The sequence below is a fragment of the Podarcis cretensis genome, assembly GCF_951804945.1.
Source record: "Podarcis cretensis genome assembly, chromosome: 11".
In the NCBI taxonomy this organism is placed as follows: Eukaryota; Metazoa; Chordata; class Lepidosauria; order Squamata; family Lacertidae; genus Podarcis; species Podarcis cretensis.
In genome coordinates, this window is record NC_137180.1 from 2,595,791 (window position 1) to 2,657,128 (window position 61,338).

The window sequence follows — 61,338 nt, forward strand, 5'->3', positions numbered from 1 at the left end:
CAGCTTAAAAATACCAGTGGACAGCCAAAATTCATTGCCCCACACCCACTCCTGGATGGGTGGTGGAAAGGTCCCTTTCCAGACTCTTTCTGTATGTCTTGCTCAAAAACTGATACTCTTTGTTTACTTTCATAGACACCCACACAGACTTAGACTGCATCATGTGTATGGGTGGGGGTATGGACCCTGCCCCCTTTTCTGATTGGTTTTCAGAAGACACCAGAGTGGTACTATATCAAGTTGCAATGGTCTAACATTGTAGGAATGAATGGGGCAGTCCCTGCACATTCATCTTGGTGTGAGTCTACCATGCAACCTCCCGTGAAAGCAAGGGGAACCAGAAGGGAAGGACTTCCGGGTTAGCGCCTCCGGTAATGGCGGAATTCCTCTGATCGGGAGGAATTTGCTTCGTAGGAATCCGGGTCTGGCCGCCACGGCGAAGGCGGAGACCCACTAGAAATCACAGGCGGGTGAAGCCTGTGAACGTGGGATTCGGCTGGCATCTTTTGCACCTCCCCTACTCGCGGGGAAACCCGGTTTCGGGGATCCGGAGCGACGTGGGGTGAGTGGCGCGGTGCTTCGAATTGACTGCTTCTTCCACGGAGCGAAGCCGCATAGCTGTTGCTGGAGAGCGCTGACTTTTTCCTGTGGACAATTTGATCTTAAAGCAACTACCCGTGAGTAGAGAGGAGAATTGGATTTTTAAATGTCTTAATTTGGTGCCGAAACGGGGAGGTCTAAAACAGGAAGTCCACCTTCCCCTTTTGTAAATAGATTGAAGCAATGAGGATGCAAGCTGAAGTCTCGGAAAGCCTATTGTAAAGGACTAAATTTCCATCAGTAAAAAATACTAAACCCCCCTTGGTGGCAGGAGAAGAGGGGGGAAAGTTTTGGACTGAGTATACCTGCAGGAGAGAGCGAACAGAGTTAATATACCACTGCTCCGATCCTGGAAACGGGCTGCGAACAGGACTGACCGTGATTAGAACGTTTACTGACAGTTAGTTAAATAAGAGGAATACATTGTTTCCATGGTCTCCGTCTGTGTTAAAAAGGAGTAAAAGTAACAGAAAATTGAAACTAACTTTATTGTTTGAATTGAGTTTAAAAGGACTAATACAAATAGAAACTGTTTCCCTCTAGAGGAACTGCTTCCTTCTAGAGGAAGCTTTTGAAACTGTCACAAGAGTTGAGCTGGGGGAATTTCCAGCTGCAAGATAAAAACCTGTGAGATTCTGGGGACCTTGAATCGGTTAAGAATGTTGACAGAAGAGGCCTTAGTGGTTGTGTTATGTAAGATAAGTGACTCACTGGAACAGCTTCACAAAAAGGTGGATGTGGTAACTACCAAAATTGACAATTTGGGACAAAAAGTGAACACCAATATAGAAACTATTCAGAAACTGACACAGGAATCTACTTTGACATGGCAAACTGCGGAGAAGGCTAGGGAGAAAGTTACTGCCGTTGAACCTAAAGTAACACAATTGGAGAGAGAGAGAGTCCCAGCCTTACAGATGCAATTTGATGACCATAAGTTGATGCCTGCTATGATTGAATTTAAAGAAAATCAGATTTTGAGGATCAGAGCCCTACCTGAACTGGAGAAGGAAAGTTTGATAGATTTCCTTACACAGGAATTTTATGACTTTTGGGACCGGGACTTGGGTCAAGAAGAGATTAAAACTGTGAGGGCTCTCGGACTTGGAAGAGGAGGGAAAAAAGAGAAGAACAAAATAAGAGACTGTTGGAAATACCAGAGGAACCTAGAAGAACAACAGTCAAGAGTGGAAATTTTGAAAGACGTCCTGAAATACCTTTCGGATCTTAGATTTAACTACGGAGATTTGGTTGCCCTGTCGAGAAGGAATAAAATCATCTTTAGGTGGGAGTTTCCCCGAGATCTACTCTTTAGTCTCAAAGGAAGGAAAATGAAAATAAGATCAGTGGAAGACAAAGTAAAGTTCATGTATAAATATGAAGAAGACTCGCAGAAGGGACTTGGAAAAGAGTTAAGAGCATCGGACAGAAGATCACCAGGTTGATGGACCATAGGGAATTGGCGGATATGACTGGCAGAATCCGGGACCAGGGAGAAGAGTCGTTGGAAGAAGATTGGAAAAAGTTTAAAGACTATTTATAAAAATATTGTAAAATTAATGAGTGTTAGAAAAATGTTGGAAAGGAGCTATATGGCTTTAGTAGAAATGTTATAAGGAATTAAGTACAAATAGATTATTAGAGTATTAAAGGGAAAATAAAGTTAAAATATGTTAAGACAATTATATATTAAAGGGAAAAATAATATGTTAAGATAAATTACAGGACAGAAAACAGAGAAAGATGGAAAGGAATTGCTGAAACAGTTAATTAAAGTGGAATACAAAAAGGGAGGTGTCAGGAGGTCGTTGAAACAAGTAAATGAAAGTTAAGATATTGAACTTATTAGATGTGTTTTAAATTGTGGTTGTTTGGTTTTGTTAATTTAATGTTTGGGGGTTGGTGTTGTGTGGTGTTTTTGTTTTTGTATTGTATTGTTTTGTTTCTTTGTCTTTCTTTTGCAGTCTTTAAAATGTTAATAAATATTATTTAAAAAAAAAAAACAGAAGGGAAGGAGGACAGGGATCCTGTAGCTTTAACATTTATATAGAAGAGGGAAATTTGGCCCGCATAGATTGCTATGCAAGGCTGAGAAAATCTATACCTGCTGAAGTTTCCTGACTTGCTGGAGATTGAACCCAGAACCTTCTCTCTCTAAGCAGATGCTCTACCACCCATCTATGCCCTTCCCTGTCCTGAATTTGTGACATTGCACTGGAACAGCCATTCTCAAAATGGCTCTAAACCCTTGGGTGAATTGTACTCCTAGCTTTCACTTTAATGTGTCTCTGTGTTCTGTCGGGTCAATGGCTAGACCTCTCTTGTAGAAATAAACACTTTAGCAATATAATATGGTTCAGCCTTGTGTGCCAACTTCCAGTGAGATTTGTGGTTCTGTAAGAAGTTTTATTCCCACCCTGCTAGAAAGGTCGGGGGGACAGGGCAAGACATACCCTCCAAACCAATTGACTCTTCTACACTACCCCTAAATGGCAAACCAAACATTCATGAAAAATGAATGACTCAGGAAATTAGTACCTTCTTATGTTTCAGAGAATGAAACGCCACCGGCACCCTTTCGCCGACAGACATAAGTATGTTGATGTGCTGGATACTTTATCTCAAACTACTTATCCTGGTAATTGCCTAGGAAGGCAGCAGCTCCAAGAGCCCTGTGAAATACAGCCAGGATGCCGAGAAGTGAAAAGCCAGCTGCCTCACCAAGGAATGGTAATGGCAATTTTAATTATACATCTTATTCCAGCATCCTTTAGGTGCATAATTCTAGTGTTTATAGCTGAAACTCCCTCCCAACACCAGTTTGGGGTGTGCATCTGTGCATCCGTGTGCGGGGGGACTTCTGCATTGTCTCTGAAATTTGCTCTCCTTTCATTTGCTCTTAGCTTCTTCCTTTCATTTCGGCAGCCTAGCTATTAACTTGCTACTAACTTGTAAATCAAAACTCTGTGCTGGCAATCTCTGTTTTTGAACCAAAAATAAGAAAGAGAAAGAATAATAGTAAGAAAACAAAATTTTGGCTCAGTTGAGGCAGATGCCTACTTTCCCACTTATAGGACTTGAATACAATATCTACATTTCTGCATGTGACTTGAATTGTCAGTCATGAGGAGAAAACTTAACAGTCTCCCCAAGATATTGCTGCCGGCACCACAAGCCATTGTTTTGAGCCATGTTTTCAAAGATTTTCATCCTGCAATATTGGGAAGGTAGCAGCTGCCTCCTCTGCAGTTTTGTGAACACTCTCTGGGAACACTGACTCCCATTAAAAACAATGACTTTATTATCATTTTTATTTTTATTATCATCCTATAAATCGTCCTGAAGCTATTAGCAATAACAATATCAACAATAAAACCATATACAACTACCATATGGATAAAATATTCACTTCAAAATATGAACCTAAATATGTATTTGTATATAGAAGTCATGAAATTCACATCTGAAATAGTCATGAAAACTGTCCAGTTGGTACCAGGATTTTACCATCTATGAAAAAGAATATTTACAAGAAAAATAGTCTATAGTTTTCTTGGAACCAGTAGGGACTGTCAGACCTTTTTATTATGTGGCATTCTGTCCAGGGCATGGTTAAAATGACTGGATGACTTAGCTCATATGAATTTAGAAATGCGTTATTTTCATTTCTTTTGTCTTCATTTCTTTGTCTTAATCAATTCATGTGGCTGTTATGAAATCAATTCCAAAAGTATGTTTCAGATCTTTTTCTGAATTTCCAGTAGTAAGACGTTGACCCCATTCATTTGGAGTTTCAGTTCAGCTGTCATTGTGGTTTTAGGGGCAGGCAATTCTTATCAAAGATATTCTTTGGTGCTGGGTTTTGATTTTCATTGTTATAGATCAACCTACAGTGTTGCTTGAAAGGGCTAATTCAGTCCAATAAACAAGTTGTTTGAGATACCATTCTCAGTCCTCAAATGACTTTTTGTTAACGTTTTAAAATACACAATCTTGGCTTTTCATTTTCAGCATAAAAGGGATTGTTTCAAAGGATCACATGGGGTTGTCTTCAGTAACTTTCAGTGAAGGAGTTATGACAGTACTTGTTAAATTCAGAATGCCTCTGTTGATTCATGAAATAAAATAATAATAATAATAATAATAATAATAATAATAATAATAAATTTATTTATACCCCGCCCATCTGTCTGGGTTTCCCCAGTCACTCTGTATGTTTATGATACTAACTGACTGCAGCTGCAAACATATTTTATTCAGAGGTAGGCATCAGTTCTAGGGATCCTTCTAAGAGACAATTGCATCCAGCCCCACCTAGCCCTATTGTTCCTTTCAAAGCATTGGAAAGACCTGTGGCAAGAGGTAGCTGTGTGGGCAGGCCAAGCACGGAGGGAGCTGCTCTGCGACTCTGCTGGGACCTTCCTGTCATCCAATAAATGCTTCTGAACTACTTTTGATTAAGAGAGGCAGATATATGGGCGTAGCTAGGGGATGGGGGGGGGGCAGCTGCCCTCCTAAATCAAATAAATGAATGAATGAAAACACTTAACTAAAAGTAGAAATTATAGAAAGAATTTGACATATTTTTTTCTGAGCACTTGGGTTCAAAATAAAGTAATTTTAAGCTACTGCTCTTGAGACATTTCATTCCATATCTGCTAGACAGAGCCAGACAGAGGATGATGACCGGTGGGTGCCCTGTCTCCCCACCCCCAACATAAATCCTGGCTACGTCCAGGGGCAGATATTTTATATGGTCCCACGGTCCCACATATGCTTATTCAGAAATGAGCCCCACTCAGTTCAGAGTGACTTGCTTCCAGATATGTGTATCCCTGCAACTTAAGAAAGAAGGGAAGTCAGAAAGAAGAAAGGAAGGAAGGAAGGAAGGAAGGAAGGAAGGAGAGGGATAGAGAAAGGCATTGCAGAAACAGAGTAACTGGATGCTGGAATGTTTTATTATATTTCGTTTCCCTTGGTTAAACCTTACTATAGTTAAAAGTAAAGGGACCCCTGACCATTAGGTCCAGTCGTGGAAGACTCTGGGGTTGCAGTGCTCATCTCGCTTTATTGGCTGAAAGTAGATCACTGAAGGCACTCCTTACAAATAAAGGAACGTGCCCTAATATAGCATGCAAAGCATCTTTCCAAAAGTCTTCATCACTGCAAGGACTCCATGGCAATTGTAATGATCTTTGTATAATGTGGATCCATTTACTGCCTCCAGGCGAAAGCATATATTCAGACCAAACAAAAGAACACTCATTTTTGCGTTCCACTCTTGATATTGAATAACATTTTTGCATAATTTGGGAGTAGGGGGAAATTATGCAGATGTTGGTGGAAATTGAAATGACAGAACATGTTACTGGCTTTTTGGAAGGAATTTCTGCTTCTTGCATATATGCCTTTAAAAAAAAATCGGCCTGCCAACTTCTGAATAACTCTTGCACAGTGAGAAAACAATTATAATTCTGTTCTTTTCTCAGCATTACATATTTTGCCATTCTTTAATCTCCCACTTTATCAAAGCAGTACTCATTTTGTTGAATGGAGTTTTCACTCAGTAAATTAACATGTACGCCATTGTTTTGAAAAAAAAATTGGGTAGGTTCCTTCAAATGATAAGTGAAAATAGGAAACAATGTGACTGATGGAATGTGGAAAAGTCACAAAAAGCTCACCAGTGGTGAGCCTGCCGCTATGGAATTAGAACAATCTGAAGTTGATGTGACCTGGGAGATCTGTGATTGGGTCTCTTTGCCTTTTTTTTTTTAAAGAAAAATACTTTAATGTAGCTGTGAGATGGGTTGTGAAACTGGACGAGGGCTACAGCACTGGGGAAAGGGAGAATTGGAGTTAGGATAAGAAGGCCCGTGAAGGGGGGGGGGGAACCTAGACATCCATTTTGTGCAACTCATTGGTGCATTCATCTTTCAAAGATGAGTATTTTTTTGTGATGTGTATCCTGACCTGCATTGATCTTAATATAAAATCTAACTTCCTGCTCAGATTAATAGTATATGAAACAGATCTCTCCCCACAAAAATTCACAACAAAAAATAAATAAGTTCACTAGCAGCACAATCCTAGACATGCCTATTTAGAAATAAGCACCTCCTCCCTTTCTCATGATTCTCCTTCATTTCTTTCCACTTGGAACTTGTTCCCTTCTTTCTGTCATGATAAATCTCTTGCCTCTTTTTAGTATAAAACTAAATGACCTAAACTGACCATTTGTTCCACACGTAACGCCTTTCGTAAGCATACATATAACCAGCACTTTTTTTTCTAAAAAAATGTTTGGGGTACTCTCATTTTGACTCAAGAAAACCACCATTTTATAGATCAAATCGGGGGAAATAAATACAGTAAATGGACAAAAGTACAAAATTCACAAAATGTTTAGGGGTATGCGTACCCCTGCATCCCACCCCCCAGAAAAAAGCATATAGACAGCAGTCAGAAGTCATGTTTTGTGCTTTTCTAGATGGTTAACAATTTGTTATCAGTTTATTTGGATAAATAAGGTTGTGCTGCATTTGAAAACTGCAGCTCTGTATTAATTTGTTAATGTACAACATTACTCCTTCATGGGAACATAGGAAGCTGCCTTATACTATTGTTGCATCTTGCACAGTATTGTCTACTCTGACTGGCAGTAGATCTCAAGAATTCCATACAGGTGTGTAACCCATCCTTATCTGGAGATGCCCAGACTGAACCTGTGATCTTCTGCGGAAACATCAGATGCTACAGCTCTTCCCCCATTACTTGTACCTCTTCAGCAATTGTAACTGATGTTTGTACGACTTGTATAGGCCAGAACCAACAGGGGCTGGGCTCTCTGTTGTTAAGGCAGAGTGCTCTATGAGCAAACAAGAATTTCCTGCTGTGCTCAGAATGCAGTGTGCCATTTCAGACTTTTTCGAGGAGAAAGATAAATTCTCCAACCATATATCAGGAATGGGCCATTAGCAGTAGCACAGCTCAAATTATTTTAAATGGGACAAAGCTGTCTGCAGGTGGATGCACTTCTGGTCATGCCTAATGTCTTTGTGATTTGAATGCTAGAATTGGTCTTTAAATGACTATGCAGAGATGGGAACAATCAGCAGATGCATTAAGGATCTGGGAATTAAAGAGCCGCTAAATGGACTTCAGGACACAGAAAACAAAGAGTTTTTACTTTTCCTCCACAGTGAGAATAGAGGTTGACAATGATGAAGGCAGTGGTGCTGAAAGCGAAGAAGGTAAGAATGCCCAGAATAGAGTGTGAGTGAATGAGAGAGAGAGAGAGAGAGAGAGAGAGAGAGAGAGAGTAAGTAAAAAGAGGTTCTATAGATCTCTGCCTTCAACAAACTGGGCAGGACCCCCAGGCCGATTCCTCATACACAATGGTTCACACTGCAAAAGAACCAAGATGTCATCAGCTACACAGGGCGGTAGAAATTCAAGAATAATGTCCTCTTGTTGATATGGTACTTAACAAACATGACAGCAGCCATGTCATGATTATTTCAATTAACAGTATTAAAATGGCAACCATGTGTTAAATGGAAGTTTTCCCATTTTCAGGGCATACACTCTGTTCCTTAACATTCTGCTTATATTTGTGGAATATGAGTTTTATCTGTGATCTTAGGATCATTCCATATATTTCCCTATTTTCCCCCAGTGCGGAAAATGCAACTAGGAAGGCAGTTTTTAACAGAAAAGCCAACATATATGCATTGATCCTCCACAGCAAATTTTGGCCTGGCTGCTTTATGCTTTTGAAAACCTCCCATAAGGTAGTGGACCTGACTGATACATATAGATCCACCTATATGGCTAAAAATAAGCCTAAACAGTGTAATGTTGGAATGCAATCTGTTGACATCACATTGTGATGATGTCCTCAATCCAGACAAAGCCATCTGTGCGTCGTAAAAAGTCCACATCTAATCTCTATTATATGAGGCTGATATGGAGAATAGAGCAATAGCATTCAGCACCTTAGAGTTCGTGAGCAGTTTGAAACAGGGCTAAGATTTCATCTCTGGCCATTTCTGATAGTTCCAGTCACCTGGAGCAGGGTGGGAGCAGGGAATGGGAAGGACTGGACTCAACCCAAGGGCTCCCTTTACACCTCATAGGTAATATGCACTCCTAGCTTTCAGTCAAGTGTGTGGTTTGTTTGTTTTTGCTGTGCTTAGCATTCCTTGGGGCCAAAATTACCCTAATGCTCTGCCCTGGATTTCCAACACAGCTCCAGTGCATTGGCACAGCAGTAGTTTGCATTCTTTGTCAGAGCTGAACACTGTCCTGGAATTGTGTACACCGTCTAGGAAAAACTTTGTTCTACGTCATTCCAATGCTATTTATAAATGGCTGCAACTGCACTGGTTTCTTAATGTCCCATTAAGGTAATATACTCTGAAATGGGATAGGCAAGTGAGGCACTGCAGACTTTAACTGACCACCAAGGTTGTCACAAAATTTACTCACTTTCCCATTTTTGTTTTGCTACTTTTGTATCTGATCCTTCTGAAGAGCCCAGAGAGGTGCATTGCCTCATAACAGTCCCGGGAAATGCCTGGCCAGGCTGGACTTCTGTCCTTTTCACAATTATGTGGAATTAGTAGCAGTTCAGACACGTCACACCTGTTGACATTCATCCTTCTGCATCACTATTAAAGGTGCAGGAGGAGCCCTGGTCACGTCTGCATCTGTCCACCCTACCTGTGAGGTATGTGAGGCTGCATGGCTAATGCAAGGCTACCAAATATGGTCCATAATGACTGAGAACTGAGGCTGTGGTTTCTCACTGCACCGTGACTGGCCCAGGGATCATTCACTGCTTTTACTTGGCTTGAAACAATGACATCAGAAAACAAAGTTTTGTGTGTGTGTGTAGGTTTATGTGTGGAGGGGGGGAAGGTGGCTGATATCCAGAGGGAATGTATTTTTGTTCTCTGTTCTTGACAATAAAGAGCAAGAATCTGTTCAGAGAAAGGGAGCATCAAGTAAAAAAACCAGAGAGAAATATGAAGAGGATGAAGAGGGCGAGGATGAGGATGAAGAGACTGCCGCAGATCGTAGGCGAAAATACAAAAGGCGGAGGATGAAAGATGGTGGATTAGACATCAGCGAATCGGATGGAGAAGGCTGTAAAAGCAGGAAGAACAGAGCCAACCAGATGACCAAGGATGGTGATGAAGAAGATGGGGATAAAAAACGAAAGGACAAGAAAAAAGGGAAAAAGAAAAAAAAGAAAGACAAAAAGAAAAAAGGATCAGGGTAAGGCCTTATTATGATGATCTCTTGAATGTAAAGTCAATGATGGTTGTGTTAGGCATACTGCAGTAATCTGCAGTACTCATAGAACGGTAGAGAGGGGAGGGCTATCAAGGGTCATCTGGTCCCACCCTCTGCAAGCCAGGAATCACAGGGAAAGAATCCCTGACAGACACTCACCCAACCTGTATGTTTAAAAGCCTCCATTGAAGGAGAGACCATCACCTTCTGAGATGCTCCCTAAGCTCATGGAGCCAGGTCTATACATACTCAGTTCTCATAAAAATTGAGTATTTCCAAAAGAGCTCTGCAGTTTAATTTTGGCCAGAGGACGTGACACTTTTGAGTGACTGTGTGTTGTGCTCAACAGAGTGCAGTCCACTACACTGAAGGACTGTCAGGGGGCGGCGTTCTCTGTTTGAAAGCATCTTCTATTTGGGCACACACATGTCACCTGGGTGCCGTCCACACTGTGCTGAGATACAGTGCAGCTTAAATTTGCATCTATGCATATAAATCACCACATGCACATTTTCTGAAAATTGATGTCCTATTTGGCAACGCATAACTGGCCACTCCTGTTCAAAGCTGTGTGCGCAATGTATGTAAGATTCTGAGACCTCAATACCCAAAGGAGAAAGAGCCAAATTAGGCATCTTGTTTGTCATGTAGTTGGTTGCTATGTGCCTGTAATTAGTTTTCTAACTAAATAGCCATTGCAAGGGACTGGAGCTAGAATAGGAATGCAGCATAGTGTGTATATTCTCCAAGATTTCATATGGTCTCTCCCAGTCCAACCTGGAGATGCTGGGGAGCGAACCTGGGACCTTCTGCATGCAAAGCTCCACCGCTGTGCTGCAGCCCTCCCCCTACTCAGAGCTGCTTTTGAAAGTTTTGAGCTTCGCCTCTCTTCCTAGTTCCCTGCGTCCTCCACAGTCCTCCCCCAAACCCATGTATTAGTATTAAAATTAATCAAGGCATGAAGACAGTGCAGAAGCAAATGCATCTATTTACTTCAAATATATGGCAGCAACTATGTATTTTCAGTTTTTTCCCCACCAAAAATATCCCACATGCATTCAGGAATCAATGAAGCAATCTTGATAATCAGGAAGTCATCATCACATTTAGTTTGTTCCTGAAATACAGTAGAAATAATGAGGCAAAAAAACTCATATGTAGTGGGAATGTGCCAGCTATGAGATATTATTATTATTATTATTATTATTATTATTATTATTCCACCCATCTGACTGGGTTGCCCAGCCACTCTGGGCGTCTCCCAACAGAATATTAAAAACACGATGAAACATCATCATATCAGGGCTGGAATGGAAGGGGTGTTAACCTTTTATTCCACTATGGAAAATGTTTTACACCACTCATTCTTTTTTAAGCTTTCTATGATGATTGCACATAGGAACCTGCTGCAGTAGGGTATGTTGAATTTTTCAACTTTCAAATTTCAAAATATGAGGGATGCTAAAAAGTTGTGTCATGATTTGGGAATTCAAAATATATTTTGGTTAAATAAATATAATTTAGTTTTGCTTTGTAAGTAAAATATGTGTAAAATTGCATAGAAATAATGAAAAATGACTATCAAGTACTTGCAGTTATATAATATATTAATATTATTAATATTTATTATTATATTGCATTGCCTGATCTTTTCAGAAGGTAAAATTAAAATTCTGAAAGCATGTTATGTGTTTCTTCATCAAACGTTGACATTACCAAGCTAAATGTTGTCGAATAAAATTTTTTTAGCAGATTTGAGTTCCTCACACCCAAAAACATATTTTAAAGACCCCTCACTGTCAAAAATTAAGTTTCACCCCCCTAAAATGCCTTACTACTGAAGGTCTAAGCTTTAGTGATATGTTCAAAACGGTACCTCAGAGTTATTATCCCTATTTATGGCCCGAGGAATTGATAGGACAATTTATGCTGAGCTTGTCCAGTCAGAAGATAAATTTCCCAACATTTTCTCAGAGAGGAACCTCACCTCTGGTAGTGTCTTCCTTTCCCCTTTCCTAAGGCCTTTGTCCACGTGTCGGGAGGAAGAGGAGGAGGAACTATGCTGGCAACTTGGCCACTATTTTGTATCCTCCACAATGGGCTGCACTGGCATCGTTCTGAGATATTGTGCATGGGAAAGGGAGGCGGAAGCACAATGTTTGGAGCATTCGGAGGGTGGGAATGGTGGTTGCTAATATGTTTTCTGTTTCTTGAAAACAAAAATAACAATGCTGCAAAAAAAGAAGAGCATTTTCTCAGGACAGCGGAGGGCGTGTGTGCCATGTCCCATTGGAGCAGTGGTGATGGCACTTGCCCCCCTTCTGATAGGAAATGCTTCCGTGGGGGAGGGGGAGGGGAGGGGGAGGGGGAAGGGCTCTTGAGGAGGGTCAGTTACAGGGGTGTGAGAAATGCCCCCTTTTTCATCTGAGGAATGTTGGAGGCTATGTTTAAAGTCCAAGTTCAGTTTCATTATCCAGTTTCATATTGCTTGATGTTTGCTCATGCTGTGCAAATTGGAGGGGAGTCTGCATGCCAGGGTGTGGGGGCATGGGAACACATTATGTAGCAAGTTTAATAATACATATACTTTCCAGGGGTGGGTGGAGCAGCTGCCCCCAAGCATACCAGTGAAGCTGTCCCTCTTTTCACCTCTCTCTCTCTCTGTCTTTTAAAGCTCTGATTCAAGTTCTGAAGAGGAGCTTACAGAGGAGGAAATAGCCAAGCTGAAGGAAGCGGTAGAAGAGAAAAAGAAGCTAATTGCTACATTAAGAAACAAGCCCTGGAATATGAAAAAGAAACTGGAAGTCTTGAAGTATGATATTGTATATGGTCACTTGTAGGGCATGTTTGCACATGTTTTAGTCGTGACTGCTTGATTACTCAGTATTTGATCACTCACAGGTGAATGTGTGAACTGGTGTCACAGAGAAGCATTGGGCTGGATCCAGACATGACTTACTTAAGCCCCTCTGATTGCAGTGTGACCTAGATATGACTTACACTGGAACAAGCCCATTGGGTTGGAGGTAATATAAAATTCTATCAGTGATATTTGTAATCATGCATGCAATCAGGCCACCCTTTTTTGCAGCATGTTCTATGGAGAAGACTATGGACTATGAAAGCTCAATGAACAGGTGAATCTTTAAGATGTCACAAGTTTGTTGGCTTTTTCCCATTAAAAATGAAGTCAGTTCACACATGCAGCTGTCAGATGTGATCTAGGGATGTAACTCCATGCATGAGCCACTATAATTCATTGAATAAATATCTTTAGTTCCCAGAACTATGACAAGAAAGACACAATAGGTCCTGAAATAGGAACAAAGGTGGGATTTCTGATCATCTGTAATGTAGTCCAGGGGTAATTAATGTAGAAGCAAGGCCACAGCTTTATTTCAATTGGGGGTGGGCAACCTTTTTCCATGGACGACCACATTTCCTCAAGGTTAATCTGTCAGGGGTTCCATTCAACTGGTGGGTGGTTCCAGAAATTCTGGATCTGGAATAAAGACCACCCTCTTCAGTGTTCACCAGAGCTACAGCAGGCTAGAAGTCCCAATTTAATGAAGTTATTCAGAATTATGCCCCACTTGGTTTGATGGGATCACCCTCAAATAACTATACAGACATTTATTTATCAGTGCAACAGTTCAATGCAGTCACTGTTTTGGAAAACAATGAAACGTAACTCATTCTTGACATTAATGTGCTATATAAAGCGAATCTAGAGAGGCAAGAAAGGGGAAGGAACATGAAGGAACATGTGGTGGAAAACCAACAGAATTCTTGAGGATGGCATTAAATGAGACCACATGTGGGGTCACATGTGGACCTGTGGCTTAATTAAGAAATCATTTCTATCCAGCCCGGATTATACTCCAGTCACAAGTGATGGAATTCCCCTTCCTTTGCAGCACCACAATCTGCTCTAAAGGGTTCCCTGAGCTTCTGGAGCAGATTTTCTGTGTGAACAGGGAACTGCAACGGGAAGAGGTGGCGAAGTTAATCCTGGTTGGGCAATTAGAAGTTGTTGCACCACAACTCGATATATCACCTTGAAATTCTGGCCTTGTTTTTTAAAATAAAATTAATCTTTTTAAAGAGTTGCCCTGGAGCAACACTGCATTTCTCTTTAATGAAATTTGAGCTGGTGCCTGAAACTATCTTGACCTGTTATTGAAAAGTTGAGCAATCCACTTGAATCCTCCTCTTCAGAAGCAACCTCTTAAGTTTGGTAATTCATTCCCCACTTTTGCAACCTTGAAACAGCCCAAGTACAGTATACCTCGCACTTTGAGAGCTGCAACCCTACACCTCCCATGAATTATTAAGCTAGGCCATTTAAGGACAATAATACCTGTGCTCATGAAATATTCATGCCCCTTGTGTTGGTAATTAGATTAATGTTTCTTTGAATTTAATAAAGCTTTCAATGGGTTAGCTAAGAGAGTACATTTTGGTCTATCTTTTATTATCGATAATTTACATATAGCACACAATCCACTTACCTTGTGTTTTTGACACTTTTGCATCTTTGAGTAAAGATGTACAAGATTTGTTTCTGATGTTCAAACATGCTTTATAAGAACACACGGGGAGTGCATGGTGATGTTTGAAAGTGAGGTCCTTTGCTTCCGCCAGCAGGTGACTGGGCAGTTACCAGATATCTTTCATAAACTAAAATGCTTTCACTGGTCTTTTGGTGATGTATTTTCAAAACATAAGCCAAACAGATTTCACTCTCTTGTCATATCTGGCAAATTAAGGATCTCATGTTTAAAGTCATAATCAATATATATGTGTTTTCTGTACACATTTATGCTCAAATCAGTTGACAGGAGAAAAAACAGTAAAAATGCAGTAGTACAATAATCATAATACATAATAAAAATTACAATAACTGTACAACATAACACTAACAATTCAACAATGAACAATTTTTAATTTAGAAAATTTAGTGAGCATAAAGCTTACAAACAAGTCAGTTAACAAGATCCCAAAGCTGATGGTATTTTTGTACTTTGCTCCAACTTTTATACCCAGAGTGAAAAGGCCAGAAAACCCTTCAAAATGCTTCTATTACATTCAGGGGGTTATCAGTTAGTGTCAGTGTCTTGACCTGCTAACTGTGAGGCCCTTGATCAGGGGTGGCAGCACTTTTCTGCCCAGTGGGCCAGATTTTTATCTCCCTACCTATGGCAATGTTGTGCTTTGAAGCCCCAGCTGTTGGGACTTCAAAGTGCATCATGGGAGTGTGTGCAGCTAAACCGAGCAGAATTTAACCCTGGCTTATCAGGTGATGTCACCACCATTGGAGTGATCTCAGCTGATTGGCAGGTGGCTATGGCTTTTAAAAAAGCTTTGCAGGCCAAATTCAACCCCTTGGCAAGCCAATGTTGGCCCACAAGCTAGAGATTCCCTACCCCTGCTGTAGATGGCTGATATTTGATGCAGCAATCTTTAAGTACTTGTGAACAGTGAGCTTGAAAGTGCGGTGTAGCATGTTGGACTTGGCTGAGGAAACCTGGGTTCATATCCTTGATCAGCCATGAAGTTCACTGGGTGGATGACTTTGAGGCAGCGAAGCCCAGCCTGCTGAACATATGGAGCATGTGCTAGTCCTCCCATCAAATTACACTACAGCACACCTGCTCTTTCTGTGAAAGAAGTGCCAGGGCTGTGCTCCTTATGTTTCTGACTGACTATATCTAAGGTAGGAAAGTTGAGTTGAACAAAGGATGAAGCCCTCTGCAGCAGTGGATGGCTGCAGCAGCACAGAAGACTTTGTTGTAATTAGCTATTGAACATAATAGTATTTTGTGTTCTTTGAATCATTACGCTCTGACTATATTCTGAGATAGTCTACTCAAGCCGCAGAGTTGCTTTTCATATGTTTTGTTTTTAAGAAAGATCCACTGGGAATACTTCCTAAAACCACAGCCTTATTGAGATGTGTGCTGAAGTGCCTGTAAAATAAGCTATTTGAATTTATCATGTAAATAGTCCATGAGTGGTACAGATGTCAGTTGCTGGAGAATACAGGTACTTGACAGGGACCAGTAAAATGACTGTTGTATTTTTGTATTGTTTTATTTATTTATTGTGCGTGTGGGTAGAATACAAGTGCTGGCATCCTTTTTTGTTTTGTTTCCTACTACTACACTTCCTGGGATGGCATCTTCACATTAGGGTTATTCAAAAAATCCTCTTTTGCTACAGAAACAGCGCTAAATCTGCTGGCCATGGCCCACAGCACACCATCACCATCCCACTATAAATGACCATATAAACAAATATAGAATTGTTTTGCTTGTGGATGAAGCTTACAGTTCTCTAGGGGACCGTGTGGTCCTCCAGATGTTGCTGAACAATTCCTCCCCTCATCGCTGCCCATTGGCCATGCTGGCTGCAGCTGATGGGAGTTGGAATGCAACAACATCTGGAGGCCCATAAGTCCCCCATTGTTGCTACAGAGAATCATAATGAATTTAGAATAATCCAAGATAGCGCACAAGAAGGGCAGGGAATGAAACAATAAAATGAAACATTTTATTGTGAAATGGCATGTCTGTGTTTAGTTTCTTGTTCCATGACATCCAATAGTAATTTTCTTGATGCCTTGATATTCTATGTGTCCTTATTGGGCTCTCCATCATTGGCTATTGCGGGCAGCGGGTGGGGAAATATGGCGTGTCATAATGCCAGGACATGGGCAAACTGTGCTTGAGGGGACGAGGAAATAAGGAACATGGTTCCTATGTTTAGTGGAAGAGAAAGTGTTTGGCATAACATGTTATTGGGATGCTCAGTAATGTCAAGTGTGTCTCAATGTTTCAGCAGAAGAGAAAGTCAGAGGAAAGACGCTTTCAGATAAATCCACAAGCACTTCTTTCTTTTTATTTTTCAGAGATGCTCAGCAGTTTGTGGAAAAATTTGAAGGAGCCCTTGGCAAAGGCAAAGGGAAGAAATTTTATGCATATAAAGTGATGATGATGAAAGTAAGGACCAGCTCTCATTATGGCTTTGAATTGGCTCACTCAGCCTTTTTCAAATATCTCTTCCAGAATTAATGGTTTCACTCTCCTTTTGGATTGCATTTACTTTCAGCTATAAAAAGCAAGAAGAATTTCCTGGGTATCTTAGTTCTCTAAATGCTACAAAACTGCTAATGTTCTCTATTAATCCTTCAAACACATTTGTGCCTTCAAATCATAGTAATCAAAAAGATTCTGAGCAGTCAGGTATGGATCACAGTCAGTGGAGCCTAGGTGAACATTCACCAAAAATAAATGAAGGTATCAAAATCAGATGATGCTTAGGGAAAGGATACTGCAAGTAATCCAAAGAAATACAGATAGGCTGAAATCATATCAAAACCAATGCTTCAGTGTGACTTGGTGCTGCAGACCCAAGTAAACCTACAAGAAAGGCACAGATTAGAAATATTATGTTTTTTTTTTTTTATAATAATTTTTATTAATTTTCCACACATAAAATAAAGAACAATGTAACACAATATAACTTCATACTCATCGGTTCATAGCCTTTTTTCTTTGACTTCCCCATACCTCCCCATCCCTGCATCCTTGTTTAATAATTCTTTAGCAACCCTTAAGTCCATTGTCTTAGTTGCTTTTCGTAAATATTTCTTAAGTTTTTTTGTTTACTGCTGCAATTCTTTACTTCTTACCCCCTGACATCTTAACATTCCTCAATTTTACAATTATTTTTAAGATATATTTTGAAATTCTTCCAGTCCTCTTCCACTGTCTCTTTCCCCTGGTCCCGGATTCTGCCCGTCATCTCAGCCAGTCCCATAAAGTCAATCACCTTTGTTTGCCATTCTTCCAGAGTAGGTAGTTCTTGCGTCTTCCAATACTTTGCCAGTAGAATTCTTGCTGCTGTAGTGGCATACATAAAGAAAGTCCTATCCTTCCTTAACACCACTTGGCCCACCATACCCAAGAGGAAAGCCTCTGGTTTCTTAGGAAAAGTCCACTTAAGGACCTTCTTAATTTCATTATAGATCATTTCCCAGAAAGCTTTAACCTTTGGGCAGGTCCACCAAAGGTGGTAGAAAGTGCCTTCAGTCTCATTACATTTCCAACACTTATTATTAGGCAAATGATAAATTTTTGCTAGCTTGACTGGGGTCATGTACCACCGGTAGATCATTTTCATAATATTTTCTTTTAAAGCATTACATGCAGTAAATTTGATACCGGTGGTCCATAACTGTTCCCAGTCAGCAAACATAATATCATGACCTATATCTTGTGCCCATTTAATCATAGCTGATTTCACCGTTTCATCCTGTGTATTCCATTTTAACAGCAAGTTATACATTCTTGATAAATTCTTAGTATTGGGTTCCAACAATTCTGTTTCTAATTTTGACTTCTCAGATTAGAAATATTATGTGTAAATTAGTTAATAAAGGATTAAAAAATCTCAGTGAACCTCTGGCATTAAGATTTGGAGATCATTTTGGCACTTGGATGGAGGTGAAGTGCAGCTGAAATGATGGAGAGAAATAAATGTGGAAGTGGGATATGGAAGGATGCTGAAGAACCTTCTGTTTCATATCTCCTCCATTTAATATAATGTAGATTTTCAGATTTCCCTTGGTGTTATTGCTTATTGTACTTGTTGATTGCTTTTTACATGACTGTGTCTCAAAGTGACTTACAATGTAAGAATAGAAATAGCAAGAAACATTTAAACCAACCAGAGCAGGAAGACAAAATGCTCATTGACAAATATTTATAAACATACAAAACCCACCCCTCTCCTCAAAAGGATGAGCACAAAAAGAAGCCAAAGGAATACTTGATTACCCTCCAAGTTAATGGTTGGGTAAAAGCCCTGTTCTCGTGTCACCACCCTCTGTACCGGCTTTGGAAGGGGTAAGTGGAGAAAGGTTTCATACGGCAAATGCAGGGTCCATGCTTGTTCACACCGGGAGAAGCAGTCCTTGGGTAGGAAGATGGGAACACTAACATATCAGCTTGCTGCAGAAAGATGAGGAAGACGGAAGAGTGCAGGACAGGAAACACATTTGCGTTTCCTGTGCCTTCAACAGAAACACTGCTGCCAAGGCCACTCTAACAACCTAGAGTGCACACAGATTTTGGAAGCACAGAGGTTTAAGATCATCAGACAGATTTTTAGTCAAAAGTGTTCATTCTTTTCTCATTGTCCTAATGTCCTATTTTGCTTTTGTAATATTTATTTCAGAAATGGATGAAATTTCAGCGTGATTTTGAGAATTTTCGGACAGCCTGCATACCCTGGGAAATGAAAATAAAAGAAATTGAAAGTAAGTGAGAGAGAAGAAGAATTAAGTAATCTTCATCTTGCTGGGAGACAGGCCTGGAGTTCCCCTCCACTGTTGCATACCATTTCTCCTTTCATTCTGTAGCTTTTAAACAGCAACAAATACATTGCATATCAAGGATTGCTGGAATTTGTAACATATATTTGCATACGAACCATGCATATACCAATGTAAGCAATAATTTACTATGGTTTTACCAGATCACATCAATAGTAATACATGGTTAGGTTTTAAGAGGGGAAAGTGGCACTGATTTGTGGTGTGTTAAGCAAGCATAAATATACTGATTTATATCTTATTTGAAAGGACAAAAAAGGTGAAGAATGATTCATTTGCCCTTTTATTTTGCTTCATGTCTTGTAGGTCATTTTGGCTCTTCTGTTGCCTCCTACTTCATATTTTTGCGATGGATGTATGGAATAAATATAATCCTATTTGGACTGACTTTTGGTCTTGTCATGGTGCCTGAGGTGCGGATAACTACGTTAATATGCCCAGCCTGTTTTGCTGTTTCTCTTTAGGCTTAAATGTCACACAGGAAAATGGGTTAAAGTTAAGACCAGAGCAAACAATGGGGAACTGGGCATTTTGGATAAAATTCCACTGTCAGGAAGATCAGAGCTAGATTGACATTTACAATCAGTAGGATTCAAATGATGTTAGAGATCTTTTGTTGTCCTTCAAACGTTTTTTATCTTGTTAATTCATGCAGCATATGCACTGTCCATATTTACCAGAGATGGTTCCTGTTTTCTGTCTATATTTACTAGAGATGGTTCCCTGGTGAATCACTTTCTCTGTTTGGTCCCTGCCTTATGGAGAGGAGATGCCTTAAGAAAGAGGCATCACTCATTCACCTGCACTAACCACTAGTCCTTTACCTTTTCCTCCTCCTCCACTTGCCTGCTGTAATTTCACAAAAACAATTTAAACATTAAAATGAATATTAAAATTAGCAGTGGGAAAACAAGAAATAGCCTTGAAAGTGAGCTTCCCCAATGTTTTTTTCATGCTGATTTCTTTCTTTGTTTTGGTTGTGTTTACAATTACAACTCTGACTGACCTACGTGCGAAAACAGGCATTGATGGGGAAACCATATGGAACTTTACCTAGAAAAACTGTGCCCAGAGCAGAGGAAGCGACGGCAATGAACTTTGCCACTCTGTGGGATTTCAGTGTAAGTTGCACTTTGCAAAAGCCATTCCTTAGGCTTTGTGTTTTGATGGTGTGAAAGTTGTTTTCTGTCAGCAGTTCATTGGGCAAGACTACCAATTTGGGATATGTAATTGAGGTAGGTAAAATTGAAAAAATATAAATTCAAATTGTTTTTGGGAAATGGGATCAAATGTCGCACCCCAAATCCAGTGGGACTTTCTGATGTCATGAAATAAGCTCTTACATTCACTTGTCACTGGGATTTCTGACATGTACAGTAAGTTAAAAGTGAGCAAGATGAAGAGTAGCTCAACATGTAGCTGAAAAATGGTCATTTTGCTTTACATTTATTAAGTTTACATGCCATATATAATAGATCCCCAAAGGCCACCATGTTGAGCCATCACTGGCCAATTTCATGAGGTATAAAAGTACTAAGGTGGATTTGCTACACTGGTGTTGCCCTGAGGGATTCATTTGGCCTTTTGTGCTTAGATGAAATAACAAACCTGCAAACCGGCAACGGCAAGATAGTGTTAAAGAAAGATAGATGAAGGTATTGAAGAAATGAGCTCCTAGTCATGTGTTTCACTGCCTTTTCTACCCTTTAGGATGAAGGATATTGTTTGCAGCAGAGCTACTGTTGGATTTACAGTGAGAGACTTGATAGCGCATGTTATATTACCGTGGGAACCTCTTGCAGTAGTTTAAGTGCTGTGGGGGAGCCGTTTCCTATGGGAGACAGGCAGTTGCAATTCCAGTAAATACTTGCTGCAATCTGCCTTAACTGAAGGGTGGGAAGAACTACCCAGTCGGTTCCTTGGTGTTTGCCCTTGTTGGCAGATGAAGAGAATGCAGCCCCTTTGGTTTTGTTCACAGAAGCACCATGTAAAACCACACAATGTGAAGGATCTAGGCTTAGTCATGCTTAGGCAATACCCAGTGAGAGCAACCTGTAGACATTTTCTTCACTGAACGAATTCAGGAGGAAAGAAACACAAGCAGAAAAAAGGGAGGGACAAGAACAGAACAGAACATGGAGGGAAATTCTCTCATCTGTTCTTCATGATTACAGATATTGAACTTAGCTGTAATGCCCAGGAAACATCCAAAGTCTTGACAGCCAATTTTCTCCCATATAGTGTTTTCCTTCAGTGGAGGGAATCATATACCTGAAAAATGTTGTGTCAAAATGAAAAATCCATATTGCAGGAGAGATCTGGGAGCAGGAGCTGGCAGGAATGTAATAATCTGTTTACAGATCTGCCATGTAAAATTCACATTCTGACGTAATCTCGGTCACATCTGTTCCTCTATGGAGTAAAAATGTTTCATCAAAATTGGCACCTAATTGCACATTAAGCAGATATTAATTTAAGACACACACCAGCAAGAACACCATATGGGCAGAGAACCATGGTTTAAGATAAATCTGTGATGGGAAGATCTATGCATATACATTATTTTATTTATCTCTCCCCCCCCCCCCGGCAATAGTGGCTCCTGCATACTGTATTTCATGCTGCTTCTTAAAATCAGTGGGAGTTTAAAACACCCTTTGTGATGAGGGCAGGATTGGGGGTGGGGGATGGATAGAGGGCAATTTGAAAAAAATAATTCAAAAACATCACAGTGAACATGCTAGTGCAACTCACTGTGCACACACAAGCTCAGGTGAATTATAGCCATTGCTTCTGAAATATTTGCATTTATTTAACACAATTTACACACCACTTTCTCAGCATAAGAAAGTGGACCTCTAAGTGGACCTTTTAAAATATTTACCAGATAAACCTGTAGTCCACATGAAACTGGGCAACCATTCTCCGAGAAACCAGTACCAGCAGCTTCTGGTTGGCTTCATGGGACAAAGCAGAGTGATGGGACTTTGCCCTGGGAACTGCTTCCCCTTCAATCCATTGGGTCTCAGGGGAGTCAGAGCTTTGTTGGGAGCTTTCCAGAAGACCTGTATCCAAGTTTGTTTAAATATTGTTTAAAACATATACCAGTTTTCACCATGTAGCTGTCAAAGTGGCTTACAACAATAAAATATATGGCATGCAACAGTTAAAACATAAAATTCACTTCCAGAATTTAAACCTCAAGAATTTCAAATTGAAAGGATGTAAAACATCTAAGACATTCAGAGTGCAAAGTGCTTCGTCTGAAACAGTAGGGACAGTGCCTGTCTCACTTGTGTACTAAATTCCATGGAGATGAAGATGGAGGGATGGAGAGAGGCAGTTGCCTGCCCCCTGCTTGTGTCTTTGAGTCTTGTGTCGATCTACCCTGCACCTCCCAGTAGCCCCCCTCGTCAGCGGCGTAGTGTGGGTTGTCAGCACCCGGGGCAAGGCAAGTAATTTGTGCCCCTAACCTGCCGTCGCTGCCGGCTTCTTCTTGCTGCTGGCTGGGCTGATCGGGTGTGGTTCTCTCCCGCGCTCAGTGCTGCGCTGGGCGGCCGCTGCACTGTCCCTCCCCCAGATAGTCCCTCCCTCGCTCTCTCTCCACTCCGCACCGCAACACACGCCTGGCACCCTCCCCCTCCACAGTGGGCGGCGAACCGGCAGCTCGGATCAGATTCGCACAGCCAGCACTGCAGTGAGAGAGAGTGAGTGAGCCAAGTAGGGGCAGAGAGCTGCGAGTGCGAGCGCACCCCCCCAAATGTTGCGCCCGGTGCGGCTGGCCCCCCCTGCACCCCCCACGCTACGCCACTGCCCCTCGTGGGTTCTTCCCCCACATGGGGGCATTGTGAACTATTATGAAGTTCTGTTTAAGAATGGCACCATTTCCATTACTGATGCAAGTAAAAGGACAAAGTTGAACTATCTTACATAGACCATTCCCAAGAGCAAGATTACAATAGGAAAATCTTCTTAAACATGTGGACCTGCAATTGAGATTAAGCCCCCAGCCCACCAACAACTGAATGTGAAAACAATTATGGAAATTACATTTGAGATAAATTACATTTATTTTTACTAAAGACTTAAAAAAAACAAAAAACCTACCAAAATAAGTTTCAAAATAACAAAAACTAGAACTTAAATACTATAATTTAATTGAACTGTGATTTGATGTATTACTACTTCCTTTGGGTTTTAATATGACTTTATACTCTTCTGTTTTAATGCTAACTTTCTATTGTTGATATTTGATTTTCATATGTTGATATTTGATGCTGTGAACATTGCTTTGACATTATTCCAAAATGAAAGGTGCTCCTTAAAGGCAGAGAATTTTTAAAAGGAAAAGTAATAATTCAGAACAAAGATAATCTCTTCCTTACACTGCCTACAAAATAAATACTATGATAAAAGTGAACATTCTGAGTGTCCGCCTTTAAATCCCTGCCCTCTTGCCTTATGATTTCTTATCCAAGTGTATTAGATGTCAGAACAGCCACTTCTCTGACAGGAAGTGAAAACACAGAGGGAGAACAGAGAAGGGAGGGAGAAGAAGCAGAGACCGGCGGAACTTGATGGGAATGCAGTGTGGAAGCTGCAATAAGGACACAACGGAAGAAGGAGAATTAAGGGGGGGGCGTTGAATCACCCAAAACTCGTAGATTAACTAGGCTAGCCGAAAAACGTGGGAAGGGGAGAAAGAAAGTGGGGGCTTCCTTTTTGGGGACGGAAGAGGAGGGGCCCAGTTTCAGCAACTGGATCATTGAGTGAGGACTGAAGGAATTTAGCTCTGCCAGAGCGTTTGTAATTGACCAAAAAATCTGAAATAATTAACTGCTGGAGTCGGGGGACGGGGACGGGCGGGGACACCAACCTGACATGAGATAGCCTGATGAGAAGGCCTTTTGTGTCAGAAGTGATGATGCACCAGGGAAAACAAAGGAAAGACAGGTGGAGGGGTAAAAGATCCACTGTTTTAGTCTCAGTAGCCCAGGGCCATATTAAATATGTCTTCGTCTATAATGTGCAGTTGTGCTTGTTGGCTCGCTTAGAAAATGTGCTTCATGGGTCATTCCAAGTTATTTCAATGAGGTCATGTCACCCTACGTCTCGGATGTTGATGAAATTTGGTGTACATCCATCCCTTATGGTTGAAATAAACCCCCTTAATTCCCCCCTCTATTTTTTCCTGAAATACTCATCATTTTATTGAGCTCTGTGTAAAATTTCAAAGGGATCTGATTATTGGTTATGGAGAGAAAAAATAAAATGTACACAAGGGTATCTTATGCTGAGGGTCTCAAGAGGGACAGACAATGCAGATTTAACAAAACTTCAAAGCGCTATAAAAGTAAAACCATTTGTGATAGAGGAAAAAAATTTAAAGGATTTATTTCAACTGTAAGGGAACGGTGTACACCAAATTTCATCAAAATCTGATATGGTGGGTGACATTTGATGTGGAATGACCCTTACATCAAGTGCCAGAGCTAATAATTGAGAGTAATCACAGGTGGGTGGGTTGTGTTAGACTGCTTTTTTATGTATATCAGTGTTTCTAGCTTTTATTTTGTTTTAGAGTTATATTAGTTTTATTTTTTCATAGAATCATAGAATCATAGAGTTGGAAGAGACCACAAGGGCCATTGAGTCCAACCCCCTGCCAAGCAGGAAACACCATCAGAGCACTCCTGACATATGGTTGTCAAGCCTCTGTTTAAAGACCTCCAAAGAAGGAGACTCCACCACACTCCTTGGCAGCAAATTCCACTGTCGAACAGCTCTTACTGTCAGGAAGTTCTTCCTAATGTTTTTTCTGCTACATTGTACATCTCCTTGAATCTCCATTTGTAAAACAAGTGAATAATCAGTCTAATATCAATGACAGAGAGAGAAATTCAATTTTATCAGCATTTTAATGTGAAATTATCTAATTTGCCATTCTCAAATCAATATGTGAACTGGAACACAGCTAACTTCACACATCTCCAAATATATGAATACAAGAAAGCATATACTAGGCAAAAGTGTATCTAAAAATTCACATATTAGTGAAAATAACACAGAGAATGCATAATCTTAGAGGAAATTGTTTGCAGAATCCTTTATAATTGTCAAAATTACATACCAAGGTGTGTTTATTAGAATAAATTTGCACTAAAATGTGGACAAATGTTTATAAAGATTTTTTTTTAATTGTAAACCAGTTGAGATATGTGGGGAACTGAATTTCAAATGGGAAAAATGAGAAATTGGGAGAAGTGAAATTGATGGAAGATTCATCCATCCCTTGTCACAACAGGCATAAATGTAACCCTTTCTTCCCTTATTACAGTCCTGCTGAAAATCTCTTCTCTGAAGCTGCTGTTTGCATTGGGAGTCAATAGAGATTTCCCTCCTTGGTGTCAATGGAAATCCCTTCAGAGGAGGGATTTTCCTTAGGATCACAGCTGGGAAGGAAAAGGTGAAACCCCCCTCCATGTCTTCTGTGATGCCCAGAATTATCAGTACTGCTAGTTGCATTTTTTAAAACCCGTAAGTTGAATGTAAGGGGTCACATTTGGTTCCCTGCTCAGTCAGAAGAGAATAGAGGGGAAAGATTGAGACAGATAAGCAGAACTTTGTGTGCCTTTTGAGTCCAGGGTAATAATGATTTAGGACAGTGGTACAAGAGAAATAACAAAGGATACTGGGCAACCATGTCTTTCACACACCACCAATGTTCTGCAAATAATTGAACCACGCAAGAGCCCCATAATTCCCCAGTGGAGACAATGTCAGCTCTAAGGAAACTGAGGAAATGGATTGATAGTCATACCACACATCTAGTCATATTTACTTGTCATGTGTTAATATTTCATTTTCACCACAGCCAAGATTGCAAATGAGGCTTAGCAGGCAGAGTCTGTGACTTGTCTCGGGCAGCCCAGCCATCACAATACATCAAATGCATGGCTTGCGATTAAATGAAACAGAAGGATGTTAGCCTATTGACATTTTAATCTACTAATGGTTTACTTTTAAGAAATAACCAGCAGCAAAACAGCAGAAGGGAAGGGAAATATATGCATGAGGGCTAAGCCTCTCCGCATTACCACAGTCAATTAAAACCCTTTCCAATTGATCCGCAGGCCCTTGGCAGATTACAAGGGCACACGCTGAACTCTTGGTGTCTGATGTGAATTCATTATGGCCATTTGCAAGCTTTACGGCTATCTGGCCCACCTCAAGAAGCGGTTTCCAGCAGAGACAGATGTTTGTTGTAACTAAAAGACTCAAAGAAACCCTTGTCCAGTTGTATCACTACTTCTTGTTAGCTATCACCAAACATTTGCACCCCATTACTTAATTTTGGAAAGCACTGGGGAGACACCTTTAATAAAAAAATATGTTTTTAAAAAAAAAATATTTGGAAAGCAATAGTAATTTCATTTAGCAAATCAGAATATTTCCTAGTGGTATATCATTTATTAGATTTAGGTATTGCTTTTCCAACACAACACAAAGCCCTGGTTTTGATTTATAAAGCCCTGCATGGCCTTTCACAGGCTGCATCCCCACTTAAGTTCCATCACAATATTTCAGATGACTCCCATCTCAAAGAGGGTTGATCTGTTATATCCCTTACATGAATAAAATCTAGTGACTGATTGATATAATGAACTCCCTGGCATATGTTGGTTTCTAATACAGAGGTTAATCTCCACTTAGGAAATACTGCATCTGCTGCCTGTCACATATGAAATGTTGTGTGTATTTCTTACACAAGCACCTGGATGGATGATGAGAAAAACATTTGTGCTGTGTTCAGTTTGCTTTACAACCTACTCCATCTTAAGGACGTAAGGAGAGCCTATTGGATCAGGCCAGTGGCTTATCTAGTCCAGCCTCCTGTTCTCACAGAGGCCAACAAGATGCTTGTGGGAAACCCACAAGCAGGATCTGCGCACCTGAGCACTCAGCCCTCCTGCATTTCCCAGCAAGTGGTATTCAGATGCATGATGGCCTCCGACCATAGAGGCAGAGCTGAGCCAGCACGAAGAATAACTTTTTAATCTTCTGACATTCAGCTTCATTTGGTGTCCACGAGTTCTAATGAGAGGGAGAAAAGCCTTTCTTGGTCCACTTTCTCCATGCCGGGCATAATCTTTGAGACTTCATCCATGTCACCTCTTACCTTTTCCCTAAACTGCTCATAGGGCAGTTGCTTCGTCCCCTTGATTATTCTGCTTGCCCTTTTCTGAACTCTGTTATATCTTTTTTGAGGTGAGACCATTTCTTGTGTGTTTTGAATCCCCCCCCCCAAAAAAATTCTATTTTGATGGCAACCTCAGGAGTTGGCTAGAAGTTGTGTTTGGGGATTTGGGCAGAAGGTGGCTGCCATCTACTCACTAGCTCTACACGCCACCCTTTCCCCTTGTATCTTTCCTCCCTCCTCTTCTGTGTCAGCTTCTTGGACGCCAACTCAATGCATGAGTCAAATTAGTTCAGTTTAAAAGTATCCCTGTGCTTAAGTTGCATTTGCATTTGCTTGATGTTAGAGGAAGATATCTAAATTGTTCTTTGTCGTTGACATTTCAGGGTCTTGCACAGTATTCTGTCCTCTTCTATGGCTATTACAATAACCAGAGAACAATCGGGTGGTTGAAGTTCCGGCTGCCTCTCTCCTACTTTTTGGTGGGAGTTGGGTCCATTGGTTACAGTTTCATGGTTGTCATCCGCACGTAAGTTTCTTCTGATGTTGATGAAATAAAGGATGGGATATATATTCACAGACTGAGCCGCATTTCTATTTAGTATCTATTGCAGTCATACCCTGCTTGTCTTCCTAGATGCTCAAGGCAGCATGCATGATTGTCCTTACCTTGTTTCACAAAACCTTGTGAGGTACCGTAGGTTAGCTTGGGAAATGGTGACTAGTTCAAGGTTGCCCAGTAATCTGCATAGCTGAGTGGAGATTTGAGCAGAGACTCTCCAACCTAGTCCCATACACTAACCACTGCACCGCTCAGATTCTGTCCTTCTTGTCTCATCCTCGATGCTCTTGGCATTTAGCACTTACTGAAAAACTAAATGCATAAAATCAATTCCAGATGAGGTTCCCTTTCCATCCTGCCCCCCTCTTAGTACAGATCCCACCAAATCTCTAAAAATTAACATTAAAATTAAACCATTTCCCATTGTCAGCTTAAGTCCAGTTGCTGTATGGCAATATAAAATGGAAGGTTGGGGTGTGGGGAGGGAAAGGATGTTTCTCTTGAATTTGATTGTATTGAATCCCAGGTGCAGCACCTTCAACAGCAGGATTAATGAATGTAGGGTTTGGGGTGCGGGGAGAAGGTGAGCAGGAAATCCTGAACTACTTTACTGTTATTTAACATTTTTCAGCAAATGTTTATTTTATTACTCACTTTGGAACAAATTACAGTCCGGCAGAGGTGTCCCAAACTAAAACAGCATCACATTTTCTGTACAGCTAAGATATGTGAAACAAATGTGTAACAAAGGGAGTTTCTTTTTTTGTAAAGTGTTCCATCTAGCATAGTGCTAAGTAACACTCAAAAATTACAATCATTCTTCCTTGTCTGGCCTTGCGGGCTTGAGATGGTGGGGAGAAGAGAACAGGAACGTATGGTTAGGAATCCAAATATGGAATAAATTGTAAATAGTTGTTCACAAGTTGCAGGGGTTTTTGTGGCCATTGCTACTAACTGTGAAACTTGAAAGCCTCATCTTTGCTGGTGCTTTCTCTTTGAGAATCCCACACAGAGCTTGGCTCCACCATTGCCTTCCAGTTTCAGGGCCAGCCCAACCTTTGGTGATGCTGAGAGACAGGGAGGGAACTTTGCTGTGCGCCATGCAGACTGCCCTGCATTCCCTAAATTAGCCTGCTGCTCTCAGACCCTTTGATAGGATACCATTCCTTTACCAGTGTTAAGCTAAGACTCGAATGCCTGTCTGGTTAGCTTTTGTATATGGAATAGGGCTGGGTGCCATCTTGCCCTTTGCCTCAGGAAGCAAAATACCTTGGGCTGGCTGGCCCTCTCTTTTCTTTGCACCAGCCTCCTGCTGCATGCAGTGCCCCAGTCTAGGACACCTTCCCTGAATGTTTAAATATATCAGCCGTAATGAAGATGCTGCAGGTGCAGGTTTCTATGTTCACTTCAGGCATGATAAGAAGAAGGGTTATAGCAAAGGAGCCCATCTTTTGCATGCTAAGGGTCCCAGGTTCAGACCCTGGCACCCCCTGGCAGGGCGAGGGAAAGGTCAGTCAGTTAGCTGACTGGTAATTTATTAAAGGATGTCACACCCTCCCCACTGTTTAATGCTCAAATCAAGGTGGGCACAACCCTTCCATACACACTGACTCAGGGAGTGGGATCGCACTGGCTGGCCGCACACCCTGTCAGTCCTATATTATGTTTCTGTGAAAATGGGCTCTACATGCGTAGGGCTCCCCAATGAGAAGAGCACTTGTGATTGGCCCAGGATTCCCCTTCATGTGAGGGAGCCCCAAATGCATGCACCCCCATTGACACGCATAGGGTCCATCCTCACTGAGGCTGAGCAGTGCAGCAGAACCAGTTGTGCTGCCCTAAATCTGCCTCTGGCAGATTCCTCTTTGTTCTGTGGTCTGCATGGCCAGGATACAGCCCACTGTGCAAATGTGAGAATCAGACCAGTTATTCCACTCTCCTTTGTCTCTAGCCCAACTCCCACTAGTCTGCAGCTTGCGGAAACTTCCCCACAAGAGAATGCTGCCTTTGGACTGAAAAATGTTGCTCACCCCCATTCTGAACCCTTGAAAAAAGCCATTTATTTTAGTCTCTTCACTCCCAGAGTATGCTTGATTAAGGTACAAAAGATTTCACTTCAGAAGTTACCATTTTGTTTTAACCCAGTTAAGAGGGAGCCATTAAAAATATTTCTTTGATACTGTATTTGTGAAAAATCTTCCTACTGAATCCTCTCAGGGAATTATAGCTGAGTAGTTGCCAGCCACCCAATGGGGTTCTCCCCACCACCAAAAAATCTTTGCAGCACAATCCCTGGAGGCAAAACAAAAGGAACACCCTGGGGTGAACATGCACTGTATGTGTTAAATTTCCATCTGGCCACGAGATAATCTTGATCTATATTTAAGTAACCTTAAGAGCAAATCCTCTTATATTCTTTGGCTTGTTGATGATTTCACAGAAAACAATATGATAAGTGCAAAATCCAACTGTAACTGTGAGCTTTTTGTTTGCTTGGCTCTTTTTTGTGGTAGTACCTAAAAAGGCATAACTGGGGAGAGAAAAGGGAGAATGAAATTGGTATGACATTTACAGAAATTATCAAAGTACAAATCAGCCATCAATATTCCCATCAGTCCATTTTTTAGCTCTTTGACTGAGTTACCTGCTGGTCTTAAGGGCCCCTCAGTCATCCTTTTTATTGTGCATTCTTGATTATTTGTGTTCATGATGCTCTGTGGGCAGTCATATGCTTTCAGTTCCATCCGTGGGTGGCCATACAGCTTCATTCTGAGTCAGCACATATCCTGTAACTTCCTGCTAAAATTAACTTTTCATAAATGCTCTCGGGTTTGTTTGGTTTTCTGTCCCACTTTTGTTGTGCTATTGCCCCTCTGGACAGCAGGAGTGTGCTATAGCAACTGGCAACTGATAAGGCAAAATAAACCCACAATGAATGTGCTATTAATGGTGTGAAGAACGTGTTGTAGAATACACCCACAAAAATACACCAATCTGGAGGACCCTAACTGTGGCAATGCATAAAGTCACATTTTGGAGCACCATTTTCTCCTCCACAATTTTAGTGAATCTCAATGATGTCTGAGCAGGAACGCCGCTTGGTGTCGCAAACAAACACAGAGAAGGGCCACAGGCCATGCTGTTGAGTCCAGTGAATCCCAGAGGGACCATAGCTCAGTGGAAGAGCCTCCGCTTTGCATGCAAAAAGTCCCACAGCCCTTGCAACTCCAGTGAAGTGGATCAGGTAGCAGCTGATGAGAAAGACCTTTGCCAGAGGTGCTCACTCTGAGGTAAAGCAGATTCCTAAGTTCCTTAATAAAGAAGTAGGTCCCACTTTATTCAGTGTGGATCACTCTCCAGAAAATGAGCACTGGATTGCAACTAATTGTTTAACCTGCATTGGATTGGATTGCAACTAATTGTTTAACCTGCAGATTATGCAATTAAAGCTTCTTTTTTTAATGGTGTGACGTATGTTCGTTAAATTGTAAGTTATACTTCCTCAGTTTCTTAAAGGAGCACATGTATATTGAAATTCTGGCAATATGCAAATTTAATTAAACTTGATTGACTGAGTAAACAACTAGTCAGAAGCAGATGACCAATAATCAACTAAAATGTTTTAATCAGTTGACAGCCCTTAGAAAATAAAGCGAGATTTATCCCACCCCACCCTCCTGAGATTTTCTGAGGACTGTTTCACACATTGGTTTGCATCCAGAGCTGAGATCCGCAGAGTTCTGGGGCACCAGAGGAAGGAGGTAGGAGGTGCTGCTCTCATGGAGTCCTCCTTTCCCTGCATCCCTCTGAAACGCTGCTCTGGTGGGGCTCAGCATCTTCCTGAACAGGGGGGGAGGTAGCACTGGCACTGGGAGTGAGGGGTTTCTTCCACTGGAGTGACTTTGCTGAATCTCAGATCCATCTGTGATGGGGGAGGAGCAACTCTAGGCCCAACCCATTACATTTTTAGCATGTTAAAAAATACTCCCTCCCCCCTTTCAGAATGGCAAAGAATGCCCATGACGATGGTGGTGGAGATGATAACAGTTTTAACTTCAGCTGGAAAATGTTCACGAGCTGGGATTACTTGATTGGCAATCCTGAAACAGCAGATAACAAATTTGCATCAATAACAACTAGCTTTAAGGTAATGTATAAAGTCTGATCTCAGGTATGAATGTCACCGAGGTTCACATAGTCTTTGCAGACAGAAAGTACCACTTTCAATCCCTGTCATCTCCAGACAGGGCTCCAGAAATGTCTCCTGCTGTCAGTCAGTGTAGACAATACTGTGGTAGATTGCTGCATCTCTGACCCAGGGAGGGAGGCTGGCTTCCTGAAAAAAGGAGGGAAAAGAGACTGAAAGGCCTTGGAAGAGATCTATGAGGCCTGGTGAATGAGAAGATCCTTGTCAACAGCCTGTAAACAAAGATGGTTCTTGGATTCTTACTACGCAAACTGATTCTGAGGGAAGAGTCCTGGAAAAAGGAGGCCTGGCATATTCCTGCAGCTGTGGAAGCTGCCCACTGAACTGGCAAACGCAGACACCTGGGCTGCTTGGCTTTCAGCCCGTTTTGTCGTGCCACAATATAGTTGGTTGCAAGTTTCTTTGCTTACATATCCCATTAAACACCTTGCTGCTGTTAGTCACGCGTCAGGGTCAAACAATGTGTTACGCATAATGTTTAAAGTGAGCCACATCTCTTGTTTTTTAAAAATTAATTCTTTTTTAAAAAATAATATTTATTAAAGTTTTGAAAGTTAAAAATTAATTCTAGCCCTGCGAGACACCAATTGCTATGTGGATTGCAGCAATCTTGGAGGGGAGATTTATCCCTATCTTTCCTACTCCAGCCATGACTCCCTGTTCCTTGTTTCAGCCAGCCAGCCTCTGAAGGATAAAGGACACGGAGGAAAGCCGTGTCCCTTATGAATGGCATGAGTGGTCAGACTTATACTGGAAGAGACGGATCTTCAAATAGTCTGCATTCATGGACAACCTGTTGACCTCCAGGTGGTTTGAACAGTTCTGCTGGTTGGGGCTGATGAGAGTTTAGTCCAGGCACCAGGTCGGCGGTGGCTAATTTAGGCGAATGCTATTATACTTCTTGGTATCATGAATACTGATGAATGTTTTTCTTGTTTGTTTGTAACAAATACAGGAAGCAATTGTGGAGGAGCAAGAGAGCCGGAAGGAAGAGAACGTCCACTTGACCCGATTCCTGAGGGTTCTCGCTAATTTCTTTGCCTTTTGCACACTAGCTGGGAGTGGCTACCTCATCTACTTTGTTGTGAGGCGATCCCAACAATTTGCTTTGGAAGGCCTTGAAAACTATGGCTGGTGGGAGAGGAATGAAGTTCGTACCAGCATGTTTTGTTTTCTAAAACAGATGTATGTAGGAAGCCTGTGTTGTCTTTACCGAGCAGGTTGATGTAGGGCAGGGGTGAGGGATCCTGCCCCCCTTGTTGAGAGCCACATTCCCTCAGGAGTCATCTGGACTCAGGGCTGCATGCTAGTGGTGGGCCAGAACAGTGGTTAGGGAGGCTTTTCTCTCTCTTCTTATCACTCAGCGCCACCATTTTGCTGCTTGAGGTGGAGTACAAGATGAAAGCCGCTCCCACTTCCACATACAAAAAGTGACCATACTTGCAGTTGAATCTTGTGTCAACACTGGACAGCATATTCTCCTCACTGTAAAGCAGTAAACCCAACTCTGTCCTCCAATATCTTGCCATCACTTTGCGTCTCACGGCATCTGCTGCTTCAGTCGCCTCACTCTGCCTAATGCTCAGACTTGCTGTCACCGCCTTTTCTTCCTCCTCCCCTTTTCTGCTATCTCTTTTCTCTCTTCCTCTCCCCCATCTCCTACCCCCTTCTCTCTCTCTTTGTACAGAAATTGCATTGTGCTTTCTCTCTCCCTCCTTCCCATAATGGATGGCAAAAGCAGTTTATGTGATTGTGAAATATTCAGATTTATGAATAAGGCAACCAAGTACAGGTGGCACCTAAGAGAAACACATGAACATAAAGTATACATAAGAATTATACATAAAAATAAAAACTTGAGCTATGCAATAAATAAAAAACACATAAAAAAAACAGAATCTTAAATCTTGAGGGAGTTTATGATATGGCATCACATAGGGTTTGCTCTTTCCAAAAACATCCTATTCACTTAATGGGCAAATGCAAGCCCATTTGGATCCTGTCCAGTATTGGATCTACTCACTCTTTAACTGGCCTGCCATCATTACAGCAGCAGGACAACATCTGCTAGGATTAAAACTGTTGAGGCTCTTTTGTTCTTTTTACCTTGCAAATAAGAAAGAAGACGAAACGATTTCCGACTATATCACTTTTGGTCTGATAGCTTCCATTCAGTCGGATTTCCTTACAATGTAAGACTTACGTTCTCTTCCTCTTCGCTTCTCCGTTTCCCATTGTTACATGTTTTACTTTATATATTAGTCTGACATCATTCCTATAGTGTAACAGGAAACACAGTCAGCTTGTCTGAATAGAGGACAAGGGAACTGCAGATTCAGCCTTAAGGAACTACATTACGTAGTTGATGTAGCTTGAAATGCCCACACAGCTGAACAAGAAACCTGCCAAAGTCTACAAGGATACTAACAGTCCATAGCTTTCTTAAAGTGGATATGTGATAGCAAATAAAAAAGATTAAGATACATATTGCTTCTTGTATCAAAATGGTCATGAAAGCCTAGGTTGCACATCATAAAATAGCTGACACGTTTTAAAAAATATTTCCTGTTATTGTAAATCACATTCTTTTGCAATAAATCAGAAAATGAAATAAGACTTGCGGAATGAATTCTATGTTAAGACATAAAGAGCTATACCTGACTAACTCATACTCAGAATTGACTAATTGCAATCAATGGGCTTGAGCTAGTTGACTAACTGAAGTCCATTGATTTCAGTAGGCATACTCTGAGTATGACATAATCAGGTACAATCTAGTACCGTATATTGTATATAAAAAAATTAAGCTGCCATTTCATTCAAAGCTGAAGAGACCCATAATGATCTCTTCTCTATCAGACTACACAGAATGGTTTTGCAATGATGAGATGACATAGATTTTATTGGTGTTACCAAATAGTTCATGCAGTGAAGTTGAGATGGAAAATCAGGTTTAAAATATCATTAGCAATGATGTTGAAGGCAAAGTTCTCAGCACATCTAAGGGGGAGAAATCTCCATAGCATTGACCATAATTACTTAGCAGTATTATTTGTTTGCTGGTTTCCAGCAGGAGGTGTTTCAGTTCAAACAACAGAAAGACATGATGGATGCCAGTCAAATATTTAATTCTGCTTGCACACACACTGAAGCTGTGGCAAATCATTTTGCTTCATAGGATGGTGCTAGGGATTGCTTTTGAAAGCAACAGACTCTTTCTTTGTGAGAAAATGTATTCCCAGTTACAAGTCTGTGGAAATCTGTATATCATCGATCGGTTGCATTAGGAATATAAAAGGGCAATAAGATGCCCTAACAGCTGAGCCAAAATATCTACTTAGTTTTGGGATTTCTGTTACCATTACTGAAAAACAGTATGTTTTTCCATGTGGTTTAAAGTGCTGCCCTCAACATTTTGTCCTGGACACTAAAAGGCAGCTGTGGAAGAGCCCTGATGGACTTTTGAAGTGCTGCGCTGCCCCAGATGTTGCCTGCATGCACAACTTAGGGAAATTCATGTCTCTTGGAGGCCCTGTCCTGACCACAGAGGGAACCCACGGGGCTTTAATTCAGGCCTGTACTCATCTGGAACCAAGGCAGCTCCAGTTTTCTGTCTCATGCTCACTGACAAGTGGACACCAAGGGAGTGTGCGGCCCCTGGTATAGAAAGGGCTGGTCCCTCAGAAGTATCTTTGTGGGGGGCTCTCTTTAGAGGTCTCAGTTAGAGGAACCAAAAGGCTCCAGTTTGGGATGACCACCCCTGCAGATTCTGGCGGGTTTCTTTTCCTCTTAGCTGCTTCTCAGAGGGTCGTTATGACACTAGATGCAGTTCCTGCATTTTAGCAAGCTCTCCTCCAGCCAATATGAATGGTATTAGGCACCCACAGCTTGGCCTGCATCACAGGAGTGATGTTCTAGAAAATATTTTAGTGTCATAAGAATTGGAAGTGACGTCAAAGGTCATCTAGCCCAACTCCCAGTTCAGGGAAATTGACACCTACAGCTTCCTGAGAGGTGGTTCTCCAGCCTCTGACTAAGGACAGTCCATTGCCTCCTCCTGCTAAACAGCTTACACCATCAGGATGCTCTTCCCAAGGTTTAGTTGAAATCCCCATCTTCTAATTTTAGCAATGTTTATTATTATTATTATTATTAAGGGCATTGTTTGTATTAGGTGTTTTATTGTAAGCTGCCATGGTTTATTTAAAAATTAAACATAGGATGTAAATGCAAAAAAGCCCAATAAAAAATAAAATTGCAGCAAATTCAGATAATGCGGCAGGATTTTTCAATTTGTTATGAAATGTATAGCTGACATCCTGAGTTATTCGGCAACTGATCATTTTGAACTCAATAGTAAATTGCAATAAATAACAAAATAGCCCATTCATCTGATTGTTCAGCTAATTATATAAAAATGAAAATATGTTTCCATGAAAGAAAACTTTTATTCTTGCTTTTTGCAGCGAAGATGTTAGATTACCATCATGGCACAAACAATGGGTAGCCAAACCATGATTTATATTCACTAAACTGTTAATTCTTAATGAAAGTATAATTTTAATGGCAAGCAGTCAAGATTAAATATTCTTTATGGTGCTGTCATGCCAGGGAATGCTTAACACTAGAGTTTAGAATTGGCTGTAATCTCAGCCTTGTTTACTGAAAATCATAATACCACACAGAAGCTGGAGAAACACAGCTGCTTTATAGACAATAATTTTGCAGGCTTCACAATCTGGGGCTAAAGGTTACTCTTTGATGGCAGTTAATCATTCTCTCAGCTGCATTTTCTTGTTACTAGTTTGTTGCTACTAGGAACTAGAAATCTGATGAATGGAATGAATGCATTTATTAATTTATTAATCACAGCTACACAATCAGATTCTTTTATTTACTTACACTATTTTTTTAAAAAATATTTTTTATTAACCGGCCAATCAAATCAAATTAAATCACATCACATAAATTCCGAATTACAAAGCCGAATTTTAAATTTTGTTGGGGGGACCCATATTTCAAGATCCGAAGGGGGATTCTGATCATCTTCTTGCTACTGCGTTAATGTCCAAATCAATCCAAATCAGTCCAAACAGAGTTCATAATTCTATCCAGTCTTATCTTGCTGTTTCTACATCACATCTTGTTCATATATTTTCTCTTTTTTCTTTATGATCTCTTCTGATAGTCTCCTTAAGCCGATAAACACCAATAATAATCCTGTGTGAATTTTCCGTTCTTCCAATCCTCAAATCGAGATGGTTTCCATAGATAACAGCGCTCTTTCCATCATTAATTACAGAACTGTCATTCTTAAGTCCCACTGAGGAGTTTCACCCACAATATAAAAACAGCTCTATTTCTCTATTTCTCCTCTCAGACTTAAGTCCTCCGACAGAACTTCCCAATATGGCGACGGCATTTTTAACTGCGTCATTCCAAAGCTCTTATACATTCCACGCTCTTCTTAAAACATGCTTTGGTTCGAAAGTTTATCTCCACACAGCCTTAAATCCACAGCTTAAGTCCTTAAAATGACATTTCTGACTCGTGAGGGGAGGGGATTCTTGTTTAATCACATAAGGAAAGAAAGGAAAGTTTTTCCCCCTCCCCCATCAGTCATTTGCCATACCGTATCTTGGCGTATCTTCTCATGTTTTATTCTTGTCTTGTTTTATCAGAGATCTCTTCTGTTAGCAGTCTTTACTCCCCCTCCTTCCTTGAGATATGTGCATTCCTTCATCCAAATTGTTTCTTTTGAAGATTCTTGCAACTAGCGGTGCGGATCAGGGACGGCGTCCAGGAGTGCCGGAATCCCACAGGAGGGCTTTGTGCCTAGTGCCCCCATCCCCACAAATTCGGGGGTGGTATAGGGCACAGCAGGCAAGGGCAGGCCCCACCCCACCATCCTGGGGGTGGGTGGGTTAAGGAGGCTAATTACCCCCATCATAGCCTCCAAATTACCTCGTGTGGGTCAGAGAGATCTTATTGTCAGCCATCTTCCGATGCGCCCCCTAGTGGCCCCCCCCTATTTACACTATATTTATACCGCTCTGGGGCACTTACAACAAGAAGACATAAAAATATAATAACTATCAATAAATCAATAAAAAAGCAAATTATATGTGTATGTGTGGGGCAGCAGGCACATTGTATAACACAGTATTACTAAGAGCAGATCTAAAATTCCATATATCAGTGTGTGCACATCCAAAAAGCCTTGGAAAATAAGAAAAGGTCTTTAGCTGGTGCTGAAAAGAATATAAGTATGTGGACACACATACTGTCCCATTTCTTGTTCTGTGCAGACCAAGGATGCCATGATCTGTCAATTGCAATTCACTCAGTTTCTCATTCTCCTGTCTTAAATTCAATTCTATAACCTACTGCAGCATTTGCAGCTTTTTTAATCATCATGAATTTTTTTTTATCATTTACTGTGAATTTCACTGAATATATGGTTTTGACTAATGTACAGATTTTTGCAAGCAAAAATCTCTTAGTGCATTTTTGTATGTTATTTTCACTAATATATTCATTTTTATGCACATTTTGCTGTGATGTTATGCATCTTTGTAAACATTGTTTGTATGGAGAATTACATCGCAAAAAAACCCGGGAAATGATGTAAGAAGCTTTTAAAATCTACTTTAAAACAAAAACAAGGTTTGGTGATCCACTTTCTTTGTATACTAGGTGTACTAAAGTGATGCCTCTCAGGTTGCAGACTGGAACTCCCATCATGTCTGCCCATGGACTCTGCTGGCTGCAGCTGATGGGAGTTGAGAACTGCTGCAAAACATCAGGGCTGAAGGGCCCCATGGTGGCTGCCTATGTACTAAAACTGCTAGTAGGAGAGCATAGGTAAACTTTTTAAACTTGTTTCTCCCCTCCCTCTCCAGGTAAACATGGTTATGTCTCTACTGGGAATGTTCTGTCCCACTGTATTTGATGTCATCAGTGCTCTGGAAAACTATCACCCTCGAATCGCCCTCCGGTGGCAGCTGGGGCGCATTTTTGCTCTCTTCCTGGGCAACCTGTACACATTTATTATTGCTCTCATGGATGAAATCAATCTCAAGGCAAGTTGGCTAATTTTTACATGTCCTGTTTATTTGCAGCTTTCTAGAAGAAGGTTCCAGTTTGAAGTCTTGAGCTGCAGAAGGTTACAAAGATATACTTCTATATTCCAGTCCAGCTAAATTAGTCACAAATAAGTCCAATGGAAACCAAGAGAACAAGTGAGCTTCCCTTGGAATTAACCATGACTAACTTTAGCTGGCTTGGGGACATGGAGTTTGATTCAGAGTATCCCTTCCACCAGTAAAGGTAAACGGTAAAGGTAAAGAACCCCTGGACAGTTAACTCCAGTCAAAGGCAACTATGGGGTGCTGTGCTCATCTCACTTTTGGGCCGAGGAAGCTGGCATTTGTCTGCAGGCAGCTTTCCGGGTCATGTGGCCAGCATGACTAAACCGCTTCTGGTGAAGCTGAAGGGGCCAAAACCCACAGGAGGAAAGGACTGGTGGGTTTTGCTGGTTCACCTGCCCACACGGTCCTGGAGGGTCTCCCACCCTTTTCAGGGAACTGGGAGCAGGAAGGGCAAGGCTCAGTTGGTGAAAATCACCTCCCCACCTTCCTCTAAAGTATTTAGCTATTTCTGTGTGGCTGAAATGGAAAGGCTACAGGGGGGAGGTAGTAGTAGTAACAACAACAACAACAACCACCATAGTGCATAGTGTAGATCAGGGCATAGTGCATAGTGTAGATCAGGGCAGTTCAACATTTCATATCAAGTGGGCCGCAAGAGTGTGTATTTTATATATATATATATATATATATATATATATATATATATATATGTTACACTAGAGGTTTTCAACCTTTCTGAGTTCCCTTGACCAACTACATTCTTTCTGTGGCTCCTTTGTGGGGCTCAGGAGCCCAGTTAGGTCCCCCCTTGCCTGCAGAGCTGGCAGCCCTCAGCCCTTTTTGAACAGCTTCCCTCAGCCTCCTCTCCTCTTCCTTCTCCTTGGGAGCCCCAAAGAGCGGTGCCTCCCAGAGGCACCATTCGCCTGTGGAGCTTATGGCCAGGGCTGCTGCAATAAACAGCTGTGCAAGCCTTTGGGAGGCAGAGATGCAAGAGGGCTTCAGAGGAGGGAGGGAAGGAAAGAGGGACAGAGGCCCGTGTTGCCCATGGCACCCCTGACCATTCTTCAAGGCATCCTAGGGTGCCATGGCACACTGGTTGAAAACCACTGTATTACACAATTAATAATGTATGTGCTTCTGTTAACAACACACGAGACAAAAAAACCAATTTTTAAGCGTTTAAGATGTTTCTTCTTGAATGTTGCATAGGGCTGCCAAAAATGGTCTTGCGGGCCAGACCACCTTGGTGTTGATGCTTCATGCACATTATCTCACTGGTTCTTACAACACCCCTGTAAGGTTGTGGTGAATACTGTTATTTCTGTCATAAGTCAGTCTAAGCAAAAGTGGCTTGCTTAAGGCCACCTACTGGGTTCATTGGAGAAATGATCTCTAACGATTGACACTAATTAGCTACTGAACCAAAAGTTCTAAATAACTTGGGAACAGGATATCTACTTGTTTGTCTCCTCCGGTCAAGACCAAGCCAATCTTGAATGCCTTCCAAGGAGATCTAGTTGGTCATTCCAGGACCAGTGAATTGCCCCGGCTGTTCCTGGCAACAGCATGGAAGTGGGTATTCCCAGGAATGCCCTCCCTTGGGTGGTTTGCAAGACTTTGAAATGCTTCTTAAAGACCTCTGTGTTTACCCAGCCATTCCTGGAATCTGACTCTTAGTTTTTAATTATGTTTTATACACTGTTTCGATATATGGTTGTGTTCCATTTTATTTCACTTTTATGAAATATTATTGTCTGTTGTTATATTTTTATTGTCTTTATGTAAACCACATAGAGATTTTTATTATATTAAGTGGCATAAATTTTTAATAAATAATGATCTAAACATTGGACTCTCTCTGGTTTCTAGCCAGGTCTGTAGCTACCGCATTCCCCCCTACCCCTCGCTACAGCCTCTGTGTAATTTGATTTGTGCTATTGAAAAACATCTCCTTTTTCCCAGCTGGAAGAAGAGAAGATTGTGAGGCAGAACATGACAATTTGGCTAACCAACTTGTACAACGGGACCCTCCCTGAAAACGTCACTGGCCCTCCCCCACACGTGAGCCTTGCGGATGTCCCGAGAGGCCCCTGCTGGGAAACAATGGTTGGTCAGGTAAAGCCATTTTGGAAAAAACAACAACACCCAAAGCTTTTGGAACGATGCTTGCTTGCTGATACTCACAAGAGTATTCATTCTTAATGCATTCTGGCCTCACAGACTTAACTTTCAGCCCGGAATCTGAAGGAGGAAGGATATTTTGTTGCTTTGATTCCAAGTCCTGGCCCCAAGAAATAGACGTGGATGAACCCATATTTCTGGGATCTTCAGCCTCCTCCTAGTCTGGGATGGGGTGGAAATCACAGCTCACTCTAATAGAGGGGATCTATGGTTCGAAATTTGGGGTCTGCAACCAGACTGCTCTGGTGTTTTGGCAGCATTACTAAATCTTCCTGACTTGAATTACAAGCCTCCTCCTCCAGCCAAATCCCTGGTCTCTACCTTAGCTGTGACTGAAGTAGTGTCAGGGGCAGCAACACAAACCACAAACTTAAGGGAAACCCCCCAGTATATGGAGACATGCCCTCATGTGGATAGATTATTTGGTTTGGCCAGAGGAGGCCTAGTCTATAATTCTGTCTCAGCCTTTACTGCATGGTCTTAAACAAGTCATGATATCACAGCTGGGCCATCTCCCAGGATGCATCAAGCTCTTTTTACCATGAAATATACAATATGAATATATGAGAAACAAACCCCTGACCTCTTTCCTAGTTGTTTAGAGCAGATTGAGAATGAATGACTGGGAACATCCACTTAAGTCTTCACAATGATGAAAGGGATTCCATTTAATACTGTGCCTGAGCTAGGTAGCATATTTGGATATATTCACACAGTAAAATTAGCCAAGGATGTGCATTTTTCCTTCTGTATCAGAATTTGGTATTTTATATTTTTCAATTTTTAAAATTATTATTGTACAGTGGTACCTCAGGTTAAGTACTTAATTCGTTCCGGAGGTCTGTTCTTAAACTGAAGATGATTCAAGATGATTCTGCTGACAAAACACTTTAGGACAGCATCCTGCTCCCCATTTAGCATGCGTGCACAATGTAAGAGTCCTCTAAGTTTCTTGTAAGTGTTCCAGTGGCCCATTTCAAACAACAGGAGTGAATGGCAGGAGGATAAGCAGCGCTGCTTCCTTGGCGTTTGCCAAATGCTCTCAATAAAGAAGCAACCCAACCCTTTGCTTCTAAAAAAGAAAACCTTGTTTCTGCAGGAATTTGTGCGGCTGACGGTCTCTGACACTGTGACGACCTACATCACAATTTTAATTGGTGATTTCCTAAAAGCTGTCTTTGTCAGGTTTTTCAATTACTGCTGGTGCTGGGACTTGGAATATGGCTTTGTAAGTATTTGACTTCTTGCTCCTCCTTCTTTAAAAAATGAATTCTTTCTGAAATAATAACAATAATATAATGTAAATGTTCCAGTACTTGACACTGTACTATGCTGTATTATACTATACTAGCAGTCCTACACGATACTGTTGAATTTATGGAGAATATACGGGAAATGCCTGGTTGAACACAATACCATAAATGTAATGCATTAGAAACGTAATGCTGATAATGCCTTGTCAATCTTATCTTTGTCTGAAGAGCTCCATCTACAGAGTCCACTCCCAAGAAAGATTTTGCATTTGATTTATTTTTCATAAGGAAAAGGAACTCAGGGGATGCCATGCTGAATGAGACTGAGGTTCACCAAGTCCAGGATTCTGTGGTGGCAACAGCAAACATCTTGGATATGTCTGAAATCTAAAAAGAATGACACAGACAAAATATTCCATAGTAGGGCAGTACCTCTATTAGTCCAACCAAAATGTCACAAGATAGGAAACAAGCTATGGGCAGGTCTTCAAAATGCAAGTATCCACACAGTTCTCTTTAGGCATCCAGTCTCAGCAGAAAATGGCCCAAAGGGAGGATGGGGCAGAGGCAGGCAAGCCCGGCCCCCTCATCCTCATGTGCGCAGGCTCCACTTCAGATCTCGCTGATAATATTTCATAAGAAAGAAGGCAGCACCTTCTTTGTATATCATGTGTGTATTGCCTGCAATTTGTACTGGGCTAGTAGCAAGGCATTTGTTCTTTAATGGTGCCAAGTGAGCCAAGTATGATTGATTGATGTCTTATTTGAGATTTAATGACTGTGACTTGTCCAATTTCTAACCTCGCCATTAAGGGAGAGCTTTGTATCAGGGTATTCTGATGGGCTTTGTGCAGGTTTGCCAACACAGAGCATCTGAGGCCAGCCAGACGTTTTAGGTTTATAATGTAGAAAATCACTTTTTTGGCTGGGCTCTTGTGTTTTCAACAGCTGTGTGGCAAGCAGGGATTCAGCATATGGAGTTTTCCCCCAGCACCTCATCAGTCAGGAAAACGTCCATTGGTTAATTTAAATATATATATATATATATTCTGCTTAAAGTGCAGCTGTTAAAGACATAGAAGTCGCTGCCAGCAAAAAGCTTATAACTATATAAAGTAGTGCTCACACTTCTTTAATTTTAACTTTAACTTTTTAAAGGGAGGAATTCAGTGTAGTGCTAAGCAGCTCACTCCATCAGAGCCAGCATTTCTGCTTTCCTGGGAGAACGATCTGCCCCCCCCCCCGGTGCGCTTCCAGGGGCTCTTCTGACAACCCCAAACCAATTGGGGGTGCATTAGGGGAAGGAGGGAGGGGAGAAAGCCCCATAGTGCTAGGGGAAGTTTTCTGCTGGCAGAACTACAGTGGTACCTTGGTTTACAAACTTAATCTGTTCCGGAAGTCCGTTCTTAAACCAAAGCGTACTTAAACCAAGGCGTGCTTTCCCACAGAAAGTAATGCAAAATGGATTAATCTGTTCCAGATGGTGAAAAGCAACTATAAGACAGCAATTTCACATGAATTTTACTATCTAACAAGACCATTTCTGGGTTAGGGTTAGGGTTAATTTTAGGACTGGGTTAGGGTTAGGGTAAGGATTAGAATTAGGGTTAGTTCAGGGTCAGTGTTGTTTTATGTTTTCTTGTGATTTTGATTCATTTCCAGTTGGCTTGCTGGGGAACACCTGGCTACCTTCAGGTGGTGCAGGGGCTCTAAGATGCAGCTTCCGGGCTGCCTCCACCTTCCCCAGCAACTATGCAGCCTGGCTGCGTGCAAGCAGGGCCGGGCCGGGGATATCTCAGCTGTGAAGGGAGGCTTCACGCTGCCTATCGGAGCAGCCCCAATCCCAACTCCTACTTGTGTGCAAGCAGGAGGGGGCAGGGATCCCTCAGCTGGAAGGGAGGCTGAGTGACAGAAGGCTGTGCCAACAAAACAGAAGTGTACCCCCGAACGTCCATTCGTATGCCAACCCCCCCACCCCCACAAAACCCCCCAGAACACTCATTTCCGGGTTTGAAGTGGTCATAATCCAAAATGTTCATTAACTAGGCTGTTTGTAACCCCAGGCGCCACTGTAATTAGTTGAGTCCAGACCATAACCTGGGTGCTACGCCCCACTTTCTGCCCCCATAACAATGCCCCACATTGTGAATACAGATAAAATCTCAACCTAAATTAGAGGCACGTATGTAATTTATTATTTGTGGATCTTTTGGACTACAGCTTCCATCAGCCCCAGCCAGCAGAGCCAATGGTGAGAGGTCATGGGAGTTGTAGTCTAACAGGGCACCTGGCAGGCACCTGGTTGGGGAAGGCTAGAGAAGCTGTTTCCATATGCTACATATTTTGGTTCAGTGAAACAAAGCATACATAACAAAGTGCAGTTTTTATTTTTGTACAGTTTAGTGTGGGGTTCAGAGGCAGAAGGGGGAGAACAGTTCTGTGTCTGATCTTGAACTTTCTGACATCTATGACCTGAAACAGAAAGAAACACTGGTTATTACTTGTTTTGTACTTAACCCCCCCCCCAAAACTCATTTTATTGTTTAAAAATCAACATGTTAGATTCTATTACATCTATTATAGTGCCATGCAGGCCTAGAACTCTATATGAAAAACTCTACAGTCAGGTGTCATTTAAATATTATTTTGCATATGTGTTTCAGATTATATTATTGCCCCAGTTCTGGAGATTTGTTCATTTGCTTGGGGAAAAACTGTTCCTAATGCAAAATGATCAATATGCAATCTTTGCACATTGTTTTAAAGCTTTGTTGCAACTCTAAGATAATTCATTATGCTTTCCCTTCAGCCTTCATATTCGGAATTTGATATTAGTGGAAATGTGTTGGGCCTGATCTTCAATCAAGGCATGATCTGGTAAGTGTGTCTTGGTGGAATACTGCATGAGAGATCTTGTAGAAGTGGCTGTACTTAAGGTTAAGGTTTGCCAATGTGACTGAATTCTTCTGCTTTGCTTGTCAAATCTCTGATATAAATGTGGAAAATCACACTTGTCACCTCTGGTCTTGATTCTCCACTTCACTGTACCAGCTTTACTGTGGTGTGACTTCACTGAAATCATGCCTGGACGCTGTGAAATAAGCTGTTATAAATTGAGAGTAACAAATGGTGACTCAATCATGAGTCCTTCTCTGAAGACATAGTCATGTTGGATGCCACCTTTCAGGTGTGACAAATTCAGCTATTGTTGTTGTCAGACTTTTGGAATATACAGGGCATATACAGGGCAATCATTATTAGTTTCTTATTCGGTGTTGCTTCCTTGCTCCTACATTTGGCTCCTCCAATGTGACAAATACACAGGAGGCTATAAATATTGTGGCAAATCATGAATGTGGGAGTTGGTGTTTACCTTTCAAGAAAGATCCATGCCTTCACACTCCACCATCGGCAAGCACTGCTGTGAATCCCCCTGAGCTCAGTGCTATACGATAGACATGTTTCTGCGTTTATGCTGTAATAAATTCAGTTTGACCCTTCAGCTACAGCAGTCAGTTATTAATTTAGGAATAAACTATTCAATTATGAATAAAACAAACAATTATAAAGAAGCAGGAACAGAGCTTCAGAGTGGTTGGTTGGCATCCCTGTCTTAGGAGACAATGGAAGAATGTGCCTTTGGAGGTAAAGTCAAACTATTGGAAGGTTACAGCACCTGTTGTGGCTGTAGAGACATGGGAGAGACATGCTTGAGAGAGTTCCTCCTAGATCCATCCATGTCACTGGAGGTGCAGAAGTTTGTAGTGGCCAGGAGGGCTCTCTTCCAGTTTCCACTGGTACACCACCTACAGCCAATCCTGGAAAGGATGCGAAAGCGCAGGTCTTGGCAGCCTCTAGACTGGACTACTGCAGTGCGCTCTGTGTGTGCTGCCCTTAAGGTTGATTTTGAAATTGCAGCTAATGCAGAATTCTGTGCCCCAACGTTTGCCCAGAATAGCTCCACATCAGCATATTACACATGTGGTAGTTTTGACCCTCCAGCTATGATATTGAACTATTACATTAAGGAGGAGAATAGTGAAATACCAGAAATTATTTTTTCAAATATATTACTCACCCCATTTCATTCAAATATTAATTTGGGGACAGGTGGGGGGCGTGCTCTAACATCAGATTTCATATGCATTCCCAGAAACAGATGACATCAGCTTTCAATGCAAACTGAAATTTGCATAAAATGTTAGGAAAAAATCTGATAGTTACCTCAAAATTAAGGTCATACGTTGTCATAATGTTTCTTCTCTTTTGTTTGGTATAATTCCATTTTAGCTCTGCTAGATCTCAATTCAGTTTAATCCATTCTATACCAGGCAGAAGAGAAAACAAGAGCAGAGAAAAACTACATGAGCTCCCTATAGTTTAATCTCACGCTTTTGCAAATACCAGTAAGCGCTACCTGTAGGGATCGCTAAACAATCACACTATGACAAAATGAAATACACTTTGATTCAGGAAACAATGCGAACAATCTGGCAACTGTAATAAATGATAATAATAGATCAATCCAACCAGGTTGGGGGAATAGAGTAGCAGAGGAGGATGAACTGTGTGGAGGGTGGTGTGTGTGCATGCATCCCAGGGGGGGTTATCATGTTTATTATTGTGTACCTGTGATAAGATAAGAACTATATTAACTTAATCTTTATAAACATGGCTGTTTTGAAAGCACCTATCTCCAAATACGAACCAATATGGACTAGCAGAGTGTTGGGAGGGGCAAATCCTTAGAAGATCCAAGGGTTTGTGGCTGGGAAAGCAAAGGGATATAAAAGCTAAAGAGTTACTGCCATAGAACCCCCTTTGTAGATTTTTATGAGAAAATGGCTTATTGAATGTTCATAGGATGGGCTCTTTTTATGCACCATGTCTGCCGGCGATCAACGTCATCCGTCTCCATACATCCATGTACCTGCAGTGCTGGGCTGTGATGTGCTGCAATGTTCCCCATGAGAGAGTCTTCAAAGCCTCACGATCAAACAACTTCTACATGGCCATGCTGCTGTTTATTCTCTTCCTCTCCACGCTGCCAGTTGTCTACACAGTTGTTTCCGTCCCTCCATCCTTTGACTGTGGTCCATTCAGGTTTACTGCATTTTATATCCATTTCTTCAAAGTCAGATGTAGGATTACTGAACAAATAACTATAACATTGGATGCACTTTCGTGAAAGATAGGTGTGACAAAGACAGTATACATACAATACCTTTAAAGCCCATTTGAAGCCCATTTTCCCCTTCAAAGAATTCTGGGCACTGTAGTTTGTTCATTATTGCTGGAAATTTGAACTCTACGACAAGTATACTACAGTGCCCAGAATTCTTAGAGGGGGGAAATGGGCTTCAAATGTGCTCTAAAGGCATATTGTGTATGCCAACAGATAACAGGGTCACTTATATTTAAAAATTAATAATTCCAGTCCAATGCAGGGCCTTTATGTTAGCCTGAGTAAACATTTTCCCCTCAGCTTTTGTCAAGGACAGATATTTAAACATCCCCAGAAACATTGCAGATGTTCTTTGAATGTGCCAGACTCTGCAGAACATATTCTTTTCTACTATGAACTTAATAAGATATATTTCTGAGTAACTATGTAAAAGATGCTGCTGCACAGGGTACCTGGAGAAGGCAGTGTCTCAGTTGCGCTTCAGATTTGCATTCTGCATGTAGCATTTATTATGTTGAATGGGGAAAAAGTCTGGAACAAATATATATATATATATATATATATATATATATATAAATATATATATACAAATATATATAAATATATATAAATGGGATACAATAACTGTGGGGGAAAATAATGTAGGAGGGGAAAGTACAGGTCAAATTGAACTAGATGTTAATGTGGGATTGTTCCTGATTTTTAAATTTCTACGTCTCTGAAGGGCCTATTACTCATGCCTTGTTTCAATTTCCAGAAGTCATACAAAATATTTTGCTTGCCAAAACAAATCATATCCCCATAGATCTATGGCATTTTAAAAAAGAGAATATGGCCTGTTGCTTTATTTGAATGAACAGTGTTTGTGAATTTAGCTGGGTCACATTGTCCTCAACTCTCTACACTGACTTCCCATCCCCTTTGCATTTCCAGAACAAGCTATTTGTCTTTACCTTTTAAACCTCTTTGGAGTTTTGTTATTATTTGCGCAGATCCTCCAAGTGTCCCTATTTCCAGGGACAGTTCTGATTTGATCCCGGACTGTCCCGTTTTTCCTTAGGATGTCCCTATTTTCGTCAGAGAAATATTGGAGGTTATGGAGTTATGTGACCCCTGAGTCATCTGAAGGAAGTTCTGTGTAGGAAAGTTTATGCCCAGAGTGGCTGGGGCAACCCAGTCAGCTGGGTGGGCTATAAATAATAAAATTATGGTGGTGGTGGTGGAATAGGATGTCCCTACTTTCATCAGAGAAATGTTGCAGTTCAGGATATGCCACTTCTCTGCTACTCTCTGTGTCTTTCTGCTTCCTTCCACAACTGTGCATATTCTCCTGCACTGCCTGGCACAGGTTTGTTTGGCCCGAGAGACTGTTTTTCTCAGATCATACCCACCTGCCCCACGTCTGATGTGATATGTGACATTAAGTGTGGGGCAGATAAGGACATGGCTACAAAGAAACAATTGACAACTTCAAGTGAGTTCCTGATTGTTTCTTTGGAAGCTGGGCTGGCAGATAGCAAGCTCTACTGGGATTGGCAAGATGAGGGATATTTATGTTGGAAAGATAAGGATAGAGTAGGGACAAATATGGATTGTGGCAAACATTGTGCGCACACTGCTTCTCAAACCAGCAGTGGGAGTGCCCTGGATGCAGAGTAAACTGGAGCATGTCCACAACCTTCAGGTCCTGGCCTGCTGGCTAGATCTAGTATCCCAGTGCTGGCCTAGACTGCTTCCCAAAATACTTAGAATGCTACCTCCCTATCTCTTTCCCTTCCAGTTAGAGCCAGTGCTTCCCTCTTTGCCGCTTGAGGTGAAACGGGAAGTACCAGCCTGCCCTGCGGCCGCCATCCCACCAAAACATCCCTCACCCGGGTTGCACAGCAGTGCCATGTGGCTGTGGGTCTTGGCAATATCTCACAAGTTTGTGCTTTTCTTACTCAGCAAAGGGCCACTGATGTAAACAACAATACCGGTAATTATTACTGAGGTGTGTGGAAACCCAGGTCCTTTGCTCTCAGACTCAAGATAAGGCCCAGATTCATTAACATGCTCCTTTGTTTCAAAATCTGGAAAAGACCTCAGGAAAGTCAATTGCTACAAAACAGGGGATGCGGAGGATTTTTAATTATGGAAAGCCATGTGTGACATCTAGAGGTGGATCTGTATATGTGCAGCCCCAGAACTTGTGCAAGGATATAACGACCCTACTGTCTCATTAACTGCTTCCACTCTTGCACTATTTTGTAAAAAGCGCACATGAAACAACACATGGCACTTTCATGGGCAGCCCCATAACAAATGAATGTGTAATACCCTCCAGGGCTCTTTTAATGCAGGAGGGTCAGCAGTAAGAAATTCTTCTCCAGATGTTCTCAGGATTCACCTGAGTTGCTGGCAAGCGTGAGTGCCCCTGTCTGAATGTCAGTGAGCAGGAGGGAATTGAACAAGGCCCCGCTCTTCTCCCTCCTCTGAGCTGCTGCCTGGCCCTGGGCTGTAGGAAGGGAGATGCGCCTGATGCGCCCTCAGCCCTGTGGAGAAACCCCTGCTATGTGTATCACTTGATTAGAGAGAATGCCTTGACTTTTGGTGTCAGCTCATGCACGCCTATTTCCAACATACAGAAAAGGCTAGGCTACAATCTTCCTCTGTGAAATCAAATTTTCCTTGTGGGGGGGTTAAAATATACTTGGGAGTCCTGTAGTGATTTCATGCTCTTTATTGCAGCTTGTAAAACAGTGATTGAATTGCGCCCCCAAACCTCAGGCTTTTATATACATTATTTACACAATGAGTCCCGTCTGATTGGCTGATTCTGCTTCCCTCCTGGAGCCTGATTCCTGCAAGCCAATCAGTTGTTGCATTCTAGGATCCTACTTGCCTATTGTTCTAGGATCCAAGCTTAGTACATAACAGGGGTATTTGGGGATGGAGGAGCCCACCACCCTTTCTGAAAAGACGAATAAGCATCCAGTCATGTGAACTGCCACATTTGCACTACATATACATTTAAAGCACTGTTGTACCATTTTTATCGTCATTGCTTCCCCCCCCCCCCCCCGCAAAAAAAACCACCTAGGAAATGTAATTTGTTAAGGGTGCTGAGAGTTGTTAGGAGACACCTGTTCCCCTCCAAAACCTAAAATTCCTTGAGTGGTTTAATATATCTGGTAGCAATAAAGACTGATTGGGTTATAGTCTGGCATTACTATGGTTGTGAATTATTCGTGGTTTTTTTGTAATTGCTTCAGCTACACAAATAAATAATATTTGTATTTGTTATTAGTATTACTTTAACAAAACCACTATTTACATTCCCACCCTTTATCTCTGTGTGTCTTTGCACTAACAGTGGGAAAACCAGAATGTTTGAGGTCATTGGAGAAACTCTGGAGCATGATTTCCCTTCCTGGTTTCGGAAGGTTTTCAGACTTCTCTCAAACCCTGGTGTGATCCTGCCCTTCATACTACTGATGGTGTATGTACAGCACACATTTATATGCTTAAAAATAAATACATCCCCATTTTTTTTAGACATACATAGAATGCATTCACTGCCCAGTGGAGGCAGGAGGGCTAAAGGGATGGAGGGCGGAGAAAGTGGACTTCTCTTTTAATGGCCCCTGAATTCAAAGCTGTCTCTATTGTTAGGCAGATTGAGATAACTGCCTTGAGGAGCAGAAGCTGGCAGGGGGCACAGCAACACCCCCCTTTCTTCCTGATCCCACCAGCTGTTCCCTTCCTCCGTTTTGTGTGCCTCAGGCCTGTCATACGCTCCTTGTTACGCTCAGGTGTGGTGGAAGATGCTATTCCACTGCCAGTGTTAGAAGTACAATTCATCTTTCAGGCCACTTGGCTCCTGCCAATGGAAGGAGCGGGTGAGGGCATGCCATATTGTCTTTGGCCTCAGGCAAGACCATGTCTTAGGCCATCCCTGCCAGAATTCTGAGATTATTGTTGACGGCAGCGTCACCTCAGAGTTCCTTTAAAGCAGCTAAACGGGGGTGGGGGGCAAGGATGAAATAGCAACTAAAGGATGTGGTTGTGTAAAAGTAGTACTTGATACAGCGTTGCAAGGACTCCAGAAACATCAAACCATAGTTTTTGTCTAGGGTGCAATTCACTTGCATCAGCTTCTGGTAAGGAAGATGGTTGTTATATCACTCTGCTTAAAATAGAGATGCATGAATCTGTCAATTTTGGATTATCTCAAGTGAAATGAATTTATTCTTCTATATTGCATTTTGTACATTATTTTCATTAATATATGCAGTTTTATTCACACTTTCCTCTAATATCCACATTGTCATTAGAGAACTATGTCAAAATATTGAGAGAAGTGTGAATTTCAAATGCCAGCCTCTTTACCCTGGACTTTGGCACATGAGATATTTCTTTTAAGATCCACCCTATTCCCTTGACAGTAATTAGCTTTAGCTGATTTTAATATTATATTTGTTGTAAACCACCCTGGGACCTTATGGTGAAGTGCAGATAAGAAATAAAATAAATAACAGAAAAATAACTGTTTTGTTTCAAAATGCGAACTGAATGAAATTTCTCCCTATTTCTACTTTAAAAATGGTTTTTAATGGTTGTAATAATTATGTGACATAGCATATGTGGTTTCCCCCCATTTAGCCTGAGTATCTACTATCTCAACGCTATATCAAAAGGATACCAAGATATGAATCTCGAGCTCAAGAAGAAATTGCAAAATGTAAGGATGCTGCAAAAGAATGTTGATGGGGCTTTTTGTTTGTTTGTTTCTCATTAGATGGTGATTATTCGTGAGACTAATTCTGGGATGTTCACTTTTGTTTTTCACATTAGCAAGCTGAGGAAAACAAAAGGAGGAACAAACTAAAGGCACAGCAAGCCCGGGGGGAGGCTGAAGAAAACCCTTTTGAGACAGCGCCCAAACCCAGCAATCCAAAAGAGGGTCAAGGTGAGAAACAGTTTGAAAGCCATTACAGCAAGCTGTCTCCTCAGCTGACAGTGATGCACAGAGCATCATTTCCTGCCAGGGATTCTGGGACTTGTAGTTTACAAACTGCAGGAGATTTACAGAGAAAATGATATTGACTTCGATACTAAGAGAAGTGAATGGAAGGGAATTCACAAAAGAAAACTTTCTTTTTTCCTTCTCTGCACTGCAGCCATCTGTGCCCCTTGAAAAGCCTTTGCAGATGGCTGTTCTGTAGGATGTGGGATGGGTAGGAGGATTGTTGAAAACCAGGTGAAGATCAGCTTAGTTTTGGACAACCCTCCCATTGTTCACATACCCTCTAACATTTCGAGGCAAAAAACCGGGGTGCCGTCTTCTGGGGCTACCTTCCTGCACGAGTCACATGACTCATGCGAGATTGCAGCCCTCAAAAGTGCTTTTTGGGGGTGGGGTGAGATCATGACACCTAAAATGTCTGCTGTCTCTTGTGTGAAATAACAGGATCTCCCAGTTTTATCGGGACAGTTGGGGGGGTGTTCAGGATATTTTCCCAAGTCTCCAGATAGGTCTTTTGGGGAGCTGTGGCTGGGGGATGGACAGATAGAGGGGGTGTAGAATGGGGCTGTGGGGCTAAGCAGAAGCAAAGGAAAACCAATGTGATTAGACTTCCACAGAATGGCTTTCCACCATTTTGGAATCTATGTGCATAGAAGTCCATTCTTAAGAGGCTTCCCTTTACAGATGTACTTGCCTAATGTGGGCAGGGGGCCACAAGACCTTGGTGGGTGGGATTAGCAGTCTCTCAACCAAAAAACGTATGTGACATCCTTTCATGTTATGCATCCTAATGTAGTCTTTTCTAGTCCTGCATCCTACAGATATTTTGGACTCCTATTATTCCTGATTCTTGGCAATCTGGCTGGGAGCGATGGAAGTTGCAGTTCCCTATCAGGATGAGGAGAACTGCACAAAGTCCAATGTCTTATGCCTTACATACTGTACCAAGACCTCCTAGCTGGTTTCAAACTAGTTTTGCAATTGCCTTCCCTCAGCTCAGTCAGAACATTAAAGATTGTTTTGTTTGAAGCAGTGGCCTGATAAGAAACTACTGATACTCTTGTCGCTCCTTTGCAGCCTAACCTTTTTGGCAAATGTTTGTGAAGGGTGCTATAATGTAGGTAGGCTGAAACAATAACTAGCTTCATTTCTTTGTTTCTGTTACACAGTTTTTAGTCTGCTATCCGTATTGGAACCCCTCCCAAGACCACAGGCCTAGAGCAGGCTCAGTTCCAACCTTTGACCACTAGGTGCCAACCACAGAAGCATGTCTTACATGTGCCATGTTTCAGTCCAGAATTTGCATTCTGGCTTTGGGTTCAAAAAATAAGTCCTGTTTTCCCCCCAACAATGTTTTCAGATAAAGAAAAAGGAGCAAATGAGACCAAGAAAAAGCCAGGTGAACAGAAGGAAGAAAAACCAGGTATTGCAAATGGAAGCCAACCTCCCTGTGGCAGAGGACGAGGTGGCTCTGCGCCTCCCCCACAGATAGCAGTGACCCGGCCAGCGGCTCCAAGGTAAGGTTACCAGATGTCCCCGTTTCCCGGGGACAGTCCCCGGATTTTCAACTCAGTCCCCATACAAAATCCATTGAAGTTGAAAAGTGTCCCCAGATTCATTGAAAAAAATCTGGTAACCTTATTCCAAGGGTCAGTGGCATGAATGGATACACTCCCAGAAACCCACACTTTGCAGGCATGTCGCCAAAGATGCCAGGACCACCTCCATCGTTCCAATTTTAGTATATGTACTGCCGAAGCGAACACGTCAGGACCACCTCCAGATAGATAGATAATTTATTACGGTCGGAGACCAGCTTATAAAACACACTTGGAGGTACAATCCCAGAAGGAAAATAAACATTTAAAACAATGTACACCAATAAATTTAAAATTTATAAATGCAATAAGCGTATAGACACTTAAAACTTTAGGATAAGCTACCGCAGAGAGATGACCCAGAGTCACCCTTGGAACTGAGTTTGGGGATTATCTTAATGACCTAGTTTGGGTCGGGGGATGGTCTGCACCTACAGATCTGTACACAGAATCTGGCGACCGTCTGGGTCGTCTTATGATCTATGCCTAACCAGAAAAGGTCAAATTTTTGCTTTTCTGTGAGGTCAGCGAGCCTCATCAGTAGGGGATCAATGGTCTCACTACGTGCCTCTTCATAAAAGGGACATCTAAAGAACAAGTGTTCTGGGCTTCCTATCTCCCCCAATGAACAGGCGCAAAGTCTCTGAGCATATGAGGACCACCTCCAAATTACTGATAAGCAAAGTATTCCAACTCATTAAACAACATTAGACTCCACGTACTTGTAGTAAAGGGAAGTATCTAATAAGATTTTGCACCCTCACAGAAAGATGCAGGGGTTAGAACAAGCAGGAATATCAGAGGTGATATGGCTGGGACCTAGCTTCATGAGCCACGATGGCCAGGATTCAAGTCCAGGAGAGAATGGGGGCCAATGTCACTGACTGGCTGGCAGTAGCAGGTCAAGCCAGGTGCAAATACACATTAGTACAGAGCTAGAAGTCTGAAAGTCAAGTGGCTATGAAACTTATGCCATTAGAATGTAAAGAAAATGAAGTCAGTGTGCTGTTGCTTTGAAAATATTTCTGTAGAAGAGCTAGCATTGTCTAAAACCACAAACAAACCTGAATACTTGAGTGACTTTCAAATCTACATAGTGTGTCCAATATTTGCTTTGAAATATTTGTCAGTCAACTCTACATATTAAAAAAAAAATTAAAGCCTTCCCTCATGGCTTGAGTTCAAAGGTTGTGTTGCATGTGTGAAAAGCTCTCCTCATTTGGGGTTGACTTCTTCCTACTGTTCCAGAGAGTCTCCCCCTTCCTCAGGAATGGGTTGGGGGAGTGAAGGAAAGGGAGAGGAACAAAAGCCTTTTTGGAGAAGCTGTTAGAATCCAAGCCAATGTTACTTTGAAGTGAGTTGTAGAGAAGGAATGCTGACTTCTAATTTGAGTGCTTGTAGATGGCTATGCATTTTACCCAACGCCTTGGTTAAAATGCAATGGGAAGTTCTCCTGCACAAGCTCATGTGAATGTTTTGGAGCACTTTAGAACCGTGGACCTTATGCAGGGGAACATACAGGTGAATTAAGTTTCCAAGTTTCGTTAACTTAATTGGGATGTAATTTGGAGAATATTACAAACTGTACTCTCTGTAAATATTAAAGACTGCAGTATGTTTTCTTTTTTAAAAATACAAATATATTTTTGTGTGTACTTCAAGGGTTTTTAATTTTATAAATTCTTATCTAGATCGTAAGTTTTAGAGATGAAAAGGAGTGGGTAGGAAAAGTTCCCTTGATACCAGTGTGACCATTGGTCCTGCTAGCTAGGAAAGATGGGAGCTCTAGTCCAAAAACAGTTGGAGGAAACACTGCTTTATACAAAAATGTGCCTTCTCTTCTGTATGTAATGAAACCACAGAACCACCAGAGGGCAGATCTCAACTTGGCTTGGCTAAGCTCACTGCTCCATTTTTATTCGTTGATACCTTGTTGACATAGTCGAACCAAGATGCACATAGCTTAGATGGCTTAACAAACACCACCACCCTGACAAATTCTGTATGTAACTTTTATTTAGGTCAGGAAACAATACTTCAGACAAGATGGCAGTTTACTAACTATTCTTTGCCTGAGACAACAGAGGCTAGCAGATATAAGATCCACAGGCTTCAGGTTGCCCTGATCTCTGCCCCACCTTCTAGTGAGATGACAAGTTTCCTCTTGCTAGAAGCCCTCGGAGAGTTGGTCTGGCAGTAATCGTTTGTAACAATGTGCTTGCACAAAATACAGATGCCAGCTGTTATGAACGATAGATGGAGCTTCTATGCTTAGGCATTCTGTTTATTTTATTATTTATTTATTTATTTATTTATTTATTTATTTATATACCCAGAGGTATCAGGATAGTTCACAGAATAAAATCAAAATATAAAGCCACAAAATACATAATCAAAATAAAAACAACAACCACCCAATAACCCCCCTAAAAAAGAACCCCACATTTTAAAAGGACATACTGTTATGTTTTATATGCCTGTTGTCTTTGTCCATGGAGTTTGATGGCCAAAATCACATTCTTGATGGCAGAAAGTGAGGAGGAATTAAAGAACCTCTTATTGCGGGTGAAAGAGGAGAGCGCAAAATATGGTCTGAAGCTCAACATCAAAAAAACGAAGATCATGGCCACTGGTCCCATCACCTCCTGGCAAATAGAAGGGGAAGAAGTGGAGGCAGTGAGAGATTTTACTTTCTTGGGCTCCATGATCACTGCAGATGGTGACAGCAGTCACAAAATTAAAAGACGCCTGCTCCTTGGGAGAAAAGCAGTGACAAACCTAGACAGCATCTTAAAAAGCAGAGACATCACTTTGCCAACAAAGGTCCGTATAGTTAAAGCTATGGTTTTCCCAGTAGTGATGTATGGAAGGGAGAGCTGGACCATAAAGAAGGCCGATCGCCGAAGAATTGATGCTTTTGAATTATGGTGCTGGAGAAGACTCTTGAGAGTCCCATGGACTGCAAGAAGATCAAACCTCTCCATTCTGAAGGAAATCAGCACTGAGTGCTTCACTGGAGGGACAGATTGTGAAGCTGAGGCTCCAAGACTTTGGCTACCTCATGAGAAGAGAAGACTCCCTGGAAAAGACCCTGATGTTGGGAAAGATCAGGCGCACAAGGAGAAGGGGACGACAGAGGACAAGATGGTTGGACAGTGTTCTTGAAGAAACCAACATGAGTTTGACCAAACTGTGGGAGGCAGTGGAAGACAGGAGTGCCTGGTGTGCTCTGGTCCATGGGGTCACGAAGAGTCGGACACGACTAAACGACTAAACAACAACAGCTGTTATGTTTAGATGTGCACCATGTTTAGATGCAGGGCTTTTTTTAGCTGGAACTTGCTGGAACTCAGTTCCAGCCCTTCTCAGATGGACCATTGCCATTCTAAGAGAATGAGAGATGTGTTCATGGTGAGTTCTGGCACCTCTTTTTCTAGAAAAATAGCACTGCTTAGATGGGGCTGGTTGGAGTCCAGCAACATTTGGAGGGCCACAGGTTCCCCATAGCTGCTATACCAGAAGCATCATCTTTACATCTTGTATATGAGGTTCCAGAGATGTCATATTGTCCACTTTTGGACTAGATGGACCTGATCCAGAAATGTGGATCAGGCATCGTTGAGCACCTGCCAAGACCCAAACCCTTGCAGCAGGGCGCATTTGCCATTCTGTGGATTCTCCTGGTCCAGCAGTTTCTCCCCTGTTGATGCCTGTTCACCTCTAAGCATGCAAGAAATGACAAGAGTAGGGAGCTCTTCTGCTGCACAGTTGTGTGGTTTTGGTCCAGAGGGAGATGGCAAGCAGGTGGGCAGTGGCGCCTTGGAGAGGAGGGCATCCCCCACATGACAGCATGCAAGATTTTTGCAGCATCCATGTGACATAATCCTCATCAGAACACCATCCCATTATATCCAAATTTATCATTCCTGCTGTGATTTATTCCCCCCCCCCAATCTGGATTAAATAGGAAAATGATGTTCTTGGCGTTGAGTGGACATTGCACAAAACTTGCATGGAGGAGCAGCATGGATTCCACTGCTGCATGCTCTGCCTTAGTGAGATGTCCCCATGTGTTGAGGCAGACTAGCACCAATCCTGCATTGCCCTGTGCCTGGTGCTGGAGCATCATCAAGGGGACAGGGCTTATCGTACATGCTGCTGCAGACCACTTGGTTCATTCAGACTGAAGGCACGAAGAGGGCTTAAGTCATTCCCATTACAGATTTACCTGCAACAAGGACCCAGTTGCGTTGAGACGTTACACACCTGTGAAAACGAATCTGCTGCCCTGAGCAACTTTAGCTGCTCATCATGTAGAATGTTTTATTAAGAACAGTTTATCTTGCCTCTTCTGCTGTGATCAGCTGGTTAGTTGTGAAGCATTTGATCTGACACTGAGTCCCTGCATGGTCAATATATCTGGGCATTTCACAATAGCAACTGATTCTCCCTCAAGCTGTAATGAAGAAAAATTCAACAGATGTTTTCTATTTATTTGCACAATGCCTTCCTTAAACTATGGGGATTTTTAGCTTTAAATATTTAGCTTGCTTCTGGATTCATCCTGTTCATGGGCTCTTGTCTCTGCAAAGATTTGTGTTTTGGCTTCCCGTTTGTTATACATTTCCCTGGTGTCTGGTCTAGGGCTGTTATTAAATGTTTCACCTTCAAAATAAATAATTTATTTTATGAACTTCCAAAGGTGACTGTTTTAGGAAGAATAGCTTCATATGTTTAAAAAGGAGACAGTCAGTGTGAATCTCCCCAGTTCTCCAACTCTGAGATCACTTTGCAACTCCAAGCGATTTTGAGGAGTATATAAAACCAAGGTTTAGGACAATATACTGAGTCCTTTAACAAGATTTATGTAATAATAATAATAATAATAATAATAATAATAATAATAATTTAAGCACTTTTCATGAAATTATATAGAATATTCAGTAAAATAGTGATAAAAACGGACTTTAAAAATAGTGGACATAATAAAATTTTCAAAAATATAGATAAAAATCAAGATCTTTCTTAAAAAACCCTGAATGTAATAAGATTGCATGTCAGGTTAGTCTTGCCTAAACAAAAAAGTGTTTTGCAGTTATGAATATGTTTAATCACTTATAAGCCTCAGAAATCCATTGCACAAATCTCCACTTGCCAATTTTTCCTCCTCAGTGCTTCTGTTAAAGGTGCAGGATCTCTCTCCTTTGCATCCAGTCCCTCTGTTTCTGGCTCACTGTTTCCAGCACCTGCTGAGGTTGACATCCCAGCTGGAGTTGGGGCAGTACCACAGCCTCCTTGGCCTTAACTGCACACCCTCTCTGCTGTCACTGACTGCTCACCTGTCCCCTCTAAGGAAGCAAAGCACTGACAAGAGCAAGGAGCCTCTGCTCACCTTTCACTTTCTCGAGTGACTGTAGAGTTAGGCCCCATGTGGGATGGTAAACAAATGGGCATTGGCAACAGGAGGGAGGAGGAGGAGGTCATCTTGCCCCTCCACAAAACCTGGTCTGGTTGGTGCATGGTATTTTGAGCCACATTCAACCACGGCTAGCAGCTGGTGAGGTGGTGCAGGTGGAACACCACTGCTCTCTGGCTGGGGTGGTGCATGGTGGCTCAGCAGTCACACACAGCACCAGGCCATGCCTTGCCCTCCCCTCTCCCTCTTGGTAAGGGCCAGCAACCCATTGCGTTGGGAAGCTGGGGCACCTACATCCTCTCACTTAGGCTGATATGCTGTTTGTGAACCCTGCCCAGCGGCTCTGCTATGATCTGAATGCAAAAAATCAGTTCGTGGCTAGCATTGGACTCCTTCAAAATAAAAGCCTGAGGAGGCAGCAGTTTTTGAAATATCTACTAAATGGTCAGCTTATTTCCAGCTCACAATGACAATAGGAAGCTGAATTGGATCATAAGCTCAGTATTGTCTACTACAGTGACTGGCAAAGGCTCTCCACGATTTCAGGCAGGGCTCTCTGCTAGCCCTCATGGGTGCAGCTGGGGGGGTAGGGGGCAACTGCCCCCCAAATCAATAAAAAGCAATAAAAATACTTAACTAACTGAGGTTCTGCTGCCTCTAACAGAAGCCTGTCCCCACTCTAAGAGATGCCAAGGGTTAAACCTGGGGTCTTTTGTATGAAAAAATAAAGGTTGATCCAGTTTCTCTCACTGCTCCCCTGGTCTGCCAAAAGCAACTTTCTTAATCTATTCCTGGGCTGAAGCAAAGAAGCACCAGTCAGCTACCAGCAGGTGTGTTTTGGGGGTGTCTCGGGGTGAAGCCTTGATTAAAAACACCAGTTTCCTTTGTGAAATTTCTTGCCATGATTTGAGAAAATGACCTGTCACTGATCATTACGGTTGAAAGTTGATGGACCTGAGCTTCCAAGTGTTCTTAGGCTCAGTGGCGTAGCGTGGGGGGTGCAGGGGGGGCCGGCCGCACCGGGCGCAACATCTGGGGGTTAGGGTTAGGGATAGGGTTAGGGGGCGCAAATCCAGGGTTAGGGGGCGCAAATTACTTGCCTTGCCCCGGGTGCTGACAACCCACGCTACGCCACTGCTTAGGCTGCATTTTGTTGGGTGCTGCCCAAGCACAGAAGCACCTTGGCAAGAAGCGGGAGCACCTTGGGTTCCTTCTGGCAATGCCCACTTGCCGTGGTTTGCTTTGCATGACTCACAGCTGCTTGAGTTTGTGAAGGGTGCTCTCGC

General features: G+C 41.8%; 1 protein-coding gene across 1 annotated transcript; it reads left to right on the top strand.

Annotated features, from left to right (window-relative positions):
• The first annotated feature begins 2,605 nt into the window (after positions 1-2,605).
• TMC1 (transmembrane channel like 1) lies at positions 2,606-54,771 on the top strand. Its single transcript, XM_079996050.1, has 20 exons — positions 2,606-3,330; positions 7,803-7,853; positions 9,576-9,882; positions 12,575-12,712; positions 16,811-16,901; positions 19,141-19,222; positions 19,604-19,710; positions 20,320-20,418; positions 27,881-28,023; positions 32,059-32,203; positions 33,219-33,413; positions 39,166-39,345; positions 41,377-41,529; positions 42,695-42,823; positions 45,658-45,725; positions 47,712-47,951; positions 51,386-51,511; positions 52,675-52,753; positions 52,867-52,981; positions 54,399-54,771. Exons 1-20 carry the CDS (start codon positions 3,291-3,293, stop codon positions 54,557-54,559), a joined length of 2,649 nt encoding a protein of 882 aa, XP_079852176.1. The 5' UTR covers positions 2,606-3,290; the 3' UTR covers positions 54,560-54,771.
• Positions 54,772-61,338: the final 6,567 nt, after the last annotated feature.

What these genes read in the sequence shown, in the direction of transcription:
- TMC1 (XM_079996050.1), top strand. Translation starts at nt 3,291, where the DNA reads ATGCCGAGAAGTGAAAAGCCAGCTGCCTCACCAAGGAATG. An exon ending in ATAAAGTGATGATGATGAAA is followed by an intron (nt 16,902 to 19,140) that starts GTAAGGACCAGC and finishes TATTTATTTCAG; the next exon opens with AAATGGATGAAATTTCAGCG. An exon ending in GGGAAACAATGGTTGGTCAG is followed by an intron (nt 41,530 to 42,694) that starts GTAAAGCCATTT and finishes TTGTTTCTGCAG; the next exon opens with GAATTTGTGCGGCTGACGGT.